The sequence below is a fragment of the Anabrus simplex genome, chromosome 6 (assembly GCF_040414725.1).
Source record: "Anabrus simplex isolate iqAnaSimp1 chromosome 6, ASM4041472v1, whole genome shotgun sequence".
NCBI lineage: Eukaryota > Metazoa > Arthropoda > Insecta > Orthoptera > Tettigoniidae > Anabrus > Anabrus simplex.
Genome location: NC_090270.1, coordinates 69,909,781 through 69,981,869, shown reverse-complemented (window position 1 = coordinate 69,981,869; position 72,089 = coordinate 69,909,781).

Below are 72,089 nucleotides of genomic sequence, written 5' to 3'. Positions count from 1 at the left end.
ATGATAGCACTGCATGTCCTAAATCATTTAATATCGTGGTAGTAACATTTAAAGGAAGACGAAAGGGTATACGATGGCTTTTAAGAGAGAACATTCAGTCAAATAGCGCGACCTAGTTTGGGAAACCAAGCACGCTTGAAGATATTCCATTTTCTCGGGAAGTACCACAATCAGAATTTCTAGTAACTAAACATAACATTCAGCTATAGGAAGAAACTTCTCTGGAAGACCACTCTTCCACCTTGTCCATATGAAGCTTACAAGTCAAGCCTACTTATTTTGATTTTACACAGCCACAACTAGGGCCTCAAGTGATAGCACTTTCTTTCCAAGAAGAAACAAGTTTTAAGAACATAATAAAATATATATATATATTTTGCAAGTTGCTTTACGTCGCACCGACACAGATATGTCTTGTGGCGACGATGGGATAGGAAAGGCCTAGGAATGGGAAGGAAGCGGCCGTGGCCTTAATTAAGGTACAGCCCCGGCATTTGCCTGGTGTGAAAATGGGAAACCACGGAAAACCATCTTCAGGGCTGCCGACAGTGGGGCTCGAACCCACTATCTCCCGATTACTGGATACTGGCCGCACTTAAGCGACTGCAGCTATCGAGCTCGGTCATAATAAAATAAAGAACCTGGATGTTCACAAATATTAACTACCATATGTGATCTTTGTTATTTTATTCGCTACGATATTTTATGACTCCGTATTATGTCATTTTCTTATTTGTTTTGCATTTTTCTTAATATGTGTGATTATGTGAATTTTTTAAATGTTACAAGCCTTTTTTATGTAATATCTTTAAGCTTAGCCTTAAGTCATTTCATCTTCCTCAGTTTTAACCTTAATGTTAAGAATAGCATGGCTGATTATGCCTGCATTTAGGCGAAACATATCCCAATTTTAACATGTAATTTTGTTTCTGATTTCTAATAAATCAGAAAAAATATATTGAAACGTTGGATTTCCAAGGGATACTTCTTTCATAAGCTTACCCCAAAGTGCATTAAAACACGTCTTTTCTTTAAAGTTAGGGACCCCCACTGCAATTTAAAGTTTGCAGAAAAGGGTGAATACTCATCTAACGCGGAAAGAATTAAGAAAACCATCCAGAAGCATCGCGTGAGCACGCAGGCCACAGTGTTAAAGTGACAAACTTAGGAATTTTTCTTATTAGTTGTTACACTTGTTGAAATGTAATATATTTTGATCCTCAAGATGAACTCTATAAGCTTTGATAAAGATCTGAGTCATATTTTTTATCACATTTGATGATTTTTGCCATATTTCGTATTTTCCGTGTTTACTTTAATAAACACGTTTTTCTCTAAACTGACGTTTATAGCTATTTATAGCCATTAGTTGACCTCGTCTTGTCCATATTAGATACACGTTCCTCATCAAATCCAGGGTGTAATTTTTTAGTAATCATCGTAGTTCGAACTGAGCATGCCTGGGGGCCGCTGACTAGTCCGGGGAAGATTAACTTTTGGTAGAAACGGCGGCACTATATTATGTTTCTCTTGTTCATTGAGCTACATAACATATATAAATTGATATTACAAACATTTATTTAGGTATTAACTTACTTTTACAGCATCCTGAAGTTAAATACGGAATCAAGAAAAAGGCGTATGTCCATTTCCACACGGTTTTCCCAAGAGAATTTAGATTGGAATTTATGAATATGAATTTATTTCACATCTACCCAAATATATGATATGCAGAATAAATATATATATAAGACATTTACAATTCCACTACATTTGTGTAACGAGCAATTGGCATAAATTTGCAGCGAGTTACTGTTTTTAGCTTATACTGTAAAATTAATAAATTGGACATAAGCCCTTTTGCTTCTCAGGTACGGGAATAAACTTTGTCAACCTATCTGACCCAACTTTAGGGCTTCATTAACTGACTCGACATTTCAGCACTGATCTGGTTTAGAAGTATATTAAAAAATAACTTGGTTAACAATATCCGATAACGTGGCTGGAAATTTCTCTGCCAGTTTCAAACCAGTTTCAAATTTAACAACTTCATATTATAGTGGCTTGGAACGCAATTAACTCGTGAACACATTTAAGCCTGGAGTTTCCAGTTCAAGGTGATAACCGCGTCGTGATTAACCATTTTGTTTTATCATGTCAAGTGATTAAAAAGTAGCAAGGCTTCGATTCAGTTTCGTACTCGTCTAGCAATCTAGCGGTAGCGCACCTGCTCCTTATCGGGAGAGCACGTGTTCGATTCTCTGCCAGGTCAGGGAATTTTGCCTGGTCCTGGAGGCTGGTTCGAGGTCCACTCAGTTTACGGATCCTTTCGCAATATACGGTTTCCACCGTACGGCAAAAGAACCGTACGGCCACATTCTTTTAGTGGCGTGAAGAATTACACCTTTCACATTACATGGTCACGTTGCCGTGCGTTGCCACTGGAATGGACGGCTGCCGTTGACTCAGTGGCGCACGTAGCTAAATGCATGCTTTCACACTGTACGGTTTTTAACCGTGCGGTGGCTGTAGAGGAGATAACGCGAGAGATAACTTGTGTCTAGTTTAATTTATGCACATTACTATCGTAGTGTTTTACTGTTTTTCTTTGTTCGTAAGGTGTTCAGTGCATTGCTTTCTAGGATTTATGGTTGGTTTTGTGAAATGGCTGACGTAGATTCTGAAATTCTGATTACTCTAGTCCAAGCCAGACCTGCGCTGTGGGACAAAACTCTAGATATTTATAAAGATCGGAATGGGACAAGAAATGCCTGGCGTGAAGTTCGATTAGAATAGAGACTAGATTTTGATGCAATTGAAGACAATGAAAAAAATTGTTTGGCAGTTTATTTTATTTTCTTTCCTTTTCAGTTATACAGTATTATTACATTATACAGACCCAAAAGGTATTATATATAAATGTTTCAATAGGTTGTGTACAATTTCTAAAGTGCGTGTTTTGACGTAGGAAAACATCCTTCAGTTTGCCGTGTAATTCATAATAGGAGGCAACTGACATACGGAAGTAGTTTAAAAAATATATATATATATATATATATACACCGGACGAGTTGCCCGTGCGGTTAGGGGTGCGCAACTGTGAGCTTGCATCCGGGAGATACTGGGTTCTAGCCCCACTGTCGGCAGCCCTGAAGATGGTTTCCCATTTTCACATCATGCAAATGCTGGAGCTGTAGCATAATTAAGGCCACAGTCCATTCCTCCCCACTCCTAAGCCTTTCCTACCCCATCATCACCATGCGACGTAAAGCAAATTGTGTATATATACATATTTTGGGCATTCCTGAGATTTTCAAACAATGTGTAAAATAATCCTACCTTCCCTCTCCTGTTATTGATGTGATGCACCCAAAGACGGGGATTTCGGTTTTGTCTATTTCGGTGACGAAATAACCATAACGTAATAATTTCAAGACTCTTGTGTATGAGTAGCATCAACACATGCACTGAGCTTCCGCGGCATTAAACCGTTGCAGTGTGAAAGCAACATCTCCAGGGCAAAGAGCCGTATGGTATTTTTTTTTTCGTACGGTCGAAACCGTGTAGTGTGAAATAGAGATGGGGAATCTGATTCTTTTAGAAGAACCGATTCATTTCAACCGATTCACTAAAATGATTCGTTCATTTGATTCGTTCATTTAATTCGTTCATTCCAATACCGCGTGACGGAGAGCCGAAAGCGAAACCATGGACTCAGATGAACCATTCCGTTATGTTCTTTATAACTGCTACTGCTTTACATGTTTACAGGTTACAAGAAGTGAAATGTTCAAGGTATAATAATAATAATTGATAGCATTTTAACAAGAGTAATATCCTTTTTAGAGGTTACAGTTGAGAAATGCTACACAACTGTCTGACTAATCCTTTCCAAACTTAAGTAGCTACCATTCGAAACTATACGAGAATCGAATTTGAAATTTATAGTAGATATGAACATTTTTGTGGCCATGTTTCACACGTTACTTCACAAGAACAAGAACGTGAGCGGGAACCTTGAAGTAAACTTAACCTAACATTTCGCAACGAGCTGAAAGTTGAGTGTAGCTTAAAGTTCCGAGAAGTGTGTGACTTGAAACTACGTGATAATTTCTTATTTAAAACATATTTTTTTCCTGTAAGGTTAGGTTAGAGTATTTGACTTGTGAACAGGACTTTTAGTTCAGGTTAAATAAAAAATAACAGAGTCGTTCTTCACAAGTAGTCATTGATTCAAAAATGGTGGATACCCGATTTGGCGATATGAATCAGAACGAACGAGGAACCAAGGAACGAGTTGCGGCTGCCATCTCTCGATTCAGATTTCGATTCACAAACGAGTCGATTCATTTCGCTCACTGATTCATGATTCAATCGTTCAGTGCAATGATTCGTTCATTTTGAATCACTCGTTCAGAATCTCCCCATCTCTAGTGTGAAAGGAACCTATTTGAGAACAGTTCAGACGCTGACGGTGAGAGGAGTTCCCCAGTCTAAAAAGCCAAGAATGAAGACTGTAGCGCCATGGGTAGGTCCCGGGTTTGATTCCTAGCAGGGTCGGAAATTTTAACCATCATTGGTTAATTTCGCTGGCACTGGGGCTGGGTGTATGTGTCGTCTTCACCATCATTTCATCCTCATCACGACGCGCAGGTCGCCTTTCGGCGTCAGATCAAAAGACATGCATCTGGCGAGCCGAACTTGTCCTCGGACACTCCCGCCACTAAAAGCCATACGCCATTTCATTTCACTTTGAAAAATGAAGGTATCGACCAAGCAAAGACAAGGGCTACGAAGGGTGTGGATATGAAACTTACCAGACTTATTTCCTGTACCTCCTAAGTGGAGCATAGAGCATCAATGAACTTCCGCCAGCGGATTTTGTTCTGCGCCATCGTCCTGATCTTGATCCAGGTCTTCCCTCCTTTCTTCATCCCTTCCGCTATTACACTCCTCCTCCATGTGTTCCTTGGTCTGCATCTTCTCCTGCTACCTTGTGGGTTCCATGCCAGGGCTTGTCTTGCTCTGCTGCCATTATCTCGCCGTAATGTGTGTCCAATCCACTTCATTTTCATACGACGCATCTCAATGTCAATAGATGTATGATTGGTTCTTCTCGACATCTCTTCATTGGAGATTACTTGTGGCTACTGTGTAGAGATGAGAAGAACGCAAGAATGAGGAATGTAGCCTGCAAGCACGAACTTCCTGTTCTGCCCAGACAGATCGGATCTTATCTGCTACACGAAAACATTGACTCACACTTTGCAGTATGCTGGATTACAACTGAAAAGAGCAAAGAGCTGCCAGTAGAAGATAATATGAAGTCGCTTGGATAGTAGCGGAGTTGCTATGGCAACAGGTGCGTCACTGGCTCTGCTGGTGAAAACCCCTTCGTCCCGTGCCTCACCGGGCATATGTATTCTTCTGATCTCCCAACAGTACCATCTACTCAGGATATTCCTCAAACTTCCGTTCGCCCGGCTGAGTGGCTCAGACGGTTGAGGCGCTGGCTTTCTGACCCCAACTTGGCAGGTTCGATCCTGGCTCAGTCCGGTGGTATTTGAAGGTGCTTAAATACGTCAGCCTCGTATCGGTACGACTAGATTCACTGACACATAAAAGAACTCCTGCGGGACTAAATTCCGGCACCTCGGCGTCTCCGAAAGCCGTAAACGAGTACTTAGTGGGACGTAAAGCAAGTAACAGAACTTCTGTTCACAAATGTTTGGAGTCTGTTTATTACTTGTGTGTTAGTCTTTCATGTTCCACACCCATAGAGCAGTAGGCCTACTGACTTGACATTTGTATTGAAGATGCGTAGTTTGGTATAGGTGTAAAGTTCCCTTGATTTCCATATTGTTCTCAGCATTGCAAATGCTCCTTTAACCTTATTTTTTCTATTGGAAATGAAAGACTTACTTCTACTTTTTTTTTTTTTTTACAGGTTGCTTTACGTTGCACCGACACAGATAGGTCTTATGACGACGATGGGACAGGATAGGGCTAGGGCTAGGAAGGAAGCGGCCGTAAGCTTAATTAAGGTACAGTCCCAGCATTTGGCTGGTGGGAAAATGGGAAACCACGGAAAACCATGTTCGAGGCTGCCAACAGTGGGGATTGGAACCCACTATATCCCGGATGCAAGCTTACAGCTGCGCGCCCCTAACCGCACGGCCAACTTGCCCGGTGTGAATGGTGACCATGGGATCACTAGGTGTCTCTTGACTTCCCTGCTTTCTTTCTTAGTGGAATCCCATCCACATAAAATTGACTTTTCGTTCCGAAGTCTCACATGCATTGGTCGCTTCAGTGAGAAGCAAGCGACAGTGCTACTCGGCTACCATGTTCTGGTTCTTACAGTTTCAACAAGCTTACAAAATTATTCTTTTATATTTAGCATGAGGAGTCATGAAAAGTAGAAAAAATGTACTGGTTTTACATTCCATTAACTACTTTTATGGTTTACGGCGACGTCGAAGTACCGAAATTTTGTCTCACAGGAGTTCTGTTAATCTACCGGCACCTGACTGGGGTATTTTCAGCACTTTGAGCTCTAATAATGGTCATGTTTTTAACTGAATGGTCAGCATGATTGGCTTCGGTCGTGGATTTTATCAACGTCTGCTTAGTTTCCTTTGATACGAGCCGGATTTTTCTGTTCGGTTTACGTGATCACATCTTCCATACACATACCACCACTACATAATACTAGCGACAACAACAGAAACAGGAAATCTATATAAATAAAATCGTAACGAGCGTGTGTCTGCACATGGACTATTTTGGTGAAATTTCCCTACAGTTACCCGTTTCACGTGTAATAATAACCATCTGCATATTTTTAGCCTTGGTGTCTGTCTGTTTGAGTTCTTATAACTTGAAAACTACAGGATATATTTCTACCAAACTTCATATTTACAATCTACCTGCCCTTGCGTACGTTTTAGAGCCAATATTATTTCTGACTATCTAAAATTACTGACTGTTTATCCGAAATTGAAACCATGATTTTGCACGCCCACAAAATATGCACATCCAGAATTAATGGAAATCAACTTCTAAAACGTTTTTCGCATGTGCATTATTTCGGCGGGAGGATTAATAAGGAGATATCATAAAGGGTCGGTTTTACAGGCTACGTCTAGCGGACATAGCCTAAAAGGTGTTGTACGTGGAGCAGATTCCTTATCTATCTATATAAATAAAATCGTAACGACCGTGTTATCCGTAAATTACTTTGGAGAACTTTTCGTACTGCTATCTGTTTAAGGGGTAACAATGACCACTTGCAAATATTTTGGCTTTAGTTTACTTAAAGTTCTAATTTTTACCTCCCCCCCCCTTCCCAAATAAAGATAGCGGTACGATCTGCCAGACGAGCTAGAAAATTTAAATTTGGCAAAATTGTACGTTTTAGCGTGTAACCGGCGGAAAACTTGCAAGATCATAATTTTTTTCACATTTTATCCCCGGGGGGTATAGAAATATCGAGGCAATTCTAATGACGGTGCAGACCTTCGTTTCGAGCTATTTCGTGGCTAAACGGCAAGTTCTATCACAAAACGGATGGCACAATCTCAGTTCAATTGGGAGTGATCTACAACTCTGGTCCTATGACTTCTTATCGTATCTCTACCCCTTATACGTTAGATTTGTCTCTATTTCTCGGGTGTAAGTAAATTTTTCAACTTTTACAAGTATAATTCATACTTTGAACCCGTTATAGGAAAGATAGTATCATAAAATTCTACACGAACATTGGCCCACCCAGTAGCCATATGTGAGCTTAATGCTGTGTTTGTAGCCGTCACATATTTATCCGAAAAGTAAAGCATTTTGAGACAATCTTTCCCAAATTTCACCCTATTCTACGTTTCTAACTAAATCTGACCCATTAATAGATGAGATACGAGAAAATATAAGACCAGCCATTTAGACCGCTAAAAACGGTGTCTTATGGTACAATCCGTTTGTCGATATGACGTACCGCTTAGCAGCAGTTAATCTGTAAATGAAGGTCTGCAATATTGTAAACATGCATATATCTTATTTTTGTATGTCGATCTGTATATACTCTCTGATGTCGATTTGTAGCAATCGAGACAGAATGTGTCTGCTATTGTAATCAGTACTCCCCGCATCGACTTTGATTGGCCGTAGGAATGGGGCCCTTCTCCAACTCCCGTGTAAGTGGCATTAGCAAGGAGGGCCTACCATTGTAATGAATAATTTCCTCCTCGATTGGAATTGCAGAAGGCAAAGGCGCATGAAATTTTGTTCACAACTCCCCTACCCCGATTGTCTTTGGTTGTAGGCAAGGGTGCCCGCCATTATAGACAGGTGTGCCCAGCTAAACTGTGACTGGCATTAGGCATAGTGGACTGCTATTTTAATGGAAACACACTAACTCGGTGTGAGTCGCAGTAAACTGGCTGGCAGTAGGAAAAGGCGCCTGTCATTATAATGATAACAGCACAACTCAATTTTGACTGGCAGTAGGGAAGTTGCCTGCCATTGTAAAAAAACTCCTCAACTGTAATCTGTCTGGAAGTAGCAAAGGGGAAGTTCTATCGTAACGAAAACTTCCCAAATGGATTTTGACTGCGTAATAGACAATGTGGCCTGGCATTATAATGTAAACTGCCCAACTCGATTGTGAATGGCAGTAGGCAAGTGAGCCTGCCTTTATCATCACAACTCCGCAAGTCACACTTTACATTGGAAACACGTATTGTGACCTGCCCATGCTGTTCCTCGGATAACGCTAAGAGACATGCAATTAAAAACATCCTATTCACTGTATGCACAGTAAGTTACTTCGATATCCGTATACAGTGTAAAATACAGCAGCGAAGCACGGGTACATTTGCTAGTAGTGAATATATCCCTTTATATTATTATTATTATTATGGAAGACATTTCTCTTCAGTTTAGACTTAGTATTATTTATGTACCACAATTCTGTGCAGAAATATGGAAGGTCTAGAACAGGGCCTCCCAAATGCCTAAAATCTTACGCGTGGAAAGTGAGGCGCAGTGTTCCTGTGCACAGTGTTATATTTCTTTTCCAAAAGCAAACTTAACAACATATCAAGTACAAAGCAATCTTGAAAACAAGAGTAGGAAAGTCCAAGATCAGTGATTTTTACAAATTCTGGGCTTCAAGCCCCTAGTTTTACAATTTTACAAAGGAAAAGGAATTATTTAGTGTGGGGCAGAAATCCCCTAATTCAAAGAGCAGTTGCTCCAAAAATTACATTATCTAGCCTTCAAGAGGCATTCATTAATCTTACAAAAACTTTGAAAAAGAGCAAACAGGCTCTCAGTTTTCCAAGCCTACTCAAGGCAACATCAACTTACAATTCCTGGCCTCTCAATGCACAACTTACAATTGAAAAAAGATTACACAGGGGTATTTAATACCCAACCTACTGGGCCTTCATGGATAAAGAACAACGGTTAAATAAATGGTCCGAGCATAAAATGAATGGAGGCGAAAACTAGCACTCCTGCGATGTGAACACTTAAAACCTAAAGGGCACTAGGCCGTTGAAGCAGGGGCTATTCCCAAACCACTGAGGTGACTCATGTAGAAATTACATTACCACGTTACAGAATGAAAAACAGATATGAAACGTAGTCACCTCAAACCAAGATGAAGGGGAGCTCGAGAGGGTACATCACTCTCTATCCCCGATTTACAGTTAAAGATTTTATAAGGTTTTTACATTAGCCGGCAGAAAGTTACATTGTTAGAAAGTAGGTTACCTAGCTAACGATTCGGACCTTTCTCTCGGGTTAAACTGAGGAGTTAGATAGAAAGAAAGATGTTATGTGGCCATTACCTTGTCAATGTACTGCTGACTGATGAAAGAGGTCGCCCGCCTCCTGCTTTGACACACACACTCAATAAGATGACGATCAAGTGGCCAATAGACGTGCAAAGCCGCAGTTTATAAACCCTCAGGGAAGGTTCGAGATCTTTCACGAATAAATCTCCCACATCCTCACAATTTTATTGGTCAATTTAAAAGTTACACTCAAAATTGAAGAAGAAGAAGAAGAAGAAGACTGTGATAGGTTGAAAATTACTTACAGAAATTTGGAATTGGCTAGATTCAAACCTGGTGGAAATAAAAAGGAAATATTGCCAACCCAAAAAAGAAAATCAATCAGAAAAAACTTATGAATACAAAACTTCTTTGAATTATAACTTCTTATACCTCGCACCAGGGTGCATGAACATAGTTTTTAGTGGTGTCCTCTGTGGAAGAATGTCCAAACTTCTTTGTCAAACAAAACAAGTAGAAATTAACTCAGGTAAGGAAACAGTACTATAACAAAATTACTGGATATTTTAGTGGTCACCTCTTTTGATTAAAGTTCCAAGTTGGTGTAGTTTCAGTTTCACTGTTTTACCAATAGAGGAATTCATTTAGGCGCTAGATTTGAATGCGCGGCGTTGAAGTGTACCTCCCGGTACAATAATAATAATAATAATAATAATAATAATAATAATAATAATAATAATAATAATAATAATAACCATATATCCTCGGATACCGATTACATCACTCCTCATTTCATGTCTGTGTGACTTGAGTCACAGTTTCCAGTTACACTGTTCCTACCAACGCTACAGTTCTGTAGGTATTGATGCATTCAAACTTCCCAGTAGTGGGACTGTGAATTGGAAGAAAATCAGGGAGTATGACTGTACGTTTTTTTGTTGCTAGTTGTTTTACGTCGCACCGACACAGATAGGTCTTACGGCGACGATGGGACAGGAAAGGGCTACGAATGGGAAGGAAGCGGCCGTGGTCTTAATTAAGGTAGAGTCCCAGCATTTGCCTGGTGTGAAAATGGGAAACCACGGAAAACCATTTTCAGCGCTGCCGACAGTGGGGTTCGAACCTACTATCTCCCGAATACTGGATACTGGCCGCACTTAAGCGACTGAAACTATCGAGCTCGGTGACTGTACGTTTAAGCAGTAGCTGGAAATGTCATGGAGTTTGACATTTAAAATATTTACTGCCATCAAGGAAATATAAATCGAATGATGCGTGCGTTGTTGAGGTATCTAGGTCAAAGGCGACTAACACCGTGGGAATATTTATATCGGAGGCGGGGCGAACCTCTTGAAATATTGTTGCTGAGGATATTGGTCGCAAGGAGTATTGTGCGGAGAATAATGGGAGCACCCGTACAAGGCAAAACACTATAATTTGTATCGTAACTCAGACTTACGACTCTCTCTTTATCTCGTGTCTCCTTTTTAAGTTGTCTCTCCAACGGAATATAATTTATTGATACACGGCACCTTGGGAATACTTTGAAAACAACGGTTTTTTATGGACGTGATAACGAAACCGGAAATATCGCCATTACTGAAGCAATTAAGAGAATAATACTAAATATTCCGTGATAAATCAGCCTGTTTGTTAAGGGGACAGTCGGAACATAAACAAATCAGTTTTACTAATGCATGGATTTTCACGTAAATTTGTCTGAACGACGCCTAAATGAAAATAAGGACATCCCGAAAATTGATTTTGATATTTGAGATTATTTGAGCCTCCGTGGCTCAGAGGGCAGCACGCCGGCCTCTCTCCATGGTTCAAATCCCTGTCACTGTGTGTGAGATTTATGCTGGACAAAGCGGAGGTGGGACAGCTTTTTCTCCGGGTACTCCGGTTTTCCCTGTCATCGTTCCTTCCACCAACACTCCAATATCGTTTCACCAGTCAGCCATTAATAATTGCTCCAGAGGAGTGCCACAGGCTTCGGCAGCCGGCACAATTCCTATCCTCGACGCTAGATTGGTGCTTCACTCATTCCATTCCTGATCTGGTCGAATAACTGGAAACAAGCTGTGGATTTTAATATAAATTTAAATTTAAAAATAGTTACAGTTTTCTTATGAAATATTAATGAACACTTAGAATTAGGAAGATAGCAGGCCTACTACTTCTTAAAAAAATACCACTGTATGTTAATTTTTACGTACATAATTTATACTCTGAGATACATTGTATATAAATATGTGTTATTTTTATGTGCGGAAATATGATATTTAAATCATATACCATTCAAATGTTGTTTTATTTTGCAGAATATTATGGAAGAAAAATGTTTTTCAGTATGTAAAATTGGAATTTTGGGGAAAATATATGGGTGGATGGCACGCCCATTTCAGCTGTGTACAGACCAGCAAACAATGCATTATCGAAGTGATAATTACTACGAATTGAACGAATAACTTCGTGACAAGAATGAAGAAACTTAATCCTTTCAATTTAAGACATACACTCTCTTTCGCCAAAATATCGATTTTTAATGTCCAGACCATCCCCTTAACTCATCAACCCGGAGGCTGGTTGGATCCTCAATCCTCAAATAGCATCACTGAAGGTTATGCGTTCATAGGGAAATCGCAAAAACCGAAGATGCTTTCCAGCTGACTAACTAATGGTATCTGCCACGGTAACACTGCAACTCAACAGTCAGCCACTCAACACAACATTCTCAATTTGTCGTGTACTTAGTTGTGCTTCTGAGTGATTGCTATAGTTACACGGCACAGAGGTATTTTGTTATGCCATTCAACTATTCCAGAAATAAAACTCAATCGAGTTGCAATGAACGTGATTACTGACAACGAAATGAAACATAATGAATAACGTTATAGAATGTCATGGAAGTTCCGAATAACGCAGTGTCGAAGTATATAGGATCGTAGTGATAAAGATACAATGAGAATCAGAATTGTTAAAAAACCAACACTGTAAAGAGACACACATGAAAATACAAGCTTAGGAAGCAGACGTATTGCGATTGAGAAGCGAGCTGAGTCTTTAAAAATATAAACAAGGAAGATAATTTAAGAAAACGAAGTTATCATCGATAAAATGAAAAGATAACGCAAAATATATAAGATTATTGATATAAAACGCATTTTTAGGCCATATATCTAAAATACGCTACAAGACTTCGTTATCAGCCATACTATAAATGTCAAGAAAAAGACCTTGACCAGAGAAGCAAACGGTCGATATAACGCAATATCATCATTATATGAATTCATAAAGCAATTTTATACGTCATATATACTGAGATAATTGCAGATCTTGGAGGTCTGATTGAAATTAGAATCACCCAAAGCAATCTTAAAAGAAATCTAATTGATAAAGTATGTTAGAAGGCTTAGATATCATTCATATGCTACAGATGATTTCATCGATGTATTTTATCTTTATAATTGAGCAAGTCAAGATCGTCATGGCTCTTTAAGAAGACATGGAGCAGACTATCTGGAAAAACCCGAGCTGGACCAACACCGCAGATGACATCTAGATGACCAGCCATGCAAGATGACCATCACCCACGACTGCGGAGGATGAACGAACAATGTTATAATTCCGGAAGTGAAGGAAAAAGAGATAAGTTTCTTAAATATAATGTATATAGATCGGTAGATATTAATATGAATTGACTATTTGTAGTTAAAGTCTAATATGTTTTATGATTATTGTCTTCAAAATAACCTAACTTGTGTTATTTCCTCGCGAATGATTTATTTATTATGTCGATATAAAGGGAACAGGTAACACAACTAATCCCAGTTAGGAAATGCGGTACAGTAATGTTATAATAGTATTTCAGTGAAAGCAAAGAATCTAAACGTATTATGCCATATCGTATTTGAAGTTCTTATGAGGAGAATAGTTCAAGATTTTAATAATGTACCGAGTGATGTGTAAATGTGCATATAGGTGATACGTTATCATAATGAGTTAGGATAGCAGTAGATATGGAAATAACAGCAGACAGAAGAAATGTTTACATTATGTAAGAAGATAGTGATCCAATGGTATGAATATACGAGGATAAGCTTATTTGCGCGTCAAGAAAGGTAAGTATTTGGAATAAAAAAGAAGAGACATGATTTGAAATGAATAATGAAGAGTATGTAATGATGTTATATGAAAGAAATGAAAAACGAATTGAAGGAATATGTGTTGCTACGATGAAATAATAGGTGGAAATGGAATATTTTAACACAGAGATGAGACGATTGACGCAAATTAGGATCACTTATGTTCATGATTTAATGACATACTTCGTCGAAAATCCATATATTATGATAATGACGTGTTCTGACTTTCATTGAATATTGTGATAGGATTAGATCATTAAAATGTATTCCTATAAGACGTTGAATTGTCGAGTATTCTTGCGATCCAATGATACGTCGGATGGAGACGTCCATCAACTCAGCTGATAGATGCAATATTACTTGGCGTATCTGTGTGTCTTTGATCCCACGTAAAAAAAATATTCATGAACCCTGAGAGAGTGGTCGGGATTTCTTTTACGTGACCCATTATGGACGCGGGAAGGGCGTAGGATATTTTTATTACGCAGGAGTGTCCACCTCCTTGGCTAAATTAGTATACTCCCTGCCATGTAAGCCTATACACTAAGATACAACCTTAATCTTTGTCCCCTTTTAATACTGAAGATAGTGATTTTTAGTTATTTTTCTAGCCGTCGGGTTCGAATCATTGTCAGTAACCATAGAGTTTAGGGACCTCACTTGCCTCTACGACCTCTTACAGTTACTGTTAACCTTGCACGTTGGCACTATACCGCGCGGTCCACCAGTCCCTTGCGATCCAGTTTTATACATCCCTTCACATTTACTTCAATTCTGAAAGACATCGGTCCCTCTCTCTAAACCGGGGAAATATAAGAGACGTGTGTTTACGGGCTAGAAGACAGTAGGAATCGAGAGTGCCACTATGGGTACCTCGAACCCGTAAAACGAGTACAGATACGCAGAACACGTACTTTAAAACAGTAGGTGGACGCATAGACCGGGAACACGGCACTGTATAGGCTGGTAAGTGGACGTCGTAGGTCAAGTGTCGCAGTAGCTCACATTGCAAGCGGGCGGGGAGATATGTGATAGTGGACAGTGCTCGAGGTAGGAGATAGGAATCCCACATAAGAACCTTTTTTTAGAGCCAGTTGCCTGAGATGTGGTAAGGTTGCATACTTGCTAGGTTCCAAGGACTAATTTGTTTATTTGACCCTGTAAAATACCGTATGTATCGTTGCATTGGGCACGGTGCTGGGTTGGACGAGGATGAGGAGATGATTGTCTGTGGCTAGAGAGACCGATGTTTTTCAGAATTGTAGTAAATGCGAAGGGATGTATAAAACTGAATCTCAAGGGGCTGGTGGATCACCCGGTATAGTTACGGCTTATTTTCGTGACTTGCGAGATTCACGTATTGCCACTGCGGTTTTGTGAAAATTATCTATCTATCTATCTATCTATCTATCTATCTATCTATCTATCTATCTATCTATCTATCTATCTATCTATCTATCTATCTATCTATCTATCTATCTATCTATCTATCGATCTATCTATCTATCTATCGATCTATCTATCTATCTAAGCCTTGTTGCTGCAGCCACATCGTACGGTCTTCAGCAGTTCTTTTCTTCGTGACATAGGAAGCAAAACCCAACTGAGTGAAAATGTTCCTAAGGTATGAGAGACGCAGTCTTCCTCTCGACTTCTTCCCTAGGACCTTGCCTTCGAAGACATTCTGGAAAAGGGTGTCGTGTCGTAGTACGTGTCCCAGAAATTTAGCTTTACTCTGCTCTAATGAGAAACGGACCTTAATTTATTCAATAATATCATTTTTCCTGCTTTGCAGAAACATATAAAATTAAATTAAATGAGGGTGAGAGAGTGTGTGTTTATTTCCTTAATTCCTCATTGATCTTGAAAATCGACTTACTGATGCACATCTTAACTGATAATTTACTTGGGTAAGGGAACTTCCACTATTGATACTTATCTTGAGGTTAGTTTGTTGACGGTTGTCTCGTAATTTCAAGGACTAATTTGTTTATTTGACCCTGTAAAAGACCGTATGCATCGTTGCATTTAGTTTAGCTGGCAGCAGTGATGAGCCATTAAACAGAGAACAGAGCGGCGATCTTTGCTTTTTAGTGTATAGCCTTACGTGCCGAATACTATAGCGTTCTGACCTTTGATCCAAGGGGTCCGTGTTCGCTTCTCGGCCGGGTTAGAAATTCTCTAGCTCGGCGGCTGAGTGTGTGCCACTTTCAACATTAGAATTCATCACAAGTAGGACCCCGTACTCACAGACATGCATGTCGCCTACAGACGTCATTTCGGAGGAACTGCACGGGGCCTCTGGAAGATATTTGTCAATCGTTCTACCTTTATTTCTGATTTTCTATTAATCCTCACTCTAAATATAGAGATTCCCTTTACGCATTTATAGAGGATATAACTAGGTAAGATCGAGAACATGGCAGCCGGATGATGGTGCCAATAGAAGAAATAAACTTCTCCAGGGGAGTGACTTGAACGAGCACCTCCCTGCTGATTGGCTCGGCCCACAGCAAGCACGCTACGGTGGCATTCGCTGAAACCCGCTGTGTGTTTGATGCTCATTTCTCAGTATGGCTCTCAAGCCAGACCAAGCCACGTGCAGATTTAGCATTACCACCTCATAAAGCCCATTTGAATTCACCCGCGAAGCGATCTGATTGGCTAACTTTAGCAGATGATAAAATGACAACGGCGCGAGATATGGGCGTAATTATTTCAAATTACCCGTCACTATGACTAACGCTTATATACTCGATTCACTTTGTTTCGGACCATCCTGTATAAGTGCTTAAAATAAACCTGGGTTTACTACAATTTTTGCTAAAGGTATTCCTTCCGAAATGAATTATGTAACGGTTAGCTACCTCAATGATTCAGTGGTAGAGTGCCAGACTCAGTTCGCGGGTTCAATTCCGGCAGAAGTGGTTTATTTCTGAAGGGTGGTCAAGAATCTTGACATGCCGTGTCATTGTTGCTGACATGTTAAAGATCTCTGTGGCGCAATCGGTACCACCCGACAAAATAAAATTAAGTCAGCCATAGTGACCGTCCATACGAAAGCGGTTCTAGACAGCGGACTAATCGGAACGTCGAAATTGATTTGCAGACCACCTATACAGCAGGCTGCAACTCGATAGTTGAGATCATAAGTCTTGGGCTTGTTTAGCTGATGTTACCTTTCTCTTCTCCCAAAATCTCTTCATCTTCTCGCTGTGGACTTTCTTGCGATAATCTGCCAGGTTTTGTTAGTGACAGTGCTTAGATGGCTTTCCAAGGGGTCATTATCTGAAATTAGATCCGTCCAATACAACGTCATCGGTGATGCCTATGTTCTGGAGATCTTTCCAAACTTCAAGCAGCTAATTGTTTACTTTCATTGATAGGGCAAGATTCAAAAATATTTTGGCCAATATCTGGGTACTCATTCTGAGAATATGTTTTCCTATGTACATTTTCAAACGTCGCTTTCTAAGTGTGCCTGAGTTTTTCTCTGAGTATTATTAAAAGTCATGAGATTTTCCTTATCATCCTGATTTTCCCTGTACAAATTGGTACAGCATTTTTCTTTCTTACTTTTCTACATCTTCAATCAATGATACGCCCCTAATGGTCAGTGTTTTAGAGGGTTATAGTGCTTTAGTCTTGACTAGCTGATGTACCCGTGCTTCGCTACAGGATTCTCAGAAAGACTGTCCTTGTGGTTTTCCTGCCTGAATTCGTCAGAAGGAATGTAGTGATTAAAAACAATGTTATATAAAATACTCGATCAAATTAATAAACTGCACATTTTCTCACTACGGTGCTGATCTAACGGTCCAAAGTTTCAGTGCTGCAATGAAATGACCAGACCGCAGACAACCGTGAACACGTCTCTGCCATTATTCCGTTAAATATGCACACTGCTCATTCCAATCAGTGCCTCAGAGTAGGAACTGAATAGCTCGAATGCTATGATGAACCAGTTTGTTACGCATCAGTAGTATCAGAAATGTATCTAACTCCCCAGCTACTTCCCGCCAATTTTCAGGCAGGCTGTTATACTCGGTACGACCGGGTGAGTTGGCTGTGTGGTTAGGGGCGCATAGTTATGAGCTTGGATCCGGGAGGTAGTGGGTTCGAACTTCACTGTCGACAGCGCTGAAGATAGTTTTCCGTGGTCTCCAATTTTCACACCAGGAACATGCTGGGGCTGTAACATAATTAATGTAGGGGATGCTTCCTTCCCACCCCTAGCCCTTTCGTATCCCATCGTCGCCATGAGTCCTATCTGTGTCGGCGTGACGTAGAGCAAATTAAAAAAAACTCGGTATACAGCAGTAATCCCATCTATGGGAGATGAATGGCAGCAGAGACACAAAGCAAATTACAACAAACAATGGTCAATGTAATGTTGATCAATGTTATGAGCTTTCTGTATTGTAGGCCTTCACATTCGGTTTTCTTTCGACTCTGTATTATAAGGCCGTTTTATAAAATTAATGATAGCGTAGACTATAGTTCCTTATTCCCCGACTTTACATACAGATTTTCATCAAATTCTGTTTACCCATTTTCTCGTGACGGCGCTGATATGATCTTAGGAACAAAAATCCATATTCATGAATATCTCCGTTATCATAGCCGGTACGGTCAAAATGTATAAGACCTAAATAATCGGAAATTTAATACTATGTGACTTTATTTATATAGTAACTGTCAATAAGACCACTAATAACAAATATTCGAGAATTAAATTTTGGGCCTTCCCTTAAACTACCTTTTCGCTCAGCGTGAATGCAGTTATTTATGACCTAGATTGTAGCGACTTATTCTCCGACTTTGCATACCCATTTTAATTAAGATAGAACCACTAATAACATAAATATTTGGGAATAAAGTTTTAGGCCTTCCCCTAAACAACCATTTTTCAGAGTGAATAAGATTATTTATAGTTTATATTGTAGCGACTTATTTTAGAATTTCACATACCGGTTTTCATTACGATAGGACCACTAATAACAAATTTGAGAATTAAATTTTAGGCCTTCCTCTAAACTACCATTTATCTCAGCGTAAAAAAGATAATTTATGACCTAGATTGTATCGACTTCTTCCCGGACTTTACATACCGATTTTCATTAAATTCTCTTCAGCCGTTTTCTCGTGATGCGTGTACATACATACATACATACATACAGACAGACAGACAGACAGACAGACAGACAGACAGACAGAAATTACGGAAAATTAAAAAATGCATTTGCTTGTTACTAGGGACATGACTGATATAGAAATACCATCCTTTTCAAATTTGGAGCAATGTACAGACAAAACTCTTATTTTATATATATATATATTTTACAATGTTGTAATACCTCAATTTTGGATTTTTCTCTAGCCTACGCTCTATGTGGTTGCCGAATAAATTTTTGAACTTATATCTGTCTAGTACAATGTTATCAGTGATGCCTGTTTCCTGAAGATCTATCCCGACTTCGACCAGCTAATTTTTTTATTTTTTATTTTTATTTTTTACTTTCATTGATAGGACAAGGTTCACAATTCTAATTCTTTTAGTCAGTATCTGGGTTCTCATTCTGAGAATACGTTCATGACATTTCAAACGTCCCTTTTTCTTCTTTTTTTACAACTTAACTTACATCACACCGACACAGGTACGTCTCATGACAACGATGGGACAGGAAAGGGTTAGGAGTAGAAAGGAAGTGGACATAACCTTAATTAAAGTACATCCCCAACATTTGTCTGATATTTAAATGGAAAAACACGGAAAACTATCTTTAGGGCAGACGACTGTGGGGTTCGAACTCACTATCTCCCGAATGAAAGCTCACAGCTGCGCGACCCTAACCGCACGGTCTACTCGCTCGGTAGTCCCTTCCTATATCTGTCTGAGATTTTCTCTCAGTGTGCGTATACGTCATGAGCTCATAAGATTTCCTTTTCATTCAGATTATCCCTGTACAAAATGGTCCAAACAAATTCCTTGAGAATTTTCTTTCTTGCTTTTCTATTTCTTTAATGAATGATCTGCCCCCATTGATCATTGCATATAGTGCATACAGTGCTTCAGTCTTGATGACAATGTTTTAATGCCACAGATTTGTATTTGTCTGTGTGGCCATTGTGGTTGACGACTAAATTTTTGAATTTTGATCTGTATAATACAATGTCGTCTGTGAAGCCTATTTCCTGAAGGCCTTCTCCAACCTCGAGTAGCTAATTGTATTTTACTTTCATTGATAGGGCAAGGTTCAGAATTCTTTTGATCAACATCTGGTTACTCATTCTGAGAACATGTCCGTAAAGTTTTCCTTTTTTTCCCCCCTTCATTTATTTACAACTTGATTTACGTCGCACCGACACAGAGACGTCTTAGGGTAGGGCCCCACACTTGCAAGATTTCACGCTGCGTTAAATCTCGCGTCAAAAATGCACAACGCTAATTTGGATGGTACCGGCCACACACAGCGCGATTTCCTGCCGTAAAACACGAGACAAGGCGCGTCTTCAAGGGTCACTCGCTAGAGAATGGGCCGATGTCCATTTTGTTAGCATGTTTTCCCATTCACTGCCTGGTCACACTTGCGGAATGAAGACGCTTCAGTACTGTCCTCTTGTTTGAATATTGCGCGTGGTCCTTCTGCGTTTGTTTTGTACTTTCACTTTGCAAAATTGAATTAGACAGTGACTTAACAATTTTGGATCTACACAAGTACCCGTGCTTTACGATGCGAATGACCAGGAATTCAAAAACAGAGACGTGAAGCGAGATGCGTTGGTTATCAGTAACGGGCACTGTGTTGGGGGAGATGTTGTTTTATTTCGCTGACAGCATTTTTCAACAAACAGGAGAGCATTTCAAGTGAGTTCACGGATATTATGTAACACTCAAACATGTCTTTTGGGTGTCTTTTAGTTTATGGTGTAGGAGCACAAATTGTCCACTTGATGACCTGTTACTTATATGATGGATCCATTATTTTCTTTGACGACGACGATGACGAACAACCAACGCAACACATAACGCAACAACAGTGTTATTATTTAATGGAATTCCTTCCATATGCAGAGCAATGGCGATGCTTTGCTGCTTTATAATGTATAACGCACTAATTAAATCACGACGTGCAAGTGTGACCGCGCACCCTGTCGTCCAGCTGTGTGAAAAACACGCCGAAATCCAGCGTGACAAAACGCACGTGTGGCCACCCACCTCGCAGGTCGTCCAGCTGCATGAAAAACACGTAGAAATACAGCGTGACGAAACGAAAGTGCGGCTTTAAAAAAATTATATTTGTTCGGGGCGTCAATCCATGTGGATCTCTTGCCTCTACTGGGACCATATTGTATGAACCTGAGTGTAATTGGAATAGAGGTAGTGTGGAATGTTGTGTGTGAGGAAATGAAGATTAAGGACGTCACAAACACCCAGTCCCCAGGCCAGGGATATTAATAATTACAATTAAAAACCCCTGACCCGGCCGGAAATCGAACCCGGGGCCGATGCCTGACAAGCGGACGCGTTGCCCCCTACACCGCGGGGCCGGACAAAGTGTGGCCTTAGTCTTATGGTGACGATGGGGTAGGAAAGGGTTTGGAGTGGAAAGCAAGCGGCCGTGCCCTTAATTAAGGTATATACACCCCAACAATCAGTGTTTCACTCATTCTTGATTACGTTGTTATAATTCCTCAATTTTGCATTTGCCCGTACACTCTGTGTGGTTCAGAGATCCTTTCTTGTTTACTTCATGATTTAGTTCTGCAGGTTGGGATGACTTCTTCCAAGTAATAATGGTGTTTTCATTGGTTGTCCATCCACTGTAGGTACCGAACAGATCCTCCTTCTGCTTTATATTATTCCGTAATGGGTGATTTACTCCTTTTGTATCATTCTGTATAACGATGCGAATCTGTAGAACACTGACCCGAGCTGTGATAAATGTAGCCGTTACCAGTCCCGCAGTAATCTATACAAGTGACCTTACACGGCCTGTTACACGTATTAGAGGAATGTGAGAACATTGTAACATATTGTTGTAATTTAAAAGTTGTGTTATTCCACACTGGAGGTCCTCACTGCACCGAACATTACACACATGGTCGACGAACAAAGCACATTAATTTTCACCTCTGTAAGGGGATTGGCGAGGGAGGAAGGGACTGACTGTTAACACCATGTTGCCTCACATTCCCCACCGACCTTCCCAGATAGAGGAGGACGATCAAATTACAATATCAGTTCCATTACTTAGAGCCTCTACGGCTCAGGCGGCAGCACTCTAGATCCTTACCGCTGGTTCAGTGGTTCAAATCCCGGTCATTCCATGTGACATTTGTGCTATACAAAGCGGAGGCGGTGCACGTTTTTCTCTTGGTATTCCGCTTTTCCCTGTCATCTTTCATTTCAGTGACACTCTCCTATTTCGTTTTATCTGTCGGTCATTAATCATTAGCGCAGAGGAGTGCGACAGGCTTCGGCAGCCGGCACAATTCCTATCCTCGCCGCTAGATGGGGGCTTCATTCATTCCATTCCTGACGCGGTGAAATAACTGGAAATTGGCTGTGGATTTTTATTCTTATGAATCCTACAGTTTAGTCCCATTCATTGACACGGAGTCAGGGATTAGGAGAGATGAATTTATATGGCACGTTTTTATGGTCGGTTGCCCCTCCTGACGCCAATCAAGGAGTTAATCAAGATGAAACGAAGGGTGGGAAATAATCCATTCGACACTCCATGTCGTACGATGTCGGCACCTAAAAGAGCTCTGATTTGTGTTTACTCGACAAAATTACAGTAGCTACAACTCGGCCATAGAGATCCAGTTCCCTGCCACATGGGAAAGGTGTAGGAGTGAAACGGAAACGGAACATTGCAATTTACACGCAGGCAGCTTGAATGGCGTCATATCAAGGTGCCTGAATACTTCAGCTGACACATTATTATTATTATTATTATTATTATTATTATTATTATTATTATTATTATTATTATCCACCTCTGTGGTGTAGTGGTCAGTATGTTTAGCTGCCACCCCAGGAGGCCACGATTCAATTCCCGGCTCTGCCACGAAGTTGGAAAAGTGGTACGAGGGCTCGAACGGAGTCCACTCCGCCTCGGGAGGTCAACTGAGTAAAGGAGGTTCGATTCCCTAAGCCATCGTCGACGTGGTTTTCCGTGGTTTCCCACTTTTCCTCCAGGCAAACGCCACGGCCACTTCCTTCCCTCTTCCTTGCCTAGTCCTCCCAATCTTCCCATCCCCACCACAAGGCCCCTGTTCAGCATAGCAGGTGAGGCCGCCTGGGCGAGGTACGGGTCCTCCTCCTTAGTTATATCACCCAACGCAATGTATCACGCTCCAGGACACTGCACTTGGGACGGTAGAGGTGGGATCCTTCGCCGAGTCCGAGGGAAAACCAAACCTGAAAATTTTATTGAGTAATCCCCTTAAAAACACGTGAGAAAAATCTGTGGAAGGTGCCGGAACGCGGTTGTGGCACGTCCCGGTGCGTTGTGCTGAAATTATGCACTGCGGGCGGCTGTGAGCTTGCATCCGGGTGATAGTCGGTTCGAACCCCACTGTAGGCAGCCCTGTGGATGGTTTTCCGTGGTTTCCCATTTTCACACCAAGGAAATGTTGGGGCTGTACCTTAATTAAGGCTACGGCCTCTTCCTTACCACTCCTAGGCCTTTCCTATCCCATCGTCGCCATAAGACCTATCTGTGTCGGAGCGTCGTAAAACAAATTCTAAGAAATACGTAAGCAATGCACTTCAGACCATGAAAATACCCTTACATTTTGGAAGGAAATTCTCTTTCTTTCTTTCTTTCTTTCTTTCTATAATCACAACGTAGAATTATAAGGAAGGAAGGAAGGAAGGAAGGAAGGAAGGAATTGGTGACCATCGTCATGGCTCACCCTGAACCTCCGGGACCGATTGATTTCTGATTTTCGAACTCTACTTGAACGAAGGGTAAATTCTGTAATCTGCTTAAAAATATGCGTACTGCAACATGCAGCATTAGTAAAATGTGTTAATGGGGTGGAGATATTAATTACTATGTTAACCTCTGCACCTCAGTGAACTTAAATACCTTTTCACTATGCAGTGAATAAATGACTGTTGACACCTGTTCGCTCAGTTTCATTCGTCACAATGAAGCAACATTACATGCATATTTGGTGAGTGACTTTTAATTTCTGCATCACCCACGTGTGGTATTTCCAGAGCTGCGTGTGGGAACAGCGGCCATCTGTCTCCTGGGACAGCCTGTCACCCCCCGGGACCAATTATCTTCTACAATAAACCGGCTGGTTTAAACTACCCTAATTGATTTTCGAACTATAGCCAGAGGACGCGGCGCATGGCTTGAACACTGTAACCGGCTTACAAATATAAACACTGCAACGGTATCAACAGGCGTCCTCCTAACTCAAGAGTGTAGTTGAGTCTGTTTCATAACTATGTTGGGAATTAATATTTATGGACATTTTAGCAAAATGAAGGAATCATGAGAACAGTAACATTTGTTCTACTTATTACCCGGTGAGTTGGCCGTGCGGTTAGGGGCGCGCAGCTGTGATCTTAGATCCTGGAGATAGTGGGTTCGAATCACATTGTCGGCAGCCCTGAAGATGGTTTTCCGTGGTTTCCCATTTTCACCACAGGCTGTACCTTAATTAAGGCCACGGCCGCTTCCTTTCCACTCCTAGACCTTTCTCATCCCATCATCTTGTCGGTGTGACGTAAAACAAATTGTAAAAAAATAAAATAAAATGGGTTCTCCATATTAAGTGTTCTACATACTATATTATACAAAGTGTCCTTGAAATAGTTGCCAATATTTAAAATGGATCCAGCATGCAACAAACTAAGGTAAAAGGTACCCATAAACATTGGTTGAAACCCCATTATGTTCGGAGTTATGGTCCACTATCACTGCTATCAATGATCACGATTTTGCTATATTTTACGGAGGGTATACAACAAAGAACGGAAATACGTTCCTACCTAAACATTGGCTGTAAACAACGGCAAATGTCGTACATTTCTGGTCGAGTACCGGCCCATATTCTTGTTAGGTAAGAGAGGGCTAATGCGATGACCTGCCCGTTCACCTGACCTTAAACCTTTAGATGAGGCCTGTCCAACGTGGCACCCGTGGGTGCCATGGAGTCCCGCAATATACATTTTTAGCGACCTCCAAATGCAGATTTAATTTCATAAAAGTAAGTCATAGTTAAAAGTTCAGTAATGTTTTTGAACGTAAAAGGCTGAAGCATAATGTGAGTGTGTTGACACTTGGTATTTACCAGTTACACCACCTTCCAGGAAACAATCCCATTATGCATATTTTATGAATACTAACTTCTCAACATTCTTACAAAGCATCTGCTATGGAACAAGTAGTTTCACGGAATCCTCTGTAGAATTCGGATTGTAACGTGACAAGGACCAATGTGCTAGTTATCCGTGTTTAAAATATTCGGTCAATATTTGCCTACATGGTTATTATTATTATTATTATTATTATTATTATTATTATTATTATTATTATTATTATTATTATTGTTGTAATAATCGAACAGAGCCCACGCCTCCACACCGAAAAATCATGGCTTTGGGGGCATGCAAAGACCGTGATGTATGCGGTTTCCATAAATCATGTAGATACATTACGAGACCGCGTGTTCAGTGCCTGTGATGCAATCCGGCAACAGCTGTTCTGTGGCGGTTCATGACATTTTACTCTGGAAGGGCTGTGCCACTATCTCTTTCCCCTCCCCAATCGGTTCAGGTTTCGGTGACTAGCACCACGACACAGGCTTTGCATTACTCTGCGTTTTGTGCTGTACAGTACATTTTGATTATCGCATATTACAAGCATTGGATTGCTCTGCGTTTCGTGCTGTACAGCACGTTTTGGTTATTGCATATTACACTGACTGACAGAGCAAATGCAACACCAAGAAGGAGTGGTCAGAACTTTATGTCAATTGCAGGGTAGACTGACGTCACTGAGGTATGCTCATGATGTGCAATGCGCCGCTGTGCTGCGCACGTAGCGAACGATAAATGGGACACGGCGTTGGCGAATGGCCCACTTCGTACCGTGATTTCTCAGCCGACAGTCATTGTAGAACGTGTTGTCGTGTGCCACAGGACACGTGTATAGCTAAGAATGCCAGGCCGCCGTCAACGGAGGCATTTCCAGCAGACAGACGACTTTACGAGGGGTATGGTGATCGGGCTGAGAAGGGCAGGTTGGTCGCTTCGTCAAATCGCAGCCGATACCCATAGGGATGTGTCCACGGTGCAGCGCCTGTGGCGAAGATGGTTGGCGCAGGGACATGTGGCACGTGCGAGGGGTCCAGGCGCAGCCCGAGTGACGTCAGCACGCGAGGATCGGCGCATCCGCCGCCAAGCGGTGGCAGCCCCGCACGCCACGTCAACCGCCATTCTTCAGCATGTGCAAGACACCCTGGCTGTTCCAATATCGACCAGAACAATTTCCCGTCGATTGGTTGAAGGAGGCCTGCACTCCCGGCGGCCGCTCAGAAGACTACCATTGACTCCACAGCATAGACGTGCACGCCTGGCATGGTGCCGGGCTAGAGCGACTTGGATGAGGGAATGGCGGAACGTCGTGTTCTCCGATGAGTCACGCTTCTGTTCTGTCAGTGATAGTCACCGCAGACGAGTGTGGCGTCGGCGTGGAGAAAGGTCAAATCCGGCAGTAACTGTGGAGCGCCCTACCGCTAGACAACGCGGCATCATGGTTTGGGGCGCTATTGCGTATGATTCCACGTCACCTCTAGTGCGTATTCAAGGCACGTTAAATGCCCACATCTACGTGCAGCATGTGCTGCGGCCGGTGGCACTCCTGTACCTTCAGGGGCTGCCCAATGCTCTGTTTGAGCAGGATAATGCCCGCCCACACACTGCTCGCATCTCCCAACAGGCTCTACGAGGTGTACAGATGCTTCCGTGGCCAGCGTACTCTCCGGATCTCTCACCAATCGAACACGTGTGGGATCTTATTGGACGCCGTTTGCAAACTCTTCCCCAGCCTCGTACGGACGACCAACTGTGGCAAATGGTTGACAGGGAATGGAGAACCATCCCTCAGGACACCATCCGCACTCTTATTGACTCTGTACCTCGACGTGTTTCTGCGTGCATCGCCGCTCGCGGTGGTGCTACATCCTACTGAGTCGATGCCGTGCGCATTGTGTAACTTGCATATCGGTTTGAAATAAACATCAATTATTCGTCCGTGCCGTCTCTGTTTTTTCCCCAACTTTCATCCCTTTCGAATCACTCCTTCTTGGTGTTGCATTTGCTCTGTCAGTCAGTGTACATACTTTGCATTACTCTGCGTTTTGTGCTGTATAGCACGTTTTGGTTATTGCATATTACAGGCTTTCCATTACTCTGTGTTTTGTGCTGTATAGCACGTTTTGGTTATTGCATATTACAGGCTTTGCATTACTCTGCGTTTCGTGCTGTATAGCACGTTTTGGTTATTGCATATTACAGGCGTTGCATTACTCTGTGTTTTGTGCTGTATAGCACGTTTTGGTTATTGCATATTACAGACTTTGCTTTACTCTGCGTTTCGTGTTGTACACTAAGTTTTGGATATTGCATATTGCAGGCTTTTGCATTATTCTGTGTTTTCTGTTGTACAGTGCGTTTCGGTTATTGCACATTACATGTTTTCACACTGATATGAAGTTATTTTCACGGAATCAAACATGATTGGGGTAATAATCCGAATAAATTACATTGTTACTGTGTAACGACCACCGGCGATCACGGATCCCTTGTAGCAGTATACTCAGAAGTTATCCCCGAACATCCTCAGAAAGTCTGCCGGTGAAGTTGGCTTCATCCTGTGTTATCAAAGAGGGGAGTACAGATATTCGATGTAATCTTGCAGGCTGTGATGTGAAATATTCATGGATGGCCATGACTGAGAGACATGCTCTAGAAAAATTGTTTCCTTCGTGACAGTTTCATAGGCTCTGAGCCAGTTTCCCCGTTTCGATGCGCTAAATCCCACACTTTTAGACTCCAAATTCCATACACATGTCTCTCCAAAACGATTAGTCACATGCAAATTAATTAATCATTATCAATTTGAGGGTAAATTAGACACTTCAATCATTACTGTTATCGTCGGGCCTTGCCTGCACGCTTGTCGCTGTTTGTGTACAACGGCGCTTCTAAATAATTCTGCAGGAGGGCGAGTGAGTGTTATTTATCTGTGAGTTGCCGCAGCCTTCAGTTCTTGTGTCAGAAACATAGTTATCTGATTAGTTTCCTTGTACCTCACTATATTATAGAACATTGTTTTGCTGCAGGAAGCGCTTTTTACACTCCGCTTGGTGCTAGTTTATTGTCCCTGGAGCCTGGGAATGACACGAGAAGTTGGAGGGGGAGAGCGTCGCGATGCTACGCACGTGTCGAGTGCGCCAGTTGAGATCTGCCACTTGTTCAACAGCAGAAATCTCCCGTTTTATTTAGAATCCTTACATTTCCTTTGTTTCAGGGACTTGAGTTTTGCGTGGATGTAAACAATTGAAGAACATCCCACACTTGGAAGGAAATGAAATAACATTTTCAGTTCTTCACCTGCATTTTAGTAATGTAGCTTCGCGTTTGGTTGACTCTTCTGGGAATTTAAGAGTGGTTCCCTCAGCCTTGGGTAATAGAACTGGTGTTGTTTCTTCAATGAAGTGTTCGGGGACATCGCGGTTGATAGCCTGCAGATGTGACATTCTGTATTGATACAGTGTCAGCGCTGGAGTGTGTGGCTAGTTCTTCTGTGGATGTGTGCTAGAATGTTCGTCTCCGGATCCGACGATCACGGCTTCAAACCCCGTAGAGATAGTGGATATTTGGTGGGTGAAAGAAAACAGGCCATTCGTTACTCGTACTATGTTCGCATGCAAAACGTATCTGGTGTAGGCTCCATGGCTAAATGTTTAGCGTGCTGGCCTTTGGTCACAAGGGTACCGGGTTCGATTCGCATCAGTCTCTGGAATTTTAACCATAATTGGTTCATTCCACTGGCTCGGGGCTGGGTGTATGTGCCGTCTTCATCATTATTGCATCCTCATTTTCACAGAAACAAACATGATTGGGTAATTGACGCGCAGGTCACTTACGGGAGTCCGATCAAAAGACCTGCATCTCGCGAGCCAAACTTGTCCTCGGACACTCCTGGCACTAAAATCTATACGCCGTTTCAGTTTTTTCCTCTGGTGTTTGCCCGATAAACTTCATTTAAAACTCACTCATCGACCGCCGTATTTCTGCGATCTCGTAGAGCAAAACGAAATGTCGAAATTGACAAACAGGCAGTCTAAATGGCGCCATATCAAAACGCCTTCACATGGTAGCTGAAGCCATAAGATGATGACGGTGATGATTGTTCTTTATTTCTTAGTCCGTTTACAGTCCAGGGTTAGTTTTTCCCTCGGAATCAGCGAAGTATCCCACCTCTACCGCCTCTAGGGCAGTGCCCTGGATTGCCCGACTTTGGGTCGGGGGATACACCAGGGGAGGAGGACCAGTATCTCGCCCAGGTGGCCTCCTTCGCTGTGCTGAACATGGGTCTTATAGGAGAATGGGAAGATCAGAAGGGACGTACAAGGAAGAGGGAAGGAAGCGGCCTGGACCTTAAGTTAGGTACCATCGCGGCATTTGCCTGGAGGAGAAGTGGGAAACCACGGAAAACAACTTCGAGGATGGCTGAAGTGAGGATCGAAACCCCTCTACTCAGTTGACCTCCCGAGGCTGAGTGGATCCCCTTCCAGCCCTCGTACCATTTTTCAAATTTCGTGGCATAGCCTGAATCGAACCCGGGCCTGCGGGGGTGGCAGCTATTCACACTAACGACTTCACCACAGAGACAAATTATTATTATTATTATTATTATTATTATTATTATTATTATTATTATTATTATTATTATTATTATTATTATTATTATTATTTGTATTCATGTAAATAAAAAAACATTGCTACTTTCTTCAACTTATCACAGGTATTTATGGGATCTGTGTTTTTATATACGACGGTTGATTCAGAAGTCATGGCAACGACTTTTTTATTTTCCGATAAGGTGTCAACGTCAAACATGAAATAATAATTTGAAAGTAGGTTACTTGAACTTCATAATGCTGCCGAGAGGTGGGGTATGAGTGCATCAGTCTGGCCGTGATCACCCTTCTTATATCTGCTGTCTGATGGTAGCGTTACGTGATGGAAGTAACCAAAGTCGAATAGCGTTCGTATGTGCTTACACTGAAATCCGATGTGTTAAAATGCAAGCTACGCACTTAGGAAGAAATCCTACTTTATCAATTTGCCTCGAAATAGCGTGTCCATTTTTCTCTTAAACCGCACTCTAAGGGAAACTATGGGACGTCATATTTTCTTGCCTTTTGGCAGTATCCGAAGTACACAGAGGTACACAACAGTGCACCATATTTTCAGTATCACAGACATTCATTGACAGAAAACAATACTGATAATAAATTTCACATAATCAACAAACCATCACAGTTTTAAAGTCCGCCAAGAAATGAACAGAAACCTGACATCTAGCGACCAAACCGAGAACACGGTCGGGCCATCTTTTCAGTGGCAAATTACGAGCTCTATCCCGACCTTGTGTATATCGTAGGCAGTGGTACATCCTCGTTCGTGTGACTTCTATCTTATTCCTATGTGAAGTAGCCATTGCTTGGGAAACGCTCTGCCGACAAATAAGACATCTTACGAACATTTTGACGTGAGATAGCGCACATTGATAAGCCTCATGAAGCCGATGGTATTTTCCGTGTTCATCATCGATGGCAACGAATCATTCACTGATATATTAGGAGACTACTTTGAAGGGCGTAAAACAGCTTGCACTATACAATGAGTAGCCAAAAGTCATGGGAAGACAATGAATGTGCTCCTCCGCGAGCCCTCGAAACGGCAGGAATACAGAGAGGCATCGACTCTACAAGGTGTTGGAATCGTTCTGGGGGGGTCTGGACCCACGCATCTTGCACTGCTATCCACCGTTGGTCTTGTGTATTACTCACGCAACTGTTAGTGATACCTGCGCTCCCTAGTGCTGAATCGGTAGACCTCGGCAGTCTTCGAGATTCGTATTGGAAACCATTGAAACACAAACTATGAATCGCTTATGCATCGCCGTGAAACATCTGGCGTACACTTTACGTACTAGTACTGTTGTTGCAAGACCGACTGGATCCCTCGCAGCGTTCCTTATACCGACCTTGACAATCGCTCGTGGAGCCCAGCATAAAGCTGTAATTGGACAGTTTCACAATAATGCCGTTGGAGCACTGGCCTCCTAGTCACTGACAGGAAACTGTATACCGCAAATGACCGCATTTCCAGTTTTGTTTATATTGTTTTCGTCGCCATAAGACCTATCCGTGTCGGCGCGGCCTAAAGCAAATAGCAAATTGTTTTGCTGTCGTAAATGTTGGCAATGTGTTCGCAGTGAGGTGTTTGCTGGCTTGATTTTGAGCGCTGACAGTTATGCGCTAATCGGTTTATTTTTTATTGTGTAGTGTGGTGATTTGATTTTTTTAAACTGTGTTTACAAATCTTGGAATAAGGAGGTAGCTAGAGCGACGCATCAAGTCGGCCGTGGTTGTTGTTTACACGGCAAAGCCAAACAATAGAATTCATGCTCGGAACAAAATTCGCATCGAGAAATGTTACATAATGTGTGTGTGACACACTTGTTGGCTTAAGATAATGAAGGTTTAGAAAATTCATATCCTTCAGTAGTATAAGCGGAGAGTTCGAGCACCATCTCCCCCTCATTCACTGCGCTGGCTAAGACTGCATGTTTAACCTTATATCCGCTATCTTGGAGGGGCTTAACCTAACTTTTTAAGCGCAAGACAGCAAGCCTAACCTCATGGAAGGGCCTAACCTCAGTTTTACGGCCGGATGCCCTTCCTGACGCTTAAGAGAGCGAGCTTAACCTTACAGACGCTATCTTGGAGGGGCTTAACGTAACTTTTTACGCACAAGACTGCAAGCCTAACCTCACGGAAGGGCATAACCTCAGCTTTACGGCCGGATGCCCTTCCTGACGCCTAGGAGAGCGAGCTTCTTAACCTTACGGACGCTATCTTGGAGGGGCTTAACCTAACTTTTTTCGCGCAAGACAGCAAGCCTAACCTCAGAGCCACTATCTTGGAAGGGCCTAACCTCAGTTTTACAGTCGGATGCCCTTCCCGACGCTATCTTGATTAGTAGCGCAATAGGTATTCTCGAGACGTTATTTGAGTAGTAGCGCAATGAAGATTAGCATGAGAGAGCACACTTAACCTCACGGAGGAGCCTAACCTCAGTTTTACGGCCGGCTGTCCTTCCCGACACTAATTGCACAAGATAGCTGATGCTCTTAAGAGACGGCTTAAGGGTGCTTGCGCAAGATGGTGGCTATCTCATTGCACAAGATGGCTGTTATACATAGACTGTTATGAGACACCCTAAGGACGTTTGCGTAAGATGGCGGTTATCTCATTCTACAATATGGGGGCTATACACAGCTCCTTATGAGACGGCTTAAGGGCGCTTGCGTAAGATGGCGGCCGCAAGATGGCTGCTGTACATAGGATAGGCTCTTATGGGACTCCCTAGGGACGCTTGCGCAAGACGGTGGCTATCTAATTCTACAAGATGGCGACTACACATAGAGTCTTATGAGACGACCTAGGGGTGCTCGCACAAGATGGCTGCTATACATAGGCTCTTATGAGACACCCAGGGGACGCTTGCGCAAGATGGTGGCTATACATTGGCTCTTATGAAGAACGGTAGCTTAGAGGCTACTGCACAAGATGGCGGCTGCTGTTATGAAAATCCTTATGCATGCGGTAGAGGGCTATTTAAAATTCTACGTTCTCTTGTTTGTAAACAGAGCCACACGCTTTTTGACAGCTGTCAGCGTCCATCTTTAATCAACAGAGCATCGTGCTGCCATCTTGAGCTACTACCTTTGAAATGTGGTGCGGGCAAATTAAAAAATTCCATGTGGTTTCTTGACAGCGGCCATCTTTAATCAACAGAGCATCGTGCTGCCATCTTTAGCTACTACCTTTCAAATGTAGTGGCGGGCATTTTGAAAAATTCCACGTATTTTGACAGCTGTCCGTTGCCATCTTTAACTACATGCACATGCCTTACTGCTATTTTGGTACGGAATCTAAAACCAAGATGCTGTTTTCAACACTCTTAAGACTTCGTTCACATACTTACGAAGCTGCTGTTGTGAACACTGTTTAGAACATTAGAAAGCTAAATACCAACGTGATTTTGGTTAACCTACGCATTTGTCACCAAAGGGCGTTACAGTCTCAAGTTTGAGGCTCAACCTAACTAGACATGATCCAGGGACTTTGGTGCCGAGAGCTGACGGGGAGATTGAGTCTGAACTACTGCGGGGCTAAATTTAGGACGAACACGGAGATCACATCGGGTGCTAAAGTCAAGTTTTAACAGGAAAAGTGTGGAGACATGAAATAGCGAGTTCATTGTTTTTTTGCACATATCAGCAAAACTGCACAGGCCAGTTGGAAGTATTTGCTGACACAGGGAATACAAAGTTTATTGTTTGTACAAATTCGCGACACACAGGAACTTATCTTCATACTGAATAACTAAAGTAGTGCCGGAATTTAGCTCTTTACGTTCGATACCCCTGCAGGCATAACGTTGCGCTGACTACGCATTAACCTCCCAGGACTTGACATTGTACTAGGAAGATGGTGTAAGGCGTAAAGGGGTACAAGATGGCGGCTATACACTGGATCTTAGGAAGAAAGCTAGCTTAGAGGCTACTGCACAAGAAGGCGGCTGCTCTTATACACAGTCTGTTATGAGGCTAAATCCTAGAACGTGGGTTAGAGCAAGATTGCGGTTACACATAGGCTCTTACGGAGAAACCTGGCACAGGGGTGACACAGGAATTAAGGTGATGGCCTAAGGCTGATTGCGCAAGATGCTGGCCGTGTACAACTTCCTAGTGCTAGGGACCCCGAAGCAAGATCGTCGTGGTACATTGGTTATACGAGACTAACTTTGGACTAGGAGCTAATGGCGATACATTGTTTTTATAGGCTCTAACTCTACAGAGATGCCTCAGGGGCTCACAACTTTTAACTTATAACCTATTAGTTTGATCAGTATGAAATTCGAGAAATGAGGCAAGGGTTATTATGCAAGATAACTGCTATACTCTATTCGTATAGACTAGATGGCGACTGCTCTTGTGGAGAAAGCTGGCTGAGGAGGCTTACTGCACAAGATGGTGGCTATACACAGGCTCTTATGAAGAAAGGTAGCTTAGAGGCTACAGCACAAGATGGCGGTTATACATAAGCTGTTATGACCTTCTCCTCTTCCTCCTTTATCAAGGCATAGCTTTATATCTCTATCGAACAAGTTTAAACATGCATCGCGAAGGCTAGAGTGCTATGCTTCTTAACAGCTTTCTGCGAAGAGGTAGTATGCTTCCGAAATTGGAATACCTCCTGAGAGATTGATTTGTCAAGACAAGTTACAATTAGCATAATTAGCAGTTGTGTTTATGTTTCGTAGATCTAGAGAAAGCATATGACAGGGTACCGAGGGAAAAGATGTTCACTATAATGGGGGACTATGGAATTAAAGGTAGATTATTAAAATCAATCAAAGGCATTTATATTGACAATTGGGCTTCAGTGAGAATTGATGGTAGAATGATATCTTCGTTCAGGGTACTTACAGGGGTTAGACAAGGCTGTAATCTTTCACCTTTGCTGTTCGTAGTTTACATGGATCATCTGCTGAAAGGTATAAAATGGCAGGGAGGGATTCAGTTAAGTGGAAATGTAGTAAGCAGTTTGGCCTATACTGACGACTTGGTCTTAATGGCAGACTGTGCCGAAAGCCTGCAGTCTAATATCTTGGAACTTGAAAATAGGTGCAATGAGTATGGCATGAAAATTAGCCTCTCGGAGACTAAATTGATGTCAGTAGGTAAGAAATTCAACAGAATTGAATGGATTGGTGACACAAAGCTAGAACAGGTCGATAATTTCAAGTATTTAGGTTGTGTGTTCTCCCAGGATGGTAATATAGTAAGTGAGATTGAATCAAGGTGTAGTAAAGCTAATGCAGTGAGCTCGCAGTTGCGATCAGCAGTATTCTGTAAGAAGGAAGTCAGCTCTTTACATCGGTCTGTTTTCAGACCAACTTTGCTTTACGGGAGCGAAAGCTGGTTGGACTCAAGATATCTTATTCATAAATTAGAAGTAACAGACATGAAAGTAGCAAGAATGATTGCTGGTACAAACAGGTCGGAACAATGGCAGGAGGGTACTCGGAACGAGGAAATAAAGGCTAATTTAGGAATGAACTCGATGGATGAAGCTGTACGCATAAACCGGCTTCGGTGGTGGGGTCATGTGAGGCGAATGGAGGAGGATAGGTTACCTAGGAGAATAATGGACTCTGTTATGGAGAGTAAGAGAAGTAGAGGTAGACCAAGACGACGATGGTTAGACTCGGTTTCTAACGATTTAAAGATAAGAGATATAGAACTAAATGAGGCCACAACACTAGTTGCAAATCGAGGATTGTGGCGACGTTTAGTAAATTCACAGAGGCTTGCAGACTGAACGCTGAAAGGCATAACAGTCTATAATGATAATGTATGTATGAATGAAACCAGTGACATTTCGAGTATATTCCAGATGGCTGTTGTGTATCGTTACGTAGTAAGAGGCAAACCAATAGCAAGGTTGTGGAGTTTCCTGTCTCCTGCAAAACATGAAGCACAGACGTTAGCTGCGTGTTTCTTGGAAGAATTAAAGAAGAACGAAGTAAAAATTTTCTTGACACGGCATAAGCCCAAAAGCTTACATCAGGTCTAAGTAACGGCCGTGAAAGCACCGATGGCAACAAAGTAAATGAAACTCTCCAAATAATTAATTGCGCAGACCTGTTATGGGGCATCCGTTATGGCTGGTTCGTCTGGTGGGGTGCAATTCTGCGATGTGATAATTTCCCTATCTAAAGATAGTTTTAGCTTCTCAGGCCATCTTGTGGCTTCATCATTGTTTATTCCAGAGAATTTCCCCTTGTACTGTTCTAAGTTCCCTGAAGGAATCATTCTGGCAGCGTGTTCAGAGTATACATTTTTGGAGAAACTGAAACTACGGCACGAACTATCTTCCATCTATTTAGCACAAGAATTTAGATCATTTTCGGGTGCTGTTGCCACGGGATTATCCTATTAGGTGGAATTTGCTATCACGATGTGTAAACACAGTTTATGAATGTAAGGAAGACATTATTGAGTGTATGAACCAGATATTGGAAGGTGACACAGTGCCAGGCTCTTGGTTATAAAAAGGTTCTTTCCAGTTGTAGTTTAAATTATTGGCTGGAATTCTTCCGTAATGTTATGCCACTAGTCGAATTTCTCTTCGGTCATCAACAACACGGAGACACTGATGCGGGTTCTGCACATAAGGTAGTTTCAGCATTTGAAGTAAATACCTCCAAGATTCGAGAAGAAATTGACATCACGAGCGTAATAAAACTACTGATTGCTCGTTGAAGAAAAGCTAAGGGGACAAAAATGAGTGTAAAAGAGAAACAAAGGAAGTGTGACATGTGATATTTTCCCAGGTTAAAGATCGCTTTAGCTTCTCAGGTCATCTTGTAGCTTCATCATTGTTTCTTCCAGAGAAGTTCCCCTTGTACTGCTCTAAGTTCCCCGAAGGTATCTTACTGACAGTATGTTTAGTGTATACGTTTTTGGACAAACATCTATTTAGCAAAGCAATTCGGTTCATTGTCGGGTGCTGTTAGTCTAGCAGAGTTCACAATAACCAACAATGTAGAGAGAACTTTCACTGAGTGCTTGAAACTGTTGAAGTTAATTCTTATGATCCCTATGACGTCTCTCGAAGCAGAAAGATGTTTTTCTATTTTGGAGAGAATCAAAACTTCTTAATGAACTCTATGACCCAGGAAAGATTTTTCGGCCTTAGCAATGCTTTCTACAGAAAGAGATCTGGTGATGGAAATCACAGACTTCAATTAACGAGTGCCTGACAAGTTTGCATCAATGAAAAACCGGAAGGCAAATTTTCAGTTCAAGTGAGGTAAGAATAACTAGTTATACTGTATAATTAGCCTCTTATTTCCTGTGTTTTAATTGCTGGATGTATTTCAGTTTCAAGAGGAATGCAGTTCATTACTTAAGGATACTAGTGTTCCTTGTTATTTCTGTACGCTTTTCATTTAAAATACAACATTGAAAATGTTGGTGCAACACCCAGCTTCAGATACCACCAGCCACCACTGGTGATCGGTATAAACTTCAACGCCTTTCCCTCTTAAAGTGTGTAGTGTTCAAGTACGGAAGCTTTGTTCCCGTAGTAGTTCACGAATTTGCCGACCAGTCAATGGATTATTCGTTTAATCAATATCACGTAATTGTTAGTAAAATAAAAAATTGACATATTTGTAAACATCTTCCGAAATTTGGCTAAATCTTCGCAAATTTCCGAGCACTCTCCTTCGAAATATAATCTTTAGATCTAGCAACTCTGTCCATAACTGTAATAATAGTTGAAGTTGAAATTAATATTCAAGGGAACGTGAGGAGAGAGAGAGAGAGAGAGAGAGAGAGATCCAGCAGTAACTCTGAGAACGTTTAGGCCTGACTGTGATGTCACTCTTCAAGTATACAATATATGCGTTGCATTAGAATCGGGGATTCATCAATATTTTGGAAATTATTAGGTTGGAGGCCTGACATGTTCTAGTAAAATTTGTTCGCCTTTTAGTGTTTTGTCACTTCCAATTTGTCCGCAGCGGATCCTGCGTCATGACATTTGACCTTTTTTTAAAACCAAAGCGTATTGACCTAAACACTTATACACGAGTTACTATTGAGTTCCCCCTCACAGGTACACTGAAGCTCGTTGAAATCGGTTGGCCGCAGAGTATGGCCTCTCCTACTGAGCTAATTTCTAAGCATGAAAAAAGAAACATCATTTCTGTTCCTATTTGTACATGTTACTTACGCGAAATTGAACAGCTTAATTTAACAGGTTTCTTTTAGCAACGCAGAGTTGTCTCCCAAGCTGCAATATTCACAGGGCTAAGACGACGCTGTTGATACGTCCCTCGGATGGGGATGTAAAGACTTGTGAGAACCCCTTGGTATTATTCGACACAATAAATGCAATAATTAATACCAAACATGATGTTCGGGTCCGTGTTAAATTTTAACCATCAACTTGCATATCGTCCGCCTCCGTGGTGTAGTGGTTAGTGTGATTAGCTGCCACCCCCGGAGGCCCGGGTTCGATTTCCGGCTCTGCCACGAAATTTGAAGAGTGGTACGAGGGCTGGAACGGGGTCCACTCAGCCTCGGGAGGTCAACTGAGTAGAGGTGGGTTCGATTCCCACCTCAGCCATCCTGGAAGTGGTTTTCCGTGGTTTCCCCACTTCTCCTCCAGGCAAATGCCGGGATGGTACCTAAGGTCATGGCCGCTTCCTTCCCTCTTCCTTGTCTATCCCTTTCAATCTTCCCATCCTCCCGCAAGGCCCCTGTTCAGCATAGAAGGCGAAGCCGCCTGGGCGAGGTACTGGTTATCCTCCCCAGTTGTATCCCCCGAGCCAGAGCCTGAAGCGCCAGGACACTGCCCTTGTGGCGGTAGAGGTGGGATCCCCGCGGAGTCCAAGGGAAAAACCGACCCTGCAGGGTAAACAGATTAAGAAAGAACTTTCATATCTGTTTTAGTTTTAGATTTTAGTTTCGCTAGAACTGTTGGAAATGTTAGCAAGATCCTCATCTTGATGGGATACTGATTTCAACTTCTTCACGTGTCCCGTATGTGAAGAAGATATTCAGAAGTGAAATAGAAGAGAGTTGAAACTCTGTATGGACAAATAGCATGAAGGGACGTGTCACGCGGGAGTAGTTCTTTCCAACCGTTCATCTACGTTTAACCTCTAATTTTTTACAAACCCACTTTTGTACTTACACAGTTTATGATTGGATATCATAAATTTAGAAGTTACTGTCAAAGTTTTAAAATACCATCACCAGAAGAATACCTTTGTAAGTGCCAATCCGAACAAACAGTAGCTCATAAAATTTTGTATTGTCCACTACACGCCATCAAAAGAAACACTCTGTCAGGACATCTCAGTTACTGTAATGTAAACCTTTCCCTTAATGCTATTTGTCCGTGCAGAATTCCAAGTCTCTGCTACTTCACTTCTAAATATCTTCTTTTCATGAGATACAAGACAGGTGGAGAAGCTGAAATCTATATCCCATCGATCTGATATATTTGTGTAAAGGTGTCTCACTTAAGCTTTAATCCGTTTCTTAGATAATGTTTTTAACTCTTTGTAATATCCTTATGCAGTATTTTATTCAACTAATGTATTGTTCGTCCAACCCTTGTCCCGTTTCCCTTCGGGGTCGGGTATGAAGTGAGATGACTCTGTCGTGGCGAGTTTTTATGACCGAATGCCCTTCCTGACGTCATCCTCATCACAGGAGTTAATGATATGAAATGAATGACGTGATATATGCTAGTAGGGAGAGGGTGAAACCCGGTGCCGGCACAGCCTACTCCTGTCGAATAGCACCAAGGGTTCTGCTCAAGGCTTAATGTCTCCATCCGACGGCCGAATCACCATCAACAGCGTCATATGCCCTCACTCCATATGAGCACTGCGGAGAGGTTAGGACTTTAATCCAGGCTTTTGGCACGCAATCTAGTGAATAGAAATTGTATACCTCCCCTACCCTGCCGGCCAACATTCTGATGGTGAAAATGTTTTCGGCCAACGGGACTCGAACCGGCTAACCTCGGTGTCAGACCGTTTAGACTTCAGCGCCTTAACGATCATGGCCACCAGGCGGGTTCATTCAACTTACGTATTAATAACCTTTAATATTGTATTGTTATAAACGATAGCCCTAATATACGTTTGGGTAAAATAGGACTACTTTCCGTGAATAATAATAATAATAATAATAATAATAATAATAATAATAATAATAATAATAATAAAAATCTGGCCCTTCAAGGAAACTCGCAGAACAGAACTGGGAATGAGAGTTTATTTTTATTTGGAGTCATATAATGCTTCTATAAGCAATTTCTTTTCCATATTCAAAACTTCTGTTTTTTTATATATTACCCTAAAAATAACCTTATCCTATGTAGTTCAAAATTTCCCTACATTAGGTTAAATACCTTAAAAGTGGCATCAAAGGTCCAGAGCCGCGTTGCACGGTGATAGATGGCAGCACTATCGAATCATCCAATAAAATTACCCTGACGTTCGCCTTTTCTTCCTAGACACAATAATTCTTCCTCTTTGCAACGGCCATTATTTAGAAATAATTTCTATTTTTAAAACGTTCGTATTTTCGTAACGTTCACCGGCCCAAGAGCGGTTCTGAAACTGGACATTGAAACTCCCCCTGTCACTGTTGACAGCGAACACTAGAAATAAAGACCATAAGTAATGGATTTAAAGTTTCTTGTCACTTACTATAGTGTGTTCCATTTTAAAAACAGTATGTCTGTTATTTCTTTATTATGCCTTTGTGAAGGTGTGACGATGACGAACAGTTATTTTTGTGCAACTGTTACATCTGCCACTGCTCGAATAAAGTAACTGTGAAAAGTAGCAGTTAAAAATTGCTGTTTTTCTTTTCTTTATGGGGCCTCTAAATATTAGTTCCTAATTAGCGTCGACCTCTAAGATCTTTTGCTACCATGTTTTTTCTTAATTCCTACCTAGATATACCTGATCCCTTGACAAAGCTGCAGGTTGTTCTTATTGGGTCTTCTTGGATTTTTTCTCTCTCTTCACTTGGTAGTCCTAGCGTGGAGAGTCTGATTCTACCCAGCGCCTCACATTCCGAAAGTATGTGTTCAGCTGATTCCTCTGCTTCATTGCATTTCCTACATATGTTGTCTCTTATTACTCCAGTTCTCTGTAGGTGTTTTTTTCAGATGGCAGTGTCCTGTCAACAGTCCTACTACCCTTCTTATATTTTCTTTGCTGAGTTTTAACATTTCTTAAGTATACTTCTCATTTAGTCCTTTTATCAGTTCCTTTGCAAGCCTGCATCCTGAAGTATTTTTCCAGTTTTCCATTTGTTTCTTTTGTACCCATTTCCTTATGTAGTGTCGGGCTTGTCCATAGGAAATCCTGCATACAGGTTCTGGGCCTACAAAATATGTTTTTGCCCCCTTCCTGGCCAGTTTATCTGCCTTTACATTTCCTTCTATACCTACATGCCCCGGTACCCATATTATTTTCTCAATGTTGTACCTTGAGAGCTTCAGGAGAAGTGAATGGCGATACCAGACAATTCTGGATATTATCCGGACTGCTTCTAGTGCCTTAATGGTCGCTTGGCTGTCCGTAAAAATGAAAATATTCTTATTCCTATAGTTCATTTTCAGATTTTCTTCAAGACATATTGTGATAGCTATCACTTCAGCTTGAAAGACTGTAGTGTGTTTGTGCAGGATCTTCTGGATTGATCTCCCGTTGATCCCTCCTCCTGTCCCATCCCCAGTCTTATGAGCCATCAGTCCACCACACTATATCTTCTTTTTCAGTATTCCATTTGTTGATATCCTAGTCTTCTTTCCTTATTATCTGGGTCTCAAACGGTTTTTCAAAGTTGTACTTTGGTATCATATGATCAGAAGGCATGTGTAGAACTTCCCTCTGTTATTACTCGGTGAATTTTACAGTGTCCTAGATTGGGTCTTTGTGCATTCCACACTCTGATTGTCCCTGTCCTTTTATGAAATTGTGTAGTGATTGGAAGTCTAGTAAAGTATTCAAGGCTTCTGTCGGCGTAGTTCTCATAGCCCCAGTTAAGACTATGCATGCCATTCTCTGTAGGCTATCCATCTACTACTGACTTTTCTTTGACTTACTTTCTTCCGCCAGATGATTGCAGCATAGGCCATCAACGGTCTAATGATCATTGTGTATATCCACATTACCATTGATGGTCTAAGGCCCCATGTCTTCCCGACAGCTCTTTTACATGCATACAGCAAGTTCTTGGCCCGGGTTATGTCCCTTCCTATATGTGGATTCCAGGTTAGATTTTTATCTAACACGACACCTAGGTGCAGTGCCTGTTCTTCCATATATATATATTATTGTCCAAGTAGCTTCAGTTATCTTTCCCTCTAATTTTCTCCTTCGTGTAAAAGGGACCAGAGTTATCTTGTTCGGGTTGACTGATAGTTGTTCTTCCCGACACCAGTTCTCCACAAGGTTAAGTGATCTTTGCATGAGGCCCTGGATAACACTCATCACCTTACCTCGTACCACAATCACTAAGTCATATGTGTATCCTTGTGTATAAAAACCCTGTTCGTTGAGCATAGCTATGATTTTGTTCACCACGAGGTTCCACAGCAGAGGCGAAAGAACTCCTTCCTGAGCACAGCCTCGGATGGCCCTAACCGTCAGCGTTTCTTCAAACAGGGTTGCTTTTATCTTCCTCCCGTCTAACATGGATTTATTCCATTTGACGACGGTTTTACTAAGCTTGCTCTTTTCCAATGCTTTGATCATAGAATCATAGGTTGTATTGCTGAAGGCTCCTTCTATACCTAGAAATGCCGCCAGTGCAATTTCTTTATATTCTAGGCTTTCCTCTAGTTTACAAACCAATTGGTGGTGTGCTACTTCAGTGGATCTGCCAGGTCTATATGCGAACTGATTTTTATGTAAAGTTGAGTTCAGTTGCCCCGTTCTTCTGATATATTTATCCAGAATTTTCTCCATTGCTTTCAGCATGAAGGAGGTTAAACATAATGGTTTGTATGCTTTGGCTTGGGCATAATTTGTCCTTCCAGGCTTAGGTATGAATACTGTTTTAGCTTCAGGCCATGATTTCGGCACGTACCCTAAAGCTAGACTAGCTCTGAAAAGGTCCGTCAGAGCATTAACGAGTATCTCCCGCCCTTTCTGTAGGAGTATCGCAAGTATCTCTTCTGGCCTCGGAGCCTTTATGGGATGAAACGTGTCGATTCCCCATTTTACATGGTTATGTTTTATTATTCTGTTGGCACAATTCCAGTCTGCTATTCAAGCTCCGATCTCTGTTCCGTCCGTTTCTGCTTCTGTCATCTCTTCAGCCTCAGGAAAGTGGCACGCCATTAGTATCTCCAGCGTGTCCCTCCCCGCCTGAGTAAATGACCCTCCTGGTTTCTCCAGTGTCCCCACTTGATTTATATGGATTGCTTTCAGAACCTTCTGGAGCCTTGCTGTTTCAGTGCGTGATTCCACTTTCTCACAGAACAGTCTCCAAGATTTTCTTTTTGCTTTCCGTATCTCTAGGTTACACTCGGCGAGTTTCCTATGATAAACGTCCCACATACCATTTCTAGATGATATTCTATACAACATCCTAACCTCCTTTTTCATTTTGGCTAGTTTGTTGTTCCACCACCTTACTTTTTTGGTGTTTTTCTTTTCTTTGAGAGGACAGTCGTAATGGAATGAGTCTGTAATGGCATCTTCTAATAGTTCCACTGCCTCATCCAATTCTTTCTGTCATCTCACGTTAGTTGGATTTTTTGTAAAGCATGCCCTAGAACTTCTCTGTATCTATCCCAGTTAGTTCTTTTTGGGACTCTGTACATCTCAATCCGAAATAGTCTCGCACCTGTTGCAAATTATACTCGTATGTGCTGGTGGTTTGTCAATGATGGTTCCTCCAGCACCTTCCAGTCTTTAATAAAGTTTGCAATATGCGTAGTGCTTAGTGTAATGTCTATTACCTCCCTACGATTTCTATTTATAAATGTAGGCCTGTTTCATAGGTTCAGTATCGTCAACTTAGTTCCAATAATAAACTCTAGTAAAGACTCACCTCTTGCATTGCAGTTCGTGCTGCCCCATGCCGTGTGGTGTGAATTTACATCAGCTCCAAGGACTAGGTGTTCCCCTTTCCTCTTTGCATTGCAAATTAGGTGTCCGGCTCCATGGCTAAATGGTTAGCGTGCTGGCCTTTGGTCTCAGGGGTCCCGGGTTCGATTCCCGGCAGGGTCGGGAATTTTAACCAGCATTGGTTAATTTTGCTGGCACGGGGGATGAGTGTATGTGTCGTCTTCATCATCATTTCATCCACATCACGACGCGCAGGTCGCCTACAGCCGTCAAATCAAAAGACCTGCACCTGGTGAGCCTAGCATGTCCTCGCGTACTCCCGGCACTAAAATACATACGCCATTTCATTTTCATTCCAAATTAGGTTCTCAGCTTCTTCTGATGGGGGCAGATTAGTTGAGTCATATGGGAGGTATGCAAAGCCTATGGTTATTTCTCTGGGTCCCTCCCAATTTCTAAGTTTCATCTTGGCCATGGTTAAGTCCCGTGAACAGTGTTCCTGCAACATAAGACATTTTAGTTTCCTACCCACAAGGAGACATGTTCTGGGTATTTCCGATGTTGTATCGTACATCAGCTTACCTCCAGATTCCGCCAGTCCAGCTACTCTGCCCTTGACTACCCAAGGCTCTTGAATAGGGGCCACGTCAATAGCCCCGGACTTGAACTACCTGGCGAAATTGGCCTGAAGGACCTTCAGCACCATCTTTACCAACATTGGGTTTCGTTTTTACCCTGATGACATGAAACTTGATCTGCCCAAGTCCGAGCTTAGCCTTGAAGCATCCCTTTTTGAGCTCTTCAAAGTCTCTTTTACCAAGGTCTAAAATGACTGTCCTTTCTGTCTTGTCGATTGAAGTGGCATTCAGCACTCTCCACTCTTGCGTTAGAAGTTTGCTGTCGTGCTGATTGATTCTGTCAAGAACATCCTCCACTTTCATCTTATTAAAAGGAGGTGGGAACTTTGTGATGATCGTGGTGGTGTTTAGCACCTTTTTTGCATCCGCCACCTCTAGAGTCTCCCCTTCCCATGGGTTACGATTTGATACTGTTTGTTTCAGCTAACTTTTCGTTTCTGGATTTGCACAGATAAGTACCATATCTCCACTTTCCAGCCTTGGTGACTCTAGGAAGCATGGCAGACATCCGTCTGACAGCGGCTTCATTTGTACTATCAGAGCAGATGACAATTCAGTCACGTCTTCCTCCTTGAGTTTTCCATCTGGAAAGGTCTTAGGTACTATTGCTACTTTAGCTGAGGATAGTCTTTCCGAAAAGGACATGACTTTTTCTTCCTTCTGTTTCTTGGAGGGTGGTTTTGTAGCCGAACTTGATGGCATGCTTTCCTCCGACCTTGGCCTTTTGGGCATAGTCATGGGCATAGCGTCTCGCCGATCCCTATTCCTTGGCTCCTTCTCCACCCAAGTCCCAGCCGGTATCTTGGCTTCTTTTTTCGCCTTCTTCTTTTCCTTGGACTTGTGCGAGTTGGTCTATCTATATGCATCCCAGTCAGTTTCGATGCCGATATCCAGGTCTTTCTCAGTGAAATCTCCTGTTTCCTTTCGTCCAGAAGTCTGCTTTCCTGTTGCTTCTTCCGTTTCTTCTTCAGATATGGATTCAGTCTGCCCTACTGGGACTTCTGTCTTCATATTCTCCTTTTGGGCCTGCCACTGGACCTGCTCTTCTGGAGCTTCCATAGCTTCCCTTGGTATTTGTTTAGGTGGTTCATTTGGAATGTCCATGGTTCCATAGGACGTAGGGTTTTTTCCCCTTCTAGGGTCCTGAGCGGCGTGTTCACCATTCGTGATGAGTCAATCCACCAGACATTGTCCTCCCGCAACTCAGGCTCTCCGTAGCAGGCGCCACGCCCCTCAGCCGTCCATCCAGCAGTCCTCCCCTGGCCCTAACCCGGCCAGATTTGTTTCACCTTCAGTAGACCTACTCACGTGGTTCCCTCTTGGCATTCCCATGACCAAGTTCACAGCCATGGGTTCCCCCTAGGTTTGGTTCGCCCCGTTCCTAACCCGCGGCTCGTTCAGGTTACGTAGGGTAAAGTGATATGTTGGTTCCAGCACACCGCAGTGAGCTTTCACCTCAATCACCAGCACCCACTTCACCTGAAGGTTGCATGGATGCCTCTCTAGCATGTGTGGGCAAGGTTTCCACTTCCAAGCCTTGGCTTGGGCTAGTAACAATACGTTCATCGTTACTCACCTATTCTTGGTCACAGCCTGGTCACGGCTTCAAGCTTGCCTCCTTACAGCTGTGTTGCAAAGTCCCATTCATTCACTCGCACATGCGCTCACGCATCACTACAATATTTAAAGTCGGTGCAGAAAAACACGCATTCCTCTTTGCTATAAAGTTTACGAGAGGCAGACAACGGATGAAATGAGAAGACAACATAGCGTCTATTCTTAAATCTAGAGGAGTGAGTTTGACAATGCCCCGATCAAGGGGAAAAAAAAAAGAAAACGTGATGATCTGTCTGCCAAACCTCGACACAATCCGGTACAAAAGGATCGATTAAGTAAAATAAAGTAATGTTCTGTTATCTATAATATCAATATGGAAAGTTGGTATAGCCTACGAATTTATTTATGGTACAAGAAAACTTATACGGGCGAAACTTTAAATAATATTATACTGTAGGTAGCCCTGCGCGATGTCTGAATCAACGATTACCTCTGAGCAGTTGAATATGTCATAACAGTTTGCACTTTAGTTACCAGATGACAGCAGCTATTTAACCCATTAACTGCCATGATCCCCAAGTGGAGATTTCTTCTTTCCTTGGAGATTCTGTTTCTATGTTTAGGTTGGTAATAATGATTATGTGTTGCCATTGTTCTACAGACATTTTTTAAGCTTGTGGTTGAAGTGTTTGTTCTTTGTTGCCAAGGCTGTGGGTTGTAGTGCGTGATTTCTGTGATGTGGCATGGTATTCAGAAGGTTCAACACTTGCAAATTTTCAAATAACAGTAAGTCATGTTATAATATTTTATTTTCAAATTAAAATAAACTGAATTTAATGTTTAATGCTTTCAGAAGATATAAAACACCCTTTCACCTTCATGGTTATTTTCATTTAGCACTGGAAGCTTCTGAAAGCTTGATCCCCATTTGGGGCTCATGGCGGATACCATGTAAGTTATTTTTTTCAGATCGCAATGAGTCGCTATACTGCAGTTTGTTTTAGAGAAATCGAGGAAATAGTCAATGATCCAAACTTTATGGTTCGTGATGTCCATGAAAATGACTGTGATGTGAATGATACTATTGATATTGCTGAGCTACCACCGGATCACGTAGACAATATTTCTGACTGTGAGGACATTGACAAAACTGAACTAGAAGATACGGTCCCAACTGATGTACCGGGAAGATTGGAAGTGCATACTCGCCAATAACAGGACTGTGAAGGAACTGTGCAACCTGAAGTGGAAGATGCAAATCCCACAAGAAAAAAGTTAGGTCTAATATCACTTCTAAGTGGATAAGAGAAGACACAAGATACAGTAAATCATATCCTGACTCTCCAGAAATTGAGCAGCGGAAAGTCAGTCTGACAACAGCTCTAAAAGAAAAGACTGCTGTTGGGTGTTTCGAAGAATTCTTTTATGAAACAGTACTGAGATTGATTGTTGGTGAAAGCATTCGGTATGCCTCCCAGAACAATAATCACAGCTTCCAACTATCGCCAGAATGTATCAAAAAGTTCATAGGGATTCTGCTATTCACTGGATATCACGCCCTCCCTCAAGAGTAGCTGTATTGAAATGAAGATGAGGATTTTGACGTATTAATTGTGCGGAAATGTATGAGTCGCAACCGATATCTTGAAATAAAACGCCACCTTCACTTCAATGACAACTCACTTCTGGATAGCATCCCGGGGTCTGAGAGAGACAAACTTTTCAAAATTCGTCACTTATTGCATTTGCTGAATAAGAATTTCATGACATTTGGCGTTTTCTCTGAAAACCTGAGTATCGATGAGCAAATGATACGATACTATGGCCATCACTACTTGAAGCAATTCATCCGTGGGAAGCCAGTGCGATTCGGTTTCAAGCAATGGGCCATGTGCTGTTCCCAAAGTGGATACTGTTATCAGATGTCTGTGTACGAAGGAAAAACGAATGACACAAATGATGTATCAGTTCTAGGACTTGGTGCTTCAGTGACTCTGAAAATGATTTCCATACTACAATCTCCACAGGTTCACAAAGTCTATTTTGATAACTTTTTTACAATTTTCCATCTGATGAAAACACTGATAGAAATGGGAGTGAGAGCGACAGGGACCGTACGTATGAATAGAACGAACAAATGCCCTACTGAAAGTGAGAAGAACATGATGAAGGAAGAAAGAGGAACCTATGACTACAGGTTTGATAGCAACAATGAGATCTTAGCCATGATATGGAAATATAACAGCTGCGTGAAGATGCTATCAAACCATGAGAAAATACAGCCAATAAACTTTGTCAAAAGATGGAGCAAGGGCCAGAAGAAAGAAATAAAAGTCCCTCAACCCAACCTGAGTTGAAAGTACAACAAACACATGGGGGGGCATCGATAAACTGGATTGGAATGTACAGAAATACCGGGTCAGAATACGAGGGAAGAAATGGTATTTTCCGTTACTAACTAATGCACTTGATGTAGCATTAGTCAATGCCCATGCAATTTACTGTCTTACAAATGGGCATGTCTCACTGCTTCAGTTCAGAAGGATGGTGGCAAGATGATATCTAGCTGAGTCATCGGCCATTTCAGATCCGAAGCGGGCTGGTCGTCCGTCGTACCCTACGCCATCTACGTCACATGTTCCAATAGACATCAGAAACTCCGGGAGGGGTCACATGATCGAACGTACGGACATGGGCAAGCAAAGAAAATGTGGAGTATGCAAGAAGAATGTAAGGAAGCAGTGTTGTGTGTGTAATGTGGGACTGCACATTGTATGCTTTGCTACTTGGCACAAGAACTGACGATGTGAAACATGCAGTGACATCTGCCAATCGAAACCTAGGTCTCCGGGAATGGCTATACGATTAAACATATGGACATGAAGAGACAAAAAGCATGTAGTCTGCAAGATAAAACAATGCTGTGTGTGTAATGAAAGACTGCATTTAACAAAATATCATGAAGTGTAAAACTAAGTGTTATCAACCATGATCCCCATTTGGGGATCGACATAAATAAATAGATTACTCTAAAGGAATTACTTTTAAAAATACATTTTTATTTCTCAATCCTAGAACTGATCACAGTACCCAGAATATACTAAAATATTGATTTTAAAAAATTGGTAGTTAATCGGTTAAACAACTACACTATAGAGTATATTATACGCTATACTGTATTTGACTTAAAGCAATCTTCTACGAAAGTGCTCTAACCTGGAAGACATGCGTACTATCTGAACTGTGAAGATCACATTCTGTGTCTGTAAACTGCTACTAGTGACAGTTACCACTTCCCAGTTACTGTGTTTTAACTAGTACGTTATTCTGTTATCGTTACTCGGTAATCCGTTAGTTTTGTGTTACATGTGTAACAGTGACAGGCATGTAACTGTGACAAAGTAACTGTTACGTTATTTTCCACCTATCTCTATGCCTTTGTAGGTGGCGAGGCTAGGGCTCTTGGCCCTCTCTTACACTTAACCACTGTAGTGATACATTATTGGGAGCAGACTTTGAGTACATAATAGCATATAGTAAATAATACCCTACACAAAAATAGATCACACTTTTCGAACTCACATTCATTCGATCATCCAGTCATACTAGTCAGCTGCATTCAGCAGGTAGTCCCGGCAAGCAGTCTTAAATTTAAGTAATGAAGTGGTATTTCTGACACTGAAAGGCAGGGAATTCCAAAGTCTAGAACCCGTCACAACAAAAGAATTGTTATACATAGAGGAACGGTGAACAGGGATAGAAAGGGAGGAGGCAGAGCGGGTATTACTGTCGTGAAAGGAGGACAAATACTTAAACTTGAATGAAATGTATAGTGGTCTGTCTTCAGAGAGCAGTCGGCATATCTGTATCGGTATGTGATACGTTCGTCGTTTATCAGGGTTCAGTCATGAAATAGTGTGATAGTATGGGGTGACATGTATATCATAACTCAGACTGTATATAAATCTAAGGCAACAATTAAGCGCTCGCTGAAGTTTCGAAGTCTGCTCTTTTGTTGCATCTACAAGAATGACGTCACAGTAGTCGAGGACGGGAAGCAGTAGTGTTTGTATGAGTTTGACTCTCACATTAAAAGTCTAAATATTGCTGTTTCTTTTAACTAAATGAAGGATCGAAAATATTTTTTTACAAACTTTTTAATATACAGTATTCAGACCAATTTAAAGTTTCGTTCATTGCCACTCCAAGATTTCTCAAAGTTTGGCTGAATGGAATAACCCTGCCATTCTGTGTAAATGGAGGAACAGTTTCGTATCTTACTGTGGTCAATAATTTTTGAGAGCCAATAATGATTGCTTGGGTCTTGGAGGGGTTAAGAAGGAGGGAATGTTTCAAGGAGTAAGCATTAAGTCGCTAAAGGTCAGCATTGATGCCTGTTATGGCTTAAGGCAAATCGGAGGTCTTACAGGGACAGTATATTTGTAAGTCGTCCGCATAAAGATGGTAGCTACAATTCTTTAAATTAGATGAGATATCGTTTATGTACAAAATGAAAAGCAAAGTGCCTAAAACACTGTCCTGCAGCGTGCCTTCCTTCCTGGTTAGCCAGTGAGAGGTTTCATCAAGGGTTATAATCCGTTGCGCGCGATTTTTGAGGTATAATGAAAATAAATTAATAGTTCGTTGATCGAAGTAGTAAGATTGCATCCTGTTTAATAGACCCTGGATGTTTATAGTGTCAAATGCGCTATTGAAATCGAGGAGGGTAAGTATTGTCACCAGTATTTGGTCCATTGGGTGTCGTTTGTCCTCAGTCACTTTGGGCAGGGCTGTTGCTGTGCTGTGTCCCTTCTTGAAGCCAGATAGCAATGGAGGGAATGGTTGTTTAAGTATTCCAACACCTGCTCATGAACCAGACTCTCGAGTGCTTTGGAAATTTCAGGTAAAACAGAAATTAATCTATAGTCAGATGGTTTGGAGGGGTCGGGTTTCTTAGGCACAGGGATAACATTGGCTAGTTTCCATAGGGAAAGAAAGGTTCTGTTTTTAAGGCAGTAGTTAAAAATGTGGGTAATAATTGGTAAAAATCACCAATAATGTTGTGCAAGAAAGTTATAGGGATATCATCCACTCCTCTGGGATTTGATTTGATATAATATAATACCTTTTATAACTTTATTAGTAGTAACGGGGTGGAATGTAAAATGTTGTTGGTCAGGTAACGGGTTCATTACGGAGTTGGGTACTAAGTTTGAGGAATTTAGTACATTAGGGGGTGTTCTTTATTCAGTAAAAAAACTCATTTAACTTATCGAGTGGTATGTCTGGCATATGAGGTTATAGCCGAGATTTCTCTATGCCTAAGGAACGAAGCATGTTACAAGCACTGCTAGAATTCATATGTGTAGTCATGTTTCACAAGTAAGTAAATTTTCGGTTTCTAACAAGCTATTTAACTCGATTTCTAAGGACCCGATAATTTTCGAAGTCACTTTGGTCACGAGTTCGTTTAAAGCGTCGGTAAAGTGCGTCGCGTGGGCCATGTTCTTAGTTTCATTACTTAGCCAAGGACAAGATGGGCGGGTAACTTTTATCTGTCATTTAGGGGCGTGTTTATCGTACAGAGCGATTACGAGGGAGTTAAATTTGTCTACTTTCGCGTCTATATCGTCCAATAGGAGTATGTCATTCCAGGGTAGATTGTAAGCGTCATGTCTTAACTCGTCCATATCATTGCCTTTTGTGTTTCTGGAAATAACATACTTAGGTTTATATTTTGGCATTCGGACGGAGTAGGATAGGTAGATAAGGTCATGAGTGGAGATTGCTGGGACTGGAATGTGGCCGTGATTTATAACTTTGTTTGAGTTATTTGTCACAATGTGGTCAGTGAGCGTGTGTGTTTCGTAGCTATCTGTATAAGTGCGATTATTAGGCTCTAAATGGTGGATGGTCATATCACAGGAAGAAAATATGTCAATAAATTGTCTAGTTTTGTATGTCTTAGTAAGTAGGTTAATATTTACGTCTCCTATGGCAATAAGGTGCTCCTAACTAGGCAGAGGTCAAGTAAGCGAAATTCGAATTCTGTCATATTTGTTATTTTGGGCGGCTTGTATACAATAACTACAAGGAGTTTCTGTTGGTTAATAATGACTTCAACAAACATGAATTCTAACCTAGCTGTGCATTGTTGACACGCATATCACCCGGCTTTTTTAGTCGTTTCTGCAGTACATGGACATCCCACCTCCTCTTTTGCCATCGGATCTATCGTGACGTATGAAGGAAGACCGGTCAACTTGTACTATACCGGAGGGTATGCTCGGTGTAAGCCAGCTTTCGCTAATACCAAGAATATGGATATTATCCCTCATTATGGCTTCAATATCGTCGAAGTGCGCTACGAAGGAGAGTGCGTTGACATGGCAGCAATGTAAACATTTGGTAGAGGGAGATAATGCCTGTTTGAGGAGAGTGCCTGTGGTGAGAGGTGACGGGGTAAGAGGAGTGTAGTTGACAAGGTCAGTGTCAGGTACAGAGCTCTGTACCAGCTGAATAGTGGAATGTTAACGAAATAGTATAGCAGAAATAGCATGCAACTTACCTCAACATCCTGATAATGCTTACACTGACTACCACTAACACACACATAATGCACTTACAGAAACACTTATGAATAACAAACAAATACACTACCGAGCTGTGTTGTTTCATTTCAATTGTCACTGTTATCCCGCAGGTTTTTTTATGCTGTCCAGTTCCGCGACAGTGGTGATGGATCTTTTAGTCACATTAGGAAGGTGGATCACGATGCGTTTGTTTTGCGTCCAGAAGCAGGATGGCCCGAAGTGATCCCTAGGAAGGTTTAATATAATCTTACGGGTTTTGGCGAGGGACTCGGTAATGAGTATGTTTGTGCCCTTCAGGAAGCCGCTTTGCCTTCCAGACGCGGTCACTTTCGTAGTAGCGGGAAAATTTAACTATTATAGGCAGTGTTGCGAACTCAGCGGATTTTCCGCCAAATTTGGCGGATTTTTAAATGGAACAGCGGATAAATTTTCCATTTAGCGGACAGCGGATTTTTTGACTGATTTTCAAACTTTTTTTAGCGATTTTCAACGGTAACAATATCACCTTTCATCACCAGGAGAGAAAAAATAGAACCTAGTACGGCATAATAGTCTACCTATTCCTGTTGTATTGAACTTATGCTGCATACTACCACTCGTTTTCTAGACAAACTCTGGCCCACAGACTCAGTCAGTATTTGTTACAATCGTTACTGTACGGGTAGTGTCGTGTTTGATAAAGTGTTTCTTTTGACATCAGGTACTTTTTGGTACGTCGAAAGAAGAGGTTAAGAACTAGTCAGATATTTCGTAAAGAACAGTTAAAAAATTAAACTTCAAAAGACTAGTTGTTTGAGCTTCCAAGTGATATAAAATACGGACGGTGCGTCTATTGGCAGTGCAATGCAAGTGCGAAATTGTTTGACATGATTTATTTCCACTTTTATCGAAAACAATAAAAACAGTAATGAAAGTGAAAATACTTTCGATATAGATCTGAAAATTTCCCTATGGTCTTTGCTGCTCTGAACTGCCAATCCTGTGGCACCGGTCGAAGCTCTCCATCGTGAAGTCCACGTTCAACTTCATTCGGAAAATTTCCCTCACTTTTTCATAAATATCCTCCCGCAGTTCCTCGGAGACTCCATGGATTAGGAGACAGTTCCTACGGCTGTACTTCTCTCCTTCATCAATGAATTCTTCTTGATGGTTGAGCTGCCGTGCTAACTTGCACAGCTCTTCTTTCAGCACGGCAAATTCGGACGAGATGGCGCCTCGGAAATCTTGAAAATCCTGACTCATCGAGTCTAGGGACTGTTCCCCGGGGTTGGCAGAGAAGGATAAGAATTTAAGGCGCGTCTCAAAGTCCTTCATCGTTGCTTCAAAAGCATCACTCCGCTCAATCACCTTCTGAACGGACATATCTGTTATTATTTATGTCGAAACTCGAACCACATTTGTACAAGTTCACTTAGCACACACTTGCAGGACAAATATGCTACCATATATACGGCTTCTGCGAGATATATAGACAGAGCACTCCTAAGCGTACGTTACAGTAGACGCCATCCTTCATAGAGTTGGTGTGGGGCGTGGTAAACAGATATGTTGGGCGTAATAATAAAAGCCGTAGAAGTCAGGACATTGACGAGACTCTGGTGAGAGTAAAGGCTGACGGTATAACTATGCGATTTAACTGCAACGATGAACTGCGCAGTAAAACTGAAAGCCCTATAGCCTCCCCACGGTACAGATAACTGCGTCGATCGACAGTACTCATCAGACATTTATGAAAGCAACATGTCATCGACGGACGATGATGACGTACTAGCGGTGTTGGGCCTATGTGTGTGAGCAAAAGAAGACACGCAGCGTATGGTCTAAAGATTGGCTACTACAGAAAAAGCAATATTCGCACGTAAATTTATTAAATGAATTGCGCTACGTACCAGAGAATAACAGCACGTTAGTCCTGTTTGCTCCGGTTCCATGGCTAGCGTGCTGGCCTTTGGTCGGGGGGTCCCAGGTTGAATTCCCGACACGGCGTAACATTGGAAATGCAACTGCCACATGGAAATTTACAGGATATTGCAGAATTTTCTTTAAGCATCTTACATTTAGGGGCAAAGACTCCAAGACAGCTGCAGATAATACATTCCAATTATCGGTTTCGCACAGTTATACAGTAACGTGTGTAGCCGCCTTAACAGTTGAAATGTGGCTTCCTTTTTTTATCACATAGTTGCGGAAGAGCTGACATCCCCACCAGGCTCTGCTTGGAAGTAGCCCGGTCATTCTCCAATCAACGTAAAGACCACGGATGGATACATGATGTTCTTTGTTTACATCAGTGTCGGTTCTCTCGATGACGGCAAAATATACAATCAATCAATCAATCAATCAATCAATCAATCAATCAATCAATCAATCAATACTGATCTGCATTTAGGGCAGTCGCCCAGGTGGCAGATTCCCTATCTGTTGCTTTCCTAGCCTTTTCCGAAATGATTTCAAAGAAATTGGAAATTTATTGAACATCTCCCTTGGTAAGTTATTCCAATCCCTAACTCCCCTTCCTATAAACGAATATTTGCCCCAGTTTGTCCTCTTGAATTCCAACTTTTTCTTCATATTGTGATCTTTCCTACTTTTATAAACGCCATTCAAACTTATTCGTCTACTAATGTCATTCCACGCCATCTCTCCGCTGACAGCTCGGAACATACCACTTAGTCGAGCAGCTCTTCTTCTTTCTCTCAATTCTTCCCAACCCAAACATTGCAACATTTTTGTAACGCTACTCTTTTGTCGGAAATCACTCAGAACAAATCGAGCTGCTTTTCTTTGGATTTTTTCCAGTTCTTGAATCAGGTAATCCTGGTGAGGGTCCCATACACTGGAACCATACTCTAGTTGGGGTCTTACCAGAGACTTATATGCCCTCTCCTTTACATCCTTACTACAACCCCTAAACACCCTCATAACCATGTGCAGAAATCGGTACCCTTTATTTACAATCCCATTTATGTGATTACCCCAGTGAAGATCTTTCCTTATATTAACACCTAGATACTTACAATGATCCCCAAAAGGAACTTTCACCCCATCAACGCAGTAATTAAAACTGAGAGGACTTTTCCTATTTGTGAAACTCACAACCTGACTTTTAACCCCGTTTATCAACATACCATTGCCTGCTGTCCATCTCACAACATTTTTGAGGTCACGTTGCAGTTGCTCACAATCTTGTAACTTATTTATCACTCTATAGAGAATAACATCATCCGCAAAAAGCCTTACCTCCGGTTCCACTCCTTTACTCATATTATTTATATATATAAGAAAACATAAAGGTCCGATAACACTGCCCTGAGGAACTCCCCTCTCAAGTATTACAGGGTTAGACAAAACTTCACCTACTCTAACTCTCCGAGATCTATTTTCTAGAAATATAGCAACCCATTCAGTCATTTTTTTGTCTAGTCCAATTGCACTCATTTTTGCCAGTAGTCTCCCATGATCCACCGTCAATCGCGATACAGTCCATTTGACCTCCAGAATCCAAGATATCTGCTATATCTTGCTGGAATCCTACAAGTTGAGCTTCAGTGGAATAATCTTTCCTAAAACCGAATTGCCTTCTATCGAACCAGTTATTAATTTCACAAACATGTCTAATATAATCAGAAAGAATGCCTTCCCAAAGCTTACATACAATGCATGTCAAACTTACTGGCCTGTAATTTTCAGCTTTATGTCTATCACCCTTTCCTTTATACACAGGGGCTACTATAGCAACTCTCCATTCATCTGGTATAGCTCCTCCGACCAAACAATAATCAAATAAGTACTTCAGATATGGTACTATATCCCAACCCATTGTCTTTAGTATATCCCCAGAAATCTGATCAATTCCAGCAGCTTTTCTAGTTTTCAACTTTTGTATCTTATTGTAAATGTCATTGTTATCATATGTAAATTTTATTACTTCTTTGGCCCTAGTCTCCTCCACTATCTTGACATTATCCTTGAAACCAACAATCTTTACATACTGCTGACTGAATACTTCTGCCTTTTGAAGATCTTCACATACACACTCCCCTTGTTCATTAATTATTCCTGGAATGACCTTCTTGGAACCTGTTTCTGCCTTAAAATACCTATACATACCCTTCCATTTTTCACTAAAATTTGTATGACTGCCAATTATGCTTGCCATCATGTTATTCTTAACTGCCTTCTTTGCTAGATTCAATTTTCTAGTAAGTTCCTTCAATTTCTCCTTACTTCCACAGCCATTTCTAACTCTATTTCTTTCCAGTCTGCATCTCCTTCTTAGTCTCTTTATTTCTCTATTATAATAAGGTGGGTCTTTACCATTCCTTACCACCCTTAAAGGTACAAACCTGTTTTCGCATTCCTCAACAATTTCTTTAAACCCATCCCAGAGTCTGTTACATTTTTATTTACCGTTTTCCACCGATCATAGTTACTTTTTAGAAACTGCCTCATGCCTGCTTCATCAGCCATATGGTACTGCCTAACAGTCCTACTTTTAAGACCTTCCTTTCAATCAAATTTATTTTTAACTACCACAAAAACAGCTTCATGATCACTAATACCATCTATTACTTCAGTTTCCCTATAGAGCTCATCTGGTTTTATCAGCACCACATCCAGGATATTTTTCCCTCTGGTTGGTTTCATCACTTTCTGAATCAGCTGTCCTTCCCATATTAACTTATTTGCCATTTGTTGGTCATGCTTCCTGTCGTTCTCATTTCCTTCCCAAACCTTGTAATCGTTTCCGGCTCTGTGCACTCGTTTAACCACCCTTTAAACTTTTCATAATTAAGCCATTCTTTTTGAAATTTCTCCTTTCTCCTCGGCTCCCCCACTTCTTCTGAAGACAATTCACCACTCACCTTATATTTCGTTTTAGGAGTACATTTTCCTTCATTCGTTATCACACTAAGGAAGACACTACATCCTTTCTGAACTAGTTCTATGAAGAATAAACGCCACAATCACAAATGCTAGTAACGACCTCTCTACAGTCACGCCGAATGTGCGTGACATAATACCAACGTGCAATACTTTCGGTTCATAACAACGGATTGTTGAAAGATGGGCCACATTGTCGTGCAAGCTTACTGGGTTTGAACAAAAGCACAGTTCATCAAAGTAAGTTGATGAATCGCCATCAGATTATCAGGTTGTTACTACTACTACTACTACTACTACTACTACTACTACTACTACTACTGAATGAACACCTACAACCTGTTTTCCAGTCATTGACCAGGTCAGATATGGAATGAATGAAGCCCCATCTTGCGGCGAGGATAGGAATTGTGCCGGCTGCCGAGGCCTTGTCGCACTCCTCTGAGGCAATGATTAATGACCGACAGGTGAAATGAAATGATATTGGCGAGTGCTGCTGGAATGAAAGATGACAGGGGAAGCCGGAATACCCGGAGAAAAGTCTGTCCCGCATCTCACATGGAGTGACCGGGATTTGAACCGCGGAGCCCAGCGGTGAGAGGCCGACGCGCTGCCGCCTGAGTCACGGTGGCACACTACTACTACTACTACTACTACTACTACTACTACTAAAATGTTTTCATTCCTCCCCTAAAGGGGGAGGCGGGCCTCCTAGACGGTGACGTCGTCTCTCACGCCAGGAGAAGGATACATATATGCGGAAAAGGTGAGAGGGTTGGCGGCCGTGGCCTATACTAGGAACTGTCCCGGCATTCGCCTTAGTGCAGGAGAATGGAAAACCACGGAAAAAGATTTTCAGGACAGTCGACGGTGGAGACCAGGCCATCTCCGTCTCCCGAATGCAGAGGCGTAGAGCCACGGCAGATCCGCGGCCACCCCTTCTCTGCTCGGTTGGTCGGTCGGAGTGCAGAGCCGACCAGCTGAAGCCCACTCCCCATGTAAAGAAATTGTATATTATTTAAAATACCTTTATAAGCTATTTTTACAAGACAATTTACGGTTTTCCCCCATTCCCACGTTTTCTTTACTTTGTCGAATTTTTTCTCGTCCGTGGGAAATTTCCCTCAGTCTAGCAACACATTGTTATCCTACAAAGGTATAAAATAGGGATGGGTTGTGATTTTACGAGCTGTGTTTTTATCGCTGTGATTTGGTTGGAATTGTGTACACTTGTGACGGAGCTCACGAAATCACCACTCCGAGAACCAACCTTGTGCAGGGTGCTACGCGCACGCACTCCGAGAATGGATCATCTATCGGAACTAGCACCGCTGCAGTTACAACATATTCGTCAGCGCTTTTCCAGTCTGTGTGGGGCCCGACCATGTGGAACTGCTGCTGACGCATGCGTATACAGTATATCTCCAAATATTTCATATTACTGCTGCAGCTCCGCAGTACACATGGTAATGGTGAATTAGTGCAGCATGTCTGACGAGAGAAGGAGAAAGTTGAGCTCTGTTTGAGATTTTTTCACTCCAATAGAAAATTCGAGTTAGGCGATATGTGTAAACAGACATTTTCTTATAAAACGTCGGCTTCTAATTTAAAGCGGCATATAATTAGGGAACACCCAACACCGAAAATGCACTTATCCAATGATCTTCGGACACAAATGTTGTGCTCTAGGAACTTCGGTCCGATTCTAGTGGATCTTTTCAAAAGCTGGACATGTTTTAACTGAACGTCGTAACCGGCTCAGTGCAGAAAGAGTTCGACATATGTTCTTTTTGAATGTCAATCTGAATCTGAAATTCATTTATTGTAACGACAGTCTGAAGCTTAGTGACACATAGACACAAAATGGCATAATTTATTGAAGTGAGTTTCCTTGTACATTAATGGAGCTCATACACCGCGAGTTGGCAGTTTACGCATACAGATAAATGTTACATTATAGCTTCACTAACATGCAACATAGAATAAATAAAACTGACATGCTTTTATTAGACACGTAGAACTTCCATGTAATACATCAATAGGAACAGCATATTAAGTATTACGTGAGATTGAAAACCATGTTCGTGACTTTATAAATCACAAAAACACGATGAAAAAAAAATACTAATCTGAATTGATTGATTCTTTTTCCTGTAATAAAGATACTTAAAACTAAAGGATGAAGCACTATACATGTAATAATGAAAATTATTTCTAAACAATTAAAAATTTAAATAGTCTCTCAAAAATGTAAGTTTTTGTTTAATTTTCCAAGTATATCTTAGTTATCTTATGGACGTGCTTTATCCTATAGAGATGATTAATACGTACATTTATGCCAAGTTGTATGCAGTTTTATCAAATAGTTCCAGAGATATTGCGTATTCACTCCATAGAAAACTTTCGGGAAAATAGCTTTGAAAGTTCAACACTTCGTATCTGCAGATGTGAACATTGTCTCACGCAATACGCTATATCTCTGCCTAAACCCCGAATTTAGTTAAGAAACTTAACAGATGTACTAAGAAATGTATGGTCTTTCATATATATATTTAAAAAAAAAAAAGAGAGAGAAAGCGGAAATTTTGACGTCTCACGGTGTATGAAGCCCCTTAATGTTATAGCCAATGCATGTATAAAAATGACTATAAACTTGTTGACTAATTTTGGAGTGGGTGCTGGTTACTACGAAGAAGCGCTTGGTAGAATCACTAGTGTTCTCCGTCTTTTTGTACGGCTCTGAGACCTGGACTGTGAATGCTAAAGACAAAAAGCGCATTGATGCCTTTGAGATGTGGTGTTGGTGGAGAATTCTACGTGTACCCTGGACAGAAAAAACAACTAATTTTTCCATTCTGAACGAATTCTGCGTCAAGAAACATCTATCTCCCGTGTGAGCGAGTGTTACCTCCAATTCCTTGGCCACATTTTCAGACGAGACGGAGAGAACTTGGAAAAGATCATTTTACAAGGCAAAATCGAAGGCAGTAGAGCACGTGGAAGAACAGCAAGTAGGTGGATAGATCAGGCGAAGAAGATCACTAGTCTACCACTTCAGGTCACATTAAAGATATATGAAAACCGCTCGGGATGCAGACATCTCGTGAAGGTTGCAACACGGAAATGATAGAGTTATGAGATCACGACGCTCAGTAATGAGCATAACGACTAATGATGATGATGATGATGATGATAATAATAATGATTACTATATGCTAATATAAATATGTAATAGGAGCATCAACTCTTTCTGCATAAAATTCAAGTATTTGTATTCCCATGTAGTCTATAACCTATTCATGTATAGTTTATATTACGCAGAACCTATTAATAAATATATTCAAGCTTTTAAATTGTAACTTGTGAACATATGATACTTTAGAGATTTACTTTATGTTTTACGGTCTTCTCTTAGTTTCATCTACATTAGTCGATTGAGATACATGTATAGAACTAGGTGCTCACGGACACGGAACGACGTTAAATAAAATCACAGCAGTGACAAAATCACAGGTTCTTGTCACAGTAACTTTCGTGGAGCAGAGCAGTTCGGAGTGATGACTAGAAATCTTCGTCACAACCCATCTCTGGTATGAACCTTACATGTATCAATAGGAGTAAGTTTCGTAGTGTATTAAAAGTGATCATTACCGTGATGCGTAGCATACGGCATTCAGCCCACTCTCCGAGAGAGAAGTATATTTGTAGAAACAGCTACAGGTAGTTGAGGGGGAGAAAGGCTCAAGTTGCGGCGGAATTATGCAAACTAGAGCGGTAATAGGATGACGGAGGAAATCCCTAATTTGTTAACCTATAGTAAGCGTGTTGTGATGCACTTATCTTGTTATCATTAGCCAAATTATTGGAATGAATTAGAAATGAGGAGAAAGCACTGACACTGGTGAGAGGAATACTTTCGGAATCAAATCTAAGAGCAGTTTCCTTGCTGCATCAGAGACAGCATGACCGACACGTCATTAAAAAACCACAGTTCTACCCCTTCAGCCAAGCAACTCAGCGTTGAAAACATCCTGGGGATATGGGTTACGAATTTTAGGTAAATATAATAAAGATGACCAAGTTAGAGAGGGCCAATCATTCTTGAAAAAGTATCTACACCTCCAAGTTTATCTCCAAGAACCTAAAGCTGAAGCACTAAAACTCAGTAGAAGATCCTCTGTACTCAACGCCTCTGAGTGCCTCTTGATGAATCGAAAGGGTCCAATCAGGAAACTAGAACTTAATGAGAGGAAGATCTTGAGGAGGATACTAGGACTCATAAGAGAGGAGGATGGCACATACAGGTTCAGGCACAACAACGAAGAAAAGGCGTCTGACCTTCTATGGGCACATAATGCGCCTTAAACCCTGTAGCCTCGCCAACCGAGTCCTCACAGTGACAAGTAGGGGAAAGGCTTCCATTCTTATTCTTATTCTTATCCTACCACCTTTTCTCACACCTGTGGGGTCGCGGGTTCGAACTGCGTCGCACATGTAGATTTGGCCCTGTTTTACGGCCGGATGCTCTTCATGACACCAACCCTCTATGGAGGTATGTAATCGCTATTGCGTGTTGCTGTGGTGTTGGTAGTGTGGTATGCTGTCTGAATATGAAGAGGAGAGTGTTGAGACAGACACAAACACCCAGTCCCCAAGAAGAATTAATCAGAAGCGATTAAAATCCCCGGCCCGGCCGGGAATCGAAGCCGGGACCCTCTGAACCGAAGGCGAGTACGCTGACCATTCAGCTAACGAGTCGGACCTTCCAAGACCAAGTGGATCACCTCAGTAAAATCAGACATAGAGGAACTACAGGTCCCATTAGAGACCACAGAGAACCGATCTCAGTACCGACAGGCTATTCTACAGGGAGTCTTCTCACTGTCCTCACAACCAGAAAGAGTCCAGGGACCACCAGACCTAAGTGGACGGATGGAAGGAAGCAGGCATGCTGCCAGGAAATGAAAGCGTACTGGGTCAAGGAAAAGCAAAGACCGTTAGGACGAGCCCCATAGTGACTCGTAGGTCAAAACGAACCAAAGAAATGAAGTATGAGAAATATTATTTATTTATTCCTGAAAATTACAATCCTTTTGTTAATCATCGTTATCCGGTCGATTAGATTAGCAGTTCGAATTTTTCTACCACTACGAGCGCTAGTGTAAGGCAATGCATTGTTTCACATAAGCACCACTACGAGCGCTAATGTGAGGCAATGCATTGTTTCACTTAAGCACCACTACGAGCGCTAATGTGAGGCAATGCAGAGTTTCACTAAAGCCTTTACAACTACATTTGGCGTGGACAATTTTTAAAATTAAAAAATAGCCTGAGGGTATTGAACCAAGGAACACATTAAAGAAAGAATTATGTAAATAAATTATTTGGCTAGGATTTGGATCAAAATAGAAACGAGTAAAGAAAGCAGTTATTTTAGGCTGTTTTTCTGGAACTGCACTTACGCCGGAAGTGATTTTCGAAATTTGTTTTTTAAGTTTGTTAGACTCACAATTTGAAAACTTTCCGGGCCCTTTAGCCCGTCAAATTTCGGCGCGGTTGAAGAAATTGCTTAATTTTACATTTTTCATAGTATGGGGACCCCTAGTTTGTCTGCTGAGAAAGGTTTTCCAACATTAAAACAGAGCACAGCAGTTACAATCCTCGTTCCTATCGTTTACACAAGACCACTTATTCTTCTTGGCCATCTTGGTACTTGATATGGATTTGTCCCGGTTTTACAGGCGGGTACCCTTCCTGACGCCAACCCTATGTTGGGGGGGGGGGGGATGAATTCACTGCTGCGTGGAGGCTGAGCGCACGGTGCTCCTTGAGCCACAGATGAAATTCCAATGATTTGACTTTCCTGTATAAAATAATTAATTATAAAATTGATGATTGAAATATAACATTCTATGCGCCACAGAAACTAAGTCTTCCTAGAAATATCTTCTTTCTATCAAAGGCTGAGATTTAAATCCATAAGAACTCCCCAATTAACAGAGCAATGAGACTGTACAATAATATTCATCCCTACGTTGATATTTTTAGCATGGCTAAGGTACATTCACTTCGTCATGTAACACTGTACTTCTGAATATAATTTACTAGATTATGAAGAAATTAAAGAGAAGAAAAACTAGTATAAATGTTGTAAAAGCATTTTATTAAATTTTTTAGATTCCAAGTGAAATTCCTATTATAATAATTGTTTTAAGTATTATACTAAATCTTGATTAGTATTAATTAGTACTGTAATACAATATCAGTTTTATTATCCTTAATGATTTTTCATAGTAATGTGACTTGTGTGTCACTGGAATTAATTTTTAATATTATTCTAGCTATACGTTGTGTTTTTATTTGTATTTTTAACGTCTGAGTAACAATTATGAACTGTTGTGTACATTGTAATTGAGACTCGTGACCTGTTATGTTCACAATAAATGCCTAAATACAAAAATAAATAAATAAATAAATAAATAAATAAATAAATAAAAAATAAATAAATAAATAAATAAATAAATAAATAAATAAATAAATAAATAAATAAATAAATAAATAAATAAATTTGCACCCAAGAACCCAAAGGCAAGAAACTTGACAGTAAAGAACGCATGGACACAAGAAAGGCGACTCACTCAGAGTAAAAAGATGGAAGTTTTGGGGGGGAAAATAACCGGAAGGTCAAGACGAAGAATAGCATTGCTATATAATGGTTCTGCGTGCTCCTTAAAGGGTTAAGCGTGTACATATTAATAATAATAAACCAACAGGTTCAAGTACGTGGGAGAATGGATTGAACCCAATCTCTCAAAAACCGGATTGGCAAGCCAGAGTTGGCATAAATAAAACTGACGATGAACACGAGGTGTCTCTCCTGCAATACGGAACTGACAACGATGACTATCCATCCGACCAGCAAACCCGTATTCATACATGTGTCTGATCCTTAACAGGAAAATCCTGACTAACGAAGTGGAGATCAAGGATAGGACCGAGGAAAAAATTGTCACAGAGTCCTCATTATGGTTCCTATTACGAAATGAAGGCTGAAGGCAGAGAATATTAGTCGCATAGACGCTGCTAATGATGTTGTAAGACGGTTCGTTACATAACATTACATTTAAGATGCTTCAAGAATAGACATCAGCATTCTGAAAGTTGTGTATACATTTCTATGTGATGGTGTCATATTTTAATGCAACGTTCAATCTACTGTAAATTGTATTATTAAGGCATCTGAATTATTTAAGGTATGCGTAAACGTGCTGTATTTACGATACTAAGATAATAGTAAATGGACCGCTCAATGTACTACAAGTCATAGTGAAATACTGAGGTAAGTGTGAATTTGCACATGACAGTGTTATAATTTTAAGCTAGTAGTAAGCTGTAGTGTTAAGTACTTAAGTTGTGTGTGAATTTTTTATATGATGGTGCTGGAACTAGAATCTTAAACTGTATGTGTATGTTCGATCCTCAGCCTTAAGGCTGGTTAGATCCTCAACAGTTCCACCACCAGCTGTCATAGATGGCCTAGGCATCACTGAAGAGGTGTACTAGGGATATGATTAGTCGGGTAGTTTCCCGTTGCTTTCCTCACCGAGCCAGAAGTTTCCATTACATATCAGTCAGCCAAGCCCACTGAAATGCATGCAACAACCGACCCTTTGAGCAACATTTTCGCACCATTCATAACAGGGACTGGCTGCATAGGGATTGGTATTACTAGCATCGCTCATACCTCAGTCACGTTCATATTGTCAAAGCCAAGGCCGAGACTAAGACAGGTCAATGAAAGTAACAAAATTGTTCTAGCCTATACCAGAAGACACAGAGCAGTGTGAACATTACGTCCCGCCAGGAAAGGCATAATCTTAAACTAGTAGTACTTAATGTAATATTTCCTTTCCATGGAATTGCTTGTTGCACTCTTGTTGTCGTTGGTTAATTATGTTTTAACTATACTTCATTATCACACTACTCTAATTGATCATTGCCAGCGTAATAGTTTTCCAGTTGTGATGTATTTGTTAATAATAATAATAATAATAATAATAATAATAATAATAATAATTGTACCGGGCGGTACACCTCCACGCAGCTAGTTCAAATATTGCGCCAATTTAATCTACTCTACAGGAGAAAGCCCGAACTTTGAAAACCTGTATTAATTCTACTGTTTCTCCGTAGATGGCTGTATGTGAGTTTCGAGGTGTTTTTGTTTGCTCTGTAGCAAGAAGTGTGGACATTCTCTTCTAGATGCCACTACATAAAAACTATACCTCTGCACTCTGGTGCTCTGGAATGAACCTTCTTGAAGAAATATTGTATTCCTAAGTTTTATTTTTACTAAATTTTGTCCTGTGGTTTGGGGGGTTGGCAATATAAATCAGTTCTTTCCGCCCGTTTTGAATGTAACCAATCATGAATTTTCTAAATTAATTTTCCACCAATCCTAGTTTTCTTCTTCAGTTTTGACATGTAATCTTTGGCTGACCAATAAATGCTTGTGGGCGGGTGTTATCATTCATGAAGGGTCTCCAATGTTCCTTGAGGGTATATAAACTGTTGATATTCTGGGGTCGGGGCCACTTCAGTAACATATTTCTTTGTGTATGGATATGTAGCAGGGGGCGGGAAGCGCCTCTTCCTTCAAGCAGCAGTTCTTCTACAAGGTAATGGCCTGTTAACATCTTCATTTCTAGCTAGCTCAGCAGTTTAACTCTCGGGGAAGGTTCGAAACCTTTAATATGTAACCTACCTTTTAAAATGTAAATTCTTTTCTGTCTATCTATAAAGTACAAATCTGTAAACCGGGAATAGAGAGTGCTTCTCCCTCTCGAACCCCCCTTCATTTTTGTAAAAAGGTGACTACGTTTTCATAACCGTTCTTCTCTTCTTTTATGTGGTAAAATTTTCTCATACGTGTCACCTCCCTAGCATGGGATTAGCCCCTGTATAACTGGCCGAGTGCCACCTAGGTTTTAGGCAATGTAGGAGTGCAAGCTACGCCTCCAGTCAATTTGGTTTTCTGGGCCATTTAATTAACCCGACATTTTGTTTTCCTCATGTAAAGGCCCTGTAGGTTGGGTATTAAATACCCCTGTTTTTGGGTGTGCCTTGAGGGCAGTCTTAAGTGAAGGTTGTCGTAGACTTTGATAGGCTTGTAATATTGAGAGCGGTTCTGCTCTTTTCTTTATCATTGTAATTAGGAGCAAGTGCTCCTTGTACTTAGGGGTTTTCTGCCCTGTAGCTCTGTGATTGTGAGCTGAGAGCTCGAGAGTTAATGAATTCGGGCCATAGCCCAGTAAATTTGTACCTGATGTAACTTGTTGTTATTTGCTGTCAAATTTCTCTACTACCATTCTTAAGTTTTGAAAATATAACCTTGTTAAAATTTTAATTCATCTTTCATGCTTCTGTATTTGAGACCTATTCCAGCCAGCACCTTCTTTCTCCTCTGCAAATCCACAAATCTCCGTAACAGTAATAATAATAATAATAATAATAATAATAATAATAATAATAATAATAATAATAATAATGAAATAATTCATAATATTCATGTTTCAGAAAACTCGTTGTGCAGCGGAGTGCACGGGTACCACTTGTTAATTACATAATTTATCCCCAAAAACTGACACTGGGAAGGGCTAGTAACTGTGTGCTAGTATTGTAGTGCCTTAGAGAACTTGAGAGTAGGAGAGAAATGTGGGTGATCGAGTACTTTGAATGAGATGTAAAATGTTGAGTGTGTTACGGCGTAATGTAGATCTTCGGCTCTGTTGAAGCTACAGTAAATATCACGTCTCAAGTGCTCCTTTACCCCAGAGCAAGCCACAGTTAAGGCCTAGTGTTTACTTCTGCGTTACTCTCTACTCTTTAAGTACTTAATCAACTTTTACTGCTTATCCAGAAATAATAGTGACGTTAACCGGAGACTTTTATTGACGAAGTTAAGGTTGAGGAAAAATGCTGAAGCATAAAGATCCACTTAAAGTGAAGAATAACTCAGAAATATGTCCCAGTTATTTCTGCCATTAGCGTTGGGTTTTCGTTCTACAAGATGGCAGACAAACTAACTTTCTACTGGACAAACTATTAGCAATCAAGGAAAGAAAAGGAAAGCCATCTCTGTAAAGATCATGATGGCCCTTGGTGGAGTGGAAGCCAAAGACTTCCACTTTCCATAACCTCGCCACTGAATGGAGAAGTCGCGCAGCGGTGAGCATGCATCCGGCAGATAGTGGTTTCGACCCCACTATCGGCAGCCCTGAACATTGTTTTCCGTGGATTCCCATTTTCACAACAGGCAAATGCTGGGGCTATATCTTAAGTAAGGCCACCGCCGCTTCCTTCCCACTCCTAGGCTTTTCTATACCATCGTCGCCATAAGACCTATCTGTGTCGGTTCGACGTAAAGCCAATCGAAAAAACACAAAAATGGGAGAGATTCGTTAGCACTGCGACCTTTTGCCCCAGGAATTATACTTGCACTCATTTGTGCTGTAGGATCATTTTGAGCATTTTCTTTCTTTCTTTATTCCTTTCTTACGGGCGAGTTGGCCGTGCGTGTAGAGGCGCGCGGCTGTGAGCTTGCATCCGGGAGATAGTAGGTTCGAATCCCACTATCGGCAGCCCTGAATATGGTTTTCCGTGGTTTCCCATTTTCACACCAGGCAAATGCTGGGGCTGTACCTTAATTAAGGCCACGGCCGCTTCCTTCCAACTCCTAGGCCTTTCCTATCCCATCGTCGCCATAAGACCTATCTGTGTCGGTGCGACGTAAAGCCCGTAGCAAAAAAAAAAAAAAATATTCCTTTCTTTCTTTCTTTCTTTCTTCCTTCCTTTCTTCTTAGTCATTTTACCCTCCAAGATTGGTTTGCCCTCGGACTCAGCGAGGAATCTCACCTCTACCGACTCAAGGGCAGTATCCTGGAGCGTGAGATTTTGGGTCGGGGATACAAGTACGGTGAAGGACCAATACCTCACCCAGGTGGCCTCACCTGCTATGCTGAACAGGGGCCTTGTGGGGAATGCGAAGATTGGAAGGGATAGGCAAGGAAGAGGAATGGAAGCGGCCGTGGCCCTAAGTTAGGTACCATCCCGGCATTTGTCTGAAGATTAAGTGGGAAACCACGTAACACCACTTCGAGAATGACTGAGGTGGGAATTGAACCCCCTCTATTCAGTTGACTTCCCGAGGCTGAGTGGACCCCGTTCCAGTCCTCATACACTTTTCAAATTTTGTGGCAGAGCCGGGAATCGAATCTGAGCCTCCAGGGATGGTAGCTAATCACACTAACCACTACACCACGGCGTGGACTTGAGCAGTTTGTGGAAGTCCAGAAAGGAAAAGGCACCCGAGAAAAGATCTTCAGTTGAAGCCAGATACATGAAAAGACTCTGGAATTCAGTATTCCGATATACACTGACTGACAGAGCAAATGCAACACCAAGAAGGAGTGGTTCGAAAGGGATGAAAGTTGAGGAAAAAGCAGAGACGGCACGGACGAATAATTGATGTTTATTTCAAACCGATATGCAGGTTACACAATGCGCACGGCATCGACTCAGTAGGATGTAGGACCACCGCGAGCGGCGATGCACGCAGAAACACGTCGAGGTACAGAGTCAATAAGAGTGCGGATGGTGTCCTGAGGGATGGTTCTCCATTCTCTGTCAACCATTTGCCACAGTTGGTCGTCCGTACGAGGCTGGGGCAGAGTTTGCAAACGGCGTCCAATGAGATCCCACACGTGTTCGATTGGTGAGAGATCCGGAGAGTACGCTGGCCACGGAAGCATCTGTACACCTCGTAGAGCCTGTTGGGAGATGCGAGCAGTGTGTGGGCGGGCATTATCCTGCTGAAACAGAGCATTGGGCAGCCCCTGAAGGTACGGGAGTGCCACCGGCCGCAGCACATGCTGCACGTAGCGGTGGGCATTTAACGTGCCTTGAATACGCACTAGAGGTGACGTGGAATCATACGCAATAGCGCCCCAAACCATGATGCCGCGTTGTCTAGCGGTAGGGCGCTCCACAGTTACTGCCGGATTTGACCTTTCTCCACGCCGACGCCACACTCGTCTGCGGTGACTATCACTGACAGAACAGAAGCGAGCGTGACTCATCGGAGAACACGACGTTCCGCCATTCCCTCATCCAAGTCGCTCTAGCCCGGCACCATGCCAGGCGTGCACGTCTATGCTGTGGAGTCAATGGTAGTCTTCTGAGCGGACGCCGGGAGTGCAGGCTTCCTTCAACCAATCGACGGGAAATTGTTCTGGTCGATATTGGAACAGCCAGCGTGTCTTGCACATGCTGAAGAATGGCGGTTGACGTGGCGTGCGGGGCTGCCACCGCTTGGCGGCGGATGCGCCGATCTTCGCGTGCTGACGTCTCTCGGGCTGCGCCTGGACCCCTCGCACGTGCCACATGTCCCTGCGCCAACCATCTTCGCCACAGGCGCTGCACCGTGGACACATCCCTATGGGTATCGGCTGCGATTTGACGAAGCGACCAACCTGCCCTTCTCAGCCCGATCACCATACCCCTCGTAAAGTCGTCTGTCTGCTGGAAATGCCTCCGTTGACGGCGGCCTGGCATTCTTAGCTATACACGTGTCCTGTGGCACACGACAACACGTTCTACAATGACTGTCGGCTGAGAAATCACGGTACGAAGTGGGCCATTCGCCAACGCCGTGTCCTATTTATCGTTCGCTACGTGCGCAGCACCGCATTTCACATCATGAGCATACCTCAGTGACGTCATTCTACCCTGCAATTGGCATAAAGTTCTGACCGTTCCTTCTTGGTGTTGCATTTGCTCTGTCAGTCAGTGTATGTGTGCCTTATTGCCTACCACAAAGCCTTCCATATTGTCAGGTCGAGTGGAACCAAGCGAAGTAAAGAAAATTCATATCTTTACAGGCCATGATGGTCCTTTGGGGAGGGCTGGGGGATAGAGTGGTTAGCTATACGCCCTGCCGATTTTCCCCCCAGGAATTAACCCGGTACTCGTTTTGGCGTAGGCTGAGTGAACCTCAAAGCCATGTGCATCTCCGGAATTGGAAATACTGTTCCTGAAATTTCTTGAGTTCCTGATGGGGAATCGAGCCCTCGGCCTTCCGTGTGAACCGAGTATACCTTCAGCACTGGGCAAGGCAGCCCCTCTTTGAAAATTTTTAGAAGGCATGGGTTTGTCACTTCTTCAGAATAATGTCATAAAGTCTCCGAGTAAGGAAAATTCAACCATTATGAAGATTCAAAAAATAGTCCTCTGTGGTGTAGTGGTTAGTGTGATTAGCTGCCACCCCCGGAGATCCTGGTTTGATTCCCAGCTCTGCCACAAAATTTTTGAAAGTGCTACGAGGACTGGAATGGGTTCCACTCAGTCTCTGGAGGTCAATTGAGCAGAGGGGTTTCGAATCCCACCACAGCCATCCTCGAAGTGGTGTTCCGTGGTTTCCTATTTCTCCTCAAGGAAATTGCCGCTTCCTTCCCTCTTCCTTGCTTGTTACGTTCAATCTTCCCATCCCCCACAACGTTTCTGTTCGGCATAGGTGAGGCCGCCTGGGAGAGGTACTGGTCCCCTCCCGAATTGTACCCCGGACCAAATATCTCAAGGCACTGCCCTTGAGGTGGTAGAGGTGGGATCCCTCGGTGAGTCCGTGAAAAAGAAAACTACCCTGGAGGGTATCCGGATTGAATAATAATAATAATAATAATAATAATAATAATAATAATAATAATAATAATGATAATAATAATCAAAAAGTTTCTGATGAAGTCTCAAGTCCGGCGAGGATGTATCATGTCACCCTATGGTGCATATACAATGGAAATTGCACTAGATGAGAGGCATGAACTATTTTCCATTGGGGGATGCAAGCAAAAGCTTGATTTGCTGATGACACCACCTCGGTAGCATCATCTGAAGACGAGTTAACAGAACTGATCAAGAGAGTGAGGAAGCAGGCCTAGAAATTGGATTACGACTAAATCGACAGAAAAACAGAGTCAGGATTGTTGATTGTGAGAACAACAGTTCACTAACCGAAAATATAATAAACCATTATTTTTGTACAGTAGGGTTTTGACTTTTTATAAGAAAATCGATTTCCTGCCATAAAATTATGAACTTTTACTCGAAAGTAAAGAAAAAGGCTCTAATTCTTTTCAGCTTGTAAAAAAAGTCACTTCCAAATGACATTTCTAAAATCGCATTTCGGTCATATGTACAAGACACATCCGTGTTACTTTCCTGAGTTTTACCAAACTTTCTTCAAAAGCCTAAAACTATTTTTTTTGGTAATTTGTTTTTCGACGCATCGACACAGATAGGTTTTATGGCGACAATGAGATTTAAAAGAGCTAGGAGTGGGAAGGAAGCGGCCGCGGTATTTAATTAAGGTACAGCTCTAGCATTTGCCTGGTGTGAAAATTGGG